This window comes from Diadema setosum, chromosome 22 (genome assembly GCF_964275005.1).
Source record: "Diadema setosum chromosome 22, eeDiaSeto1, whole genome shotgun sequence".
In the NCBI taxonomy this organism is placed as follows: Eukaryota; Metazoa; Echinodermata; class Echinoidea; order Diadematoida; family Diadematidae; genus Diadema; species Diadema setosum.
The window spans coordinates 9,938,412-10,010,500 of record NC_092706.1 but is presented as its reverse complement, the minus strand read 5'-3'; the positions used below and the strand labels follow the sequence as shown (position 1 = coordinate 10,010,500).

Here is a 72,089-nt window from a genome sequence, read left to right as displayed (position 1 = left end):
CCCGGAGTTGGTCAAGTACTTTGACTTCACCCCATTCACGTCTGAAGTAACTTTTTCTGACGCGAAAGCCTCGGCAGGATCTAAGTCGGAGGGTACCCCACCTCGGGCCACAGGGAATGAGTCAAAGTCCGCATCGGCCGAGGAGGCTGAGGGTATAACGAACGGTGGCATGAAATCCGAGGAAAGCTCTAGCTCGGAAAAGATCGTGCCGTATCCGTACGAAAAATACCCCCCTCCGGCTAGCAAGACGGGCGCGAGGGAAAAAACTCAGACCAAACCCACCGGTGATAACTCGGAAGGGAAACGCCTGGGTGGCCCCCCAGCCCAAAATAACCTTAGCAACGGAAGCAATGCACAGGTAAGGCCGGACCAGTCTCCCCAGCGATCCTTACAGGGTAAGAAATTAAGCTCTCCCCCCGTAAATGACCGCCCCCCTTCCCGACATGCCGGGTACGACCAGTGCTATAACACAGGTTCACCACGCAGGACGGAAGGGGGAGGGCGGTATAGGTATTACCAGCGCCAGGTGAGAGAACGATATCCGGACTCCCCCTCGCGTGGGTCGCGGCGGCGCGAACGAAGTTCATCTCGGACCGCGCGTAGCCACGATTATGAGGCATGGGGACCCCAATACGAGGTAAGACGGCAGAGGGAGGACAGACTTTACGAGTCACCGCCTCGGTCGAGGCGAGAGAGACGATATGAAACTCCCCCTCGACGCTACCACGAGAGTGAATGGGAGCCGTCCTCTCCCCCACGACCGAGAGACCCCTACTACGAGTCCCCCCCTCGTCACGAAAATGTGGAATACCGGCGTCGCGGGTCTCCACCTCCGCGGTTAGACAATGGATATCAGAGGCGCGAGGCAAGAGCCCCTTCACCGGGGCGTCACGGGGGTTACAGGTGGGGCTGTGCGTCATATGCACGAGACGGCCGTGAGTTTTCACGATCAGTCGCGTTTGCATCGCCCCCACCAGTAAGGAGAACCTCGCCGCCAATAAGGCATGCCGCGGCCTCCGAGGTGGAAGCCCCCCGGTACTCGGTAGACTATAGGGCCAGGCCTACACAAACAGCACCCCCCTCCTATTCATCAACACGGAGTGGAGGGTCAAACTACAGGCCAGTCACCCTTCCCAGGACGATTACATTCGATGGCACTGGGAGTTGGAAGGCCTTCTTTGCCAAATTCCAGTTATTCGCTGATGAAAGTCAGTGGGACTCAACACAGAGAAAGAACCAGTTATGCTGGACGTTGGAGGGCGAGGCCAGCAACTACATTGCGACAATCTTAGAGCGAGAACCAGACATATATTATCGTGTTCTGGTCAAGAAGCTCGAGAACCGTTTCACACGGCGGGAGCTACCAGAAGTGTCGCAAATGCACTTCACATAATATATGCACGGCAAGCCCCCGAGGAAACTACCACGCAGTGGGCGGATCGCCTCCTGACCTTGGCCTCGCAGGCTTTCCCCGGATTGCCGGAGGGCTACGTGCAGAGGCAGATTGTTATGCGTTTCTGTCAGGGTTCTTCAGACAAAGAGGCGGGGCAACATGCCCTCAACTCCCGCCCACGAAATCTTGATGAAGCAGTTGATATCCTCAAATGGTATCAACACACGCATCGGGCCATCTTTGGGAAGCTCCGGAAAGAGGTGAGGCAGGTCGCCTTCTCTGAGGAGGACACCCGAGAGCCCACTGTTCAGATGGTAAGTGCGCCCCTGCCCAAACAGGGAAAGGAGCAAGGGCCACTTGAAAAAAGGGTGTCAGCCCTCGAGGGCAAGATGAATCTAGTCCTCGATCAACTTGACTCTCTAAGAGCCACAGTTCAAGGGCTGACAGCAACTTGCGCCAAGATGGAGTCCCTACAAACCAACATGCAGGGATTAAAGGGATCCATCCAGGGCCTGAGTGAGATGATGGCAAAGACTCGAGCCTCACCAGCCAGACCAAGGGGCTCTCCGGCAAGACCAAGGCCCTCTCCCGGTAGGAGCAATTTGTGTTACCGGTGTGGGAAGCCTGGCCATTTTGCTAGGGAATGCCTCGAAGTGAATAGTGACAAGTCCGTGTCCTTCATGGGTGAAGAAGAGGGAAACGACTGGGGATCGGGAAGGGAGGAGGGCCCAACCCGATCCGAGTAGACCAGCGCCCTCAAACATCAGCCTCTCCGGGGAGGAAGGAACTCTCCAAGGGAGGCGGCCAGGGCAACGCTGACAGGGACACCTCATCAAGAGGAGCAAGAAAGGATGCCCCCAGGGAGCAAGAGGAAGTGAAAACTTCCTACGCTACTAGTGCCGGGCATCCTCCTATTCCACCGAGTCCCTGGGTAACACCCCCATGGCCCCCACCTTGTAATAGTATTGTGAACACCCTGAAAGACACGGATGAAATAGTGGTGTGCCGAGTCAAATCGTCATCACTTTTCAGAATTGATATCACCGTTGGACAGAGGCCTGTTCGTGCGGTGGTAGATACAGCAGCCGAAGTGACCATCCTTTCGGATAAGACATACCAGATGCTTCAACCCACCCCTCCCCTCATCAGAGAAGTAACTTTGAATGCAGCTGGGAGGGACATGAAAATGAAAGGCATGGTAGTGGGACCGGTGCAAATGACATTGGGGACACATGTTCTGAATGAGCATATATATGTGGCTCCAATCGAAGATGACATGCTTTTGGGAGCAGATCTGCTCCGTAAACATCATGCATGCATTGATATACCAGGTTCCATACTTTGCTTTCAGGGAGAAGCTTTACCTATGACCTTTGGCGAAGGAGGTGCAGTAGCACAAGTGTTCATTTCCGACCCAGTCACAATCCCCCCTCGATCTGTGAAAAGGGTGAAATGCAAGATTAAAACTTGCGTACCCTGGAAACAGTTTGTGGTGGAACCGGAGCGGAGCTTAGTCGGTTTAATCCCTAGGACGCTGCATGAGGAAAGAGATCATATAGAGATCTATTCTCTGAATCCAACAGACAGTCACATACGTTGGCGAAGGGACCAGGTAATTGGGCAAGCGCAGGAAGCCTTAGTTATCCAGCCCCCCAATAGTGATATGTCAGACAATATGCAGGTCCATCAAGTTAACGTTACCGAGGACAAAATCCCCCCTCATTTACAAGGTTTGTGGGAAAGATCCTCGGTACAACTTGAACCTGAAGAACAAAAGGTACTTAGGGACTTACTTATTGAATTTGAATGCGTCTTCGCCAAAGACGAATTTGACCTAGGGAACTTCACTGAGGTTACCCACTCCATTGATACGGGTAGTGCAACTCCCATCAAGCAGAAGATGAGGCGCACACCCATGAATTTCATTCAAGAGGAACGAGCACTTCTAAACAAGATGTTGTCGGCCGGAGTGATCAAGCCCTCAGTGTCCGAATGGGCATCCCCCCCAGTGCTGATAAGGAAGCGAGATGGTGGCGTCCGATGGTGTATCGACTACCGTAGACTAAACAAAGTCACAAAAAAGGACGTATACCCCCTTCCTTGCATTGATGAGTGTTTGGACACTCTGGCTGAAAACTCTTGGTTCTCCAAACTCGACGCCAACTCTGCGTATTGGCAGGTAAATGTCCGAAAACAAGACCGGGAGAAAACAGCCTTTCTCACAAAGCATGGGCTATACGAGTTTGTGCGCATGGGCTTTGGCCTATGCAATGCTCCCGCGACCTTCTCCAGGGCAATGAACCTCGTCCTCAGAGGGCTGAATTGGGACATTGCTTTGGCATTTCTGGACGACGTAGTGGTGCTCGGTAACTCTTTGGAGAACCATGTCAACAATCTCCGATTGGTCCTTGAACGATTCAGGGACTTTAAGCTCAAACTAAAGCCCAAGAAGTGTTCCTTTTTCCAACGTCGTGTGGAGTTTCTTGGCAGGGAGGTGGACGCTAACGGCCTGTACCTAAAAGACGAGCATATCAAGGCCGTCTTGGACTGGCCAACACCTAAATGCAGTAAAGAGGTGGAACAGTTCCTCGGTTTGGTCAACTATCACCGCGTCTTCCTGAAAAACTATGCCGAGGTAGTAGGGCCGCTGTATGGCCTCACCGGCAAACGGGAGTTTCGCTGGGAAGCTGACCACCAGGCCGCCTTTGATCAGGTAAAAGAACTACTGACCACTGCCCCTGTCCTTGCACTGCCCAACTCTGTAGACCCCTTCATCCTGGATACCGATGCATCTGGTACAGCTATAGGTGCTGAACTCATTCAGGTCCAGGAGGGACAAGAGAGAGTGATTGCTTATGGCAGTTGCTCCCTGTCCCCGGAGCAGCGACGGTACTGCGTCACTAGGCGTGAACTGCTCGCGGTCGTGAGGTTTACACGTCAGTACAGACACTACTTGTTGGGTAAACACTTCACAATCCGCACTGACCATGGGAGCTTGACATGGTTGATGAACTTCAAGGAGCCACAAGGTCAATTGGCCCGTTGGCTTGAAGAACTTAGCCAATATGACATGAAGGTTGAACATCGACCCGGTACGAAGCATCAGAATGCAGACGCATTATCGCGCATGCCCCAGGGTGATTTTCTCTGTGAGAATTATCGCCTAGGCATGGAGCCCGATGATCTACCCTGTGGTGGATGTTCATATTGCAGAAAGGCACATAACAACTGGTCCCTTTTTGCCGATGTCATAGATGACGCTGTTCCACTAGCACAAAGAAATAACATCTCGGAGATCACAGTGGATCAGCCCTTACGAAAAAGTCCTGTGGTACTCCTGTGGTAATTACCACAGGACGGTACCACAGGACAGTACCACAGGAAAGTACCACAGGACAGTACCACAGGACAGTACCACAGGAATTGTCCTGTGGTATTTTGGGACATACCACAGGACAGTACCACAGGAATTCCTGTGGTATTTTGGGACGTACCACAGGGCAGTACCACAGGAAAGTACCACAGGACCGGTACCACAGAACAGTACCACAGGACAGTACCACAGGAATTCCTGTGGTATTTTGGGACGTACCACAGGGCAGTACCACAGGAATTCCTGTGGTATTTTGGGACGTACCACAGGGCAGTACCACAGGACTAGTACCACAGAACAGTACCACAGGAACTGTCCTGTGGTATTTTGGGACAGTACCACAGGACAGTACCACAGGTCGATCATTACCACACAGCATTACCACAGGGCAGTACCACACAGCATTTCCATGGTACCACAGGAGAGTACCACACAGGATAGATCGAAAAAAAAAAATCTGGGAGACTTTTAGCCACATTTCAAGGAATATTTCTGATAGGTGAGTGATGGATTTTAGGACAAACATGGCCCTACTTAATAACTTTTCCTACTCCTAACATATAACCTCAAACGAGAGTCTAATGGCCAAGTGCCAATCTAGTCCTATAATAGATCTATATAGTCATATTCTATTCCTAGGTAGCCATCGACCCTCTCAGTACATATATATATGGCCGTCTATCCGTGAAGCATTAAGGCATGGTTACTAACTCGATTATACTTTATTATCAAGATATGAAATTACACTTTCATAACAATATCTATGATATTGGGAATAACATAACATAATTAGACAATCTTTCATAAAGTTCAAAGTAAGTTCCATCATTAATACTTTGACTTTTTAAGTCATATATGTATTTTCTAAAATCTAGAGTGCTTTTTATGAATATTCATGAGCTATGTAAAAATTTGTACCACAGGAGTACCACAGGAGTACCACAGGAGTACCACAGAAGTCCTTATGAAATTTGTCATGCTTTACATCAGCACTTTCACTAAATAGGTAATACTGTAGGAGTATAGGACAGGATAAGTAATGGCAAATCAATTGTTATAATTCACAGCATAACTCATCTATCAATTAATTGAGGAATATTAATATGTGCTTTCTTGTTTGTATTTTTGTTATAAATTTCAGTTGATTCTGCCTTACAATTTTCCTGTGTGGTACTCCTGTGTGGTACTGCTGTTTGATATTCTCCTGATGTGATAGTCCTCTGGTATAAAATGTTAAGAAAAAAAAGAATATCCTGTAGCATTTTTCTGTGGTACTTACGAATTTAATTTGCTGTGTGGTACTTCTGTGTGGAACAGCACCATATTATGATTTTCCTGTGGGATTTTGGACAGTTCCTGTGGTACTCTCCTGTGGTATACATCGAAAATTACCACAGGAATTCCTGTCGTACTGTCCTGTGGTACGTCCCAAAATTCCACAGGACAATTCGTGTGGTACTGTCCTGTGGTACGTCCCAAAATACCACAGGACAAGTCATGTGGTACTGTCCTGTGGTACTACCCAGTGGTACTGCCCTGTGGTACTGTCCTGTGGTACGTCCCAAAATACCACAGGACAAGTCGTGTGGTACTGTCCTGTGGTACGTCCCAAAATACCACAGGACAAGTCGTCTGGTACTATACTGTGGTACTATCCTGTGGTACTGTCCTGTGGTACTGCCCTGTGGTACGTCCCAAAATACCACAGGACAAGTCGTGTGGTACTGTCCTGTGGTACTATCCTGTGGTACTGCCCTGTGGTATTGTCCTGTGGTACTGCCCTGTGGTACTGTCCTGTGGTACGTCCCAAAATACCACAGGACAAGTCGTGAGGTACTGTCCTGTGGTAATATCCTGTGGTACTGTCCTGTGGTACTGTCCTGTGGTACGTCCCAAAATACCACAGGACAATTCCTGTGGTACTGTCCTGTGGTATGTCCCAAAATACCACAGGACAAGTCGTGTGGTACTGTCCTGTTGTACTTTCCTGTGGTACTGGCCTGTGGTACTTTCCTGTGGTAATGCCCTGTGGTACTGTCCTGTGGTACGTCCCAAAATACCACAGGACGAGTCGTGTGGTACTGTCCTGTGGTACTATCCTGTGGTACTTTCCTGTGGTACTGTCCTGTGGTACTGCCCTGTGGTACGTCCCAAAATACCACAGGACAAGTCGTGAGGTACTGTCCTGTGGTACTATCCTGTGGTACTGTCCTGTGGTACGTCCCAAAATACCACAGGACAATTGCTGTGGTACTGTCCTGTGGTACTATCCTGTGGTACTTTCCTGTGGTACTGTCCTGTGGTACTGCCCTGTGGTACTGTCCTGTGGTACGTCCCAAAATACCACAGGACGAGTCGTGTGGTACTGTCCTGTGGTACTATCCTGTGGTACTTTCCTGTGGTACTGCCCTGTGGTACTGTCCTGTGGTACGTCCCAAAATACCACAGGACAAGTCGTGAGGTACTGTCCTGTGGTAATATCCTGTGGTACTGCCCTGTGGTACATCCCAGAGTACCACACGATCCTGTGACACAGTACCACACAGTTCCTGTGTTAACATATATTTGTGTGGTACATTGTGTGGTACCAACCCGTACCACAGGGAGTACCACATGAGCCTGTAAAACAGTACCACATAGTTCCTGTGGTAACATTTATTTATGTGGTACATTGTGTGGTACTGACAAGTACTACAGGGAGTACCCTACAAGCCTGTGGTACAGTACCACACAGTTCCTGTGGTAACATTACAAGTGTGTGGTACATTGTGTGGTACCGACAAGTACCACAGGGAGTACCACAGGACCTTTTTGTTAGGGAGAGTGTAGAAGGGAACCTCTTAATCACCCATTTAGACATAGATTGTCAGGAAGGTTCCCCCTCTCTGTCCATTAATGGAGTGGCAGCTGACGAAACCGCCCCCAGTCGCCCAGTCGACTTAGACTCAACAGACTCCCTACAAAAAGAGCAGGAGGCAGACGCCCAACTGTCCCTTCTACGTAGGTGGTTAGTCAGTAAGGAAGAGCCGGACGAGGGCACAATTCTCTTGTTGGAGCCCGCCAGCAAATTCCTTTGGATCAACCGAGACATGTTTTTCTTAAAGGACGGCATCATTCAAAAACAGGACGATGACGAGTCTGTGCTAGTGGTGCCAAAATCATTGCAGCAGGAGGTGATGAAAGTAAATCACGACCTGCCCTCCGCAGCACATGCAGGCGTGACTCGAACAAAAAGCAAACTAAAGTCCAAATACTTCTGGTATGGCATGTCACGTGACATTCAGGAGTATATCAAGAGGTGTACCACCTGTAACCGGAACAAGAAAACGGTCAGGTATGGGAGGCACCCCTTGATAAACTATCATGCGGGAGCCCCCATGGAGCGAGTACACCTGGACTTTATTGGCCCACTGCCCAAAACCACACAGGGCAATGAGTACATTCTCATGATGGTGGACCAGTTCACCAAATGGGTAGAATGCGTCCCCCTGCCCTCGCAGACAGCTGAAGTCACAGCCCAGGCCGCAGTCAATGAATTTTTCTGTCGGTTTGGGTACCCCTTCCAGATCTTCACTGACCAGGGCAGAAACTTTGAGAGCAAGCTGTTCACCAATATGTGCAAGCTGTTACACATCCACAAGGCAAGGACAACTCCCTACAGGCCATCAGCCAACGGGCAGGTTGAAAGATTCAACCGAACCTTGATGGATGCAGTACGCTGCTATATTGATAAGTCCCAACGCCAGTGGGACCAGTATCTTGCTCAAATAGCAGGGGCCATCCGTTCCACTGTGAATCGCAGCACCGGATTCACACCAAACCAGCTGATGCTAGGTCGGGAAACCAACCAGCCCGCAGAACTAGTCTTCCCCCTTCCCCCATCCGTCCCAGTCGGATCACTGGACGAATATTCATCTACACTGGCGGAGAATATTCGTCGGGCACATGACACTGCCCGAACTACACTCCAGTCGACACAGAGACGGATGAAGAGGGACTATGATGTAAAAACACATCTACGCCAGTTTCGGGAGGGAGACAGGGTCTACTTGTTGGATTCAGGTACCCCCAAGGGAAAGTGCAAGAAGTTACTATCCCCATGGAAGGGTCCTGCCGTAATCCACAAAAGGTACACTCCCTATTTATATCGAGTCATATACAGGAACAAGGTGTTTACTGTGAACCACGATAGACTCAAGGGGTGTACAGATCTCAGTGAGATCCCCAAAAGTAACTTTGGGAAAGACCTGTACTGCTTCTGCAGGAAGCCGGATGATGGTTCCCTTATGATCCAGTGTGACGGCTGCGATGAATGGTTCCATGGTGCCTGCGTCCGTATCACGGAGGCAGACAGCATGAACATAGACAAGTATTTTTGCCCCTTCTGTAAGCAGAAGAAATAGCGCTTTTATACGAATGTGGGCTATGCTTATGTACCATTTCATCTTGCAGGTCATCACCATGGACGATCTACTTGAAGTCATGGAAGACTTACGTGTGTTTGACGCGGAAGAGCCGGGAGGGGAGCCGCAGGACACAGGGGGACTCGTAGAGGCAGGACCTCCTCCACCTCCTCCACCTCCTCCACCTCCTCCACCTCCTCCACCCCCTCCACCCCTTCCTCCTTCACCTCCACCCCTGGCGGTACCTCCCACGGGGGCGAGGAGGCGAACACACAGGAGGAGAGCACGACGCCTCAAGGCGAGGTCCAGTGGGCCCCAAGCCCCGGCCCCCCAGCCCTCCCAAGCTGTGGCTCGGGCATGGGCGGGGATGGCCCGGGGTAGAGGCTCCGCCCAAGGGCTGGAAGCAGTCATCAGGATGACGCCAGCTCCAGCCATGGGTCGGGGCCGGGGCCTGCTGAGGCTTGTCCCCGCTCCTGAGCCCCTGCCGGGTTTCGACTCTCATTTCCATCCGGATAGGTTATGCAACCACATGTGGAGTCAACCGAACCCCGGCAGGGACCCCGTCCACCCGGTGCACTTGGTCGGGGGGGTACTCAATTACTGCGACCCCGAGACTTACCTCGACCCCGACTTCGTGGACCGGGTGGTGGCGGCCCAGGATGGGGGCAATGCCTGGAAGCTCGCCTTGGGGATCCACCCCAAAAAGGCCTCCACATTCACCGACCAACATTGGCGGGCACTCCTGCACCATCTAAGTCACCCCCAGGTAATCGGGCTTAGTGAAGTCGGGCTAGACTTCACCGTGCCCCCCCGGCAGTGGCCAGAGCAGGAGAACCTGCTTAGGGCCCTCCTTGATCTAGGTACGAGGGGCAGGATTCTGATCCTCCACCTCCGGGGTGTAGGTGACCAGACGGGCGTCCATGCCATCAGCCGGCGCCTTATCCAGCGGAGCTGCCCTGGGGATCAACGGATCCACCTCCACTCTTTTAGTGGAGATAGCCTCCAGGTCAGGGCCTGGACGGCCCGATTCCCCCACTGCTATTTTGGGGTGTCGGCGCTTGTCCGGTCCCTGGCAGATCCCCAGCGGACGGCAGTGAGGGAGATCCCCCTAGATCGTCTCCTTCTGGAAACTGATGCGCCCCACCTCGCCCCTCACCCAGGTATGCGTTACAATATGCCACGCTTCCTGGGTGATGTGGGCAGGCTGGTGGCCGACATCCGGGGTCTCCCTCTGGCCCGGCTGATGGCAGTGACAACTGCCAATGCCCAGCGTTTGTATGGGTACTAGTAGTATTAGTTTAATGATCTGTAATGTATTTTAAGGGAAAGTCACCCGTGAAAATTGTAAAATGAAATTATAATGTTATAAGAGAAAGGGAAAGTTACCCTTTTTTATGTTAAGGTTAAGAAAGGGAAGAGTTAGTTTTAGAAACAATGATAATCATCTGCTGTGTTGTTGCAGCGAAGGGATAATAATAAGTAAATTATAGATTTTTGTTGGGAGTGGGATGCATATTTTCACGGGCACCCGTCATGGTCGGTTGGAGGCGTAGGCTGACACCATATATCATTTTCGGAACATACCTCCCAAGGGTCTCTGGGTTGTGGGCTTCGTGTGGGCTTAGCCGGAAGCCCTTTCATGTATTTGAGGGGACTAGGTCTGTTTTCAGGCTGAGAAGTCTGCTCGACGTACTGAGCCGGATTGTCCAGAGAATACATTCCAAAGTGGAAGGTCACTTCACGGTCGGTCCTGCGGACGCCCCCCTAGACGACTAAGGGCAGATATGGAAATTGTCAGCCTTTACGGTGGGGATATTGAATTACAAATTTGGTTACAGTATTAGTGAAAGTCACTGGTGACAGTTTGGGATGTTGCCATAACTGTTGATAAGTTATGGGCTCCGGATGAACGCCGCGGGGAATATATATTATATAACCCCGGCAATTTGAATTTGAGAATTATACTGCATGTAAATGCAGGTTAGGTTGGGGTATAGTTTAAATATACCAATGCGGAAATTGCAATTTGTAACGAGTATTATTGAACTCAGGTGGATATACATGTATGTTTATATGGGTCTCTTTATAAAGAAATCGGACGATACTGCAGTTATATATCGAAAGGTTTTTGAGTAAAGGATATAAAATGCTGTAATGTTGAGATATTGGAGGTTAGAATGGAAGGATCTTTCCGAAAATTCGGGAGATTATATGAAATACATTGGAGGGATCTTTTTTTTTAGAGCTGGAAAAAGTGGATTGTAGCTTTGTTGGCCGGGGGGTGTGAAGTGAGATATAATAATGTAGTAGGGAGATATACAAGTTAATGTACCCCCACGCGCGGGCGCGCGTACGTGCCCGTATACTGAGTATTAGCAGACCATTGGCCACGGATGAATGACCCCGCCGAGGTGTCAAGGGACGCCCGGACGGTATTCCCGAGCAGACCGACGGACAACCGCAAGATAGAGAGACAACCCCCAGCTAACTACTGACCGCCAACTCACCTCCAGGCTGACACCAGACCGGCCCATACCATAGGTGAGTAGGCAATATCGGCCATTTTACAACAATAGATTAAGTGAGAATCGAACCTGGGCCGGTTGCTTACGAGGCAGACTGAGCCCCCTATAGCATGCGCCACCCCATACTTTACAACTGTATTACCGTCTTCAAGTTTACCATGAACTTTCTCTTTAATTTCTTTGTTTGGCTTTACTAAGTCAATCACTTGATAATGACAACTAGACTGCGGATGACGGTTGCTAGTATGCTTACCCCTAAACTACACAAAGCAATTTCAAGTCAGTGTCATGCACTTCACTTCACAATATGTCAACTCGCACGTATTAGGTCTTCCGCAAAGTGTTCTGTTGTGTTGCTTGACAGTGACCGTAGAGGGCGAGATTCCCATTTACTTATTAGCTTCTTCCTACCTTGAGCACTGACAAGTTGGTGGGCCCTACCTATTGCAACAACATCACTGGGCATTTTATCCTAGTAGTAACTGGACCGCCCGAAACCGCCCGTCCGCTTTTTTAATATAATCTTATGCTTAACTATTTTATTGTTTTCATACATAATATATTATTACGTAATTTGAAAGAGGTCAAAGGTCAACAAAAGTATGTTAGAATTATTTCTGTAACACACAAGTCTGTTTATAAAGTCTTAATAGACTTTAAAATAAAGATACCTTATAATAGACAAAAATAAACATGCAGTTACATATTTTGCATAATTTAGAAAGTTGTCGAAATGTGAGTAATGTTGCTTTACCTTCTAGGGGAAAATAGGCCATTAGATATGAAAGGCAGATAATCATTCCATTTATTACTATGAAATAAAATTAGAAAACCCTAGCACAACCCTATATAACCCTAAGTCCTTCACGAAAATGAGTCCAGAGCAATAAATACAGGAGCAAGTGTCGTGTCACCATCAGACTCTGCTGCCTAAAACCAATGTTTTGAAATTACAAGAGAAAAAAACTCGATATTCGGTACAAAAAATTCTTATATCTCTCTTCCTACAAATTGATTGATCCTTTCTTTTTTAATCATGCATATAAGCCCGATCAGCCCCCCCCCCCAAAAAAAAAAAAACAACTTCATGAGTCCATTATTATCCTAAATAATTAATCCTACCAAATAATCAATATGCCTATCTATTCTTAACACGTACATACACACAAACAACAACACACACAAATAACACAAAGCAAAACATGTACTGGTTAATTATTCAATGTACAGTATTCGCTGGGGTGACAAGATCTTGTATCTCAAATTTTGGTGAACATAAATGTTTTAGATTAATGGTCAGATAATCAGTTAACTGTCCAAATCCTAGCTGTCTTAACCCCAAAATGAAGCCATGCCATGTCAAAGCAAGGCCTACCCCATTTGATATACACTGTAGTGCTTTGGCTACCATATTTTTTGTTGTCGCAGTGACGATATGTACATTGTAATTTGTACAGGGCTCGACATAAGCGGTGGATCAATGCCCCGAGACCACTAAAAACTGATGTCGGGCCAGCAGATTTCCAAAAAGGCTATATCCTGGTGGCCCAATCAAGCAGATAAAATTCATAATAAAGTATTACTCCTGGCCAGTACATTTCAGATTCATACATTTTAGCGGCATGAGCAGTCACCAGAGAAAGAATTGAGTTTAATACTGTCAAGCTCATATGTATGTATATAGAGATATAATAATGCATACATAAACACATACATAATACAGTGCACTCCCGTTATAACGAAATGCTCGGGACCGGCAGTTTTCTTTCGTTATAACGAAATTTCGTTATAACCGAACAAATACAATATACAAGGAACCACGTATATTACGTTGGCTGAATACACTGCAAAGCTATGTGAAATGTGATGGGATAACTGTATTACAATAATAAACGCAAATTCCTGTCAGAAACTGTGTGAGACACAAGGAGCGAACACACAGTGGTGTGAAGCGTTCACCCATGCAGAGACGCTATATAAATGCTTGTTCCGCTACGTATTTTCGAAAGCAATTCGCATTTCGTTATAACGGAGCACAAATCTTTTGTTTCTCTTTGTCTGTGGCGCTCCGAAAAGACTTCGTTATAACGGAAATTTCGCTATAACCGTGTTCGTTTTAAGCGAATTTTGTACCATAGGCTTTAATGGTAATAATTTTGGGACCAGAAGATTTACTTCGTTATAACGAAATTTCGTTATAACCGTGTTCGTTGTAACGGGAGTGCACTGTATACAACTAGAGTGTACATTTCATAACAAACAAGTGAGGACCAGACAGATAATTCTGTAAGAATCAAAAAGTTTTTTTTTTTATTGAAGACATATGTTGGTACAAATACAGCACAGTCTGGACGGATTGATACCAATACAGTGTAAAGTGTCCAAAACGAACCTTAGCAAATTTGGCATTGTAAGTAACCCTGGGTAAAGAATTTTATGTGACGCCATATCTTACATTTAATTAACCATGGACACAATAATGATGAATACAAACATGCTGTGTCCAATAGCAAAAATACAACAACCACTGTTAGTACCACCCCATAGTAGACTGAAACACCCAATACACAATATCCAGCACAGAATGTGGATAGGCATGATACTGAATAAAAAAAAATGACACAAAACTTTAAAAATGTGTTAAATGATTTCAGTTTAGAGACAATTTGTCATAAGCAATAAGCTAGTAATTTTCTCAGCATTAATTCAATGCAAGAGACAATGGAAATTGTTGGCAGTGATGTTTAAGAAAAAAAAAAAAAAAAAACGTTATGGGTGATGTCATACATGCACACAAAGTATTAAATAGTCAAGGAAGAGACACAACTCCCCACTACTCAGTTATGCATCCTGTAACGTCAAACTCTGCAATGAGCCATTAAGCCGAAGTTATCAACTGCCATTCATTTTCTTTTCATTTAAGAACAAAAACAAAACAAAAAATCACAATTTTAGAATTGATGGATTGTGATTGTTAAGCACCCCACAGCTCATTCTGTGTGATACCAATGGGACAAGTTTGCACACTATGCTTTTGAAATACTGTATCAAAAAGATTGTTCTCAAAATTTCTCTTTTCGATTCTAAATGTCACAGGTTAACAACGAAATACACCACCTGAAGAATGTGCCCTCTTCAATCTATTTGAAATCACAAAAATACTGTTTCGCAAAAGGTAACAAAGGTTTATCCTAGTCTAGCAGAGCCCTGCCAGTACCATGCATTTATTCTGACATGACTGGTCAGAAGCAGTAATGTCATTCTGCACTTAAGTGTGCACAAATGTTGATTTTCACTGTATACACTGTGCTGGAAAAATACACAGTAGTTTGTCCACACTTTACATCAAATTATTTGCACTTCTAAACATCACACGTTACTGATATGAATTAAAAACAACTCTTTTTTTGGTGATGAAATGTATTTACAAAGCATTATATACAAAAACATATATTACAGTAATTTTTACACAAAGAAGGAAAAAATAGAGTATTAATAAAAGATAACTTTGTGACACAGTGTACAAAAACTTACATTATAAGTTGGCAAGACTTAAATGCTTATCTTCAACACGCTGAACAAGTACAAATACTTTTTTTTTTTTTTACTTTGAAATATCTACGGACAACTTTTGAAAACAAAACACTGGCTCTTTGTTTTTTTGACAATGAAAATGATAATTTTTTACTTTGATTACTCATCAAATGTACAACTTTTTTTTTTCTTGTCCCCTACCTCTTCAAACGTTCCACTAATGGAATCGATCATATCATGTCATCATTTGACATTCTTGTCTGGAGAAATACGCAGATTTCAAAGCTGATTTACAATCCATAAATCACAAACTGTGATGGCAAACCTTACCCTCAATAAAGAATGGGCTGGTTTGAGCGATCCAAAACCGACAGAGGCAGAATAATTATCTCATTAAAGAAAAAAAAAAAAAGCAACACACAGACAAAAAAACTAGCACCTTCACCACTGCAGGATGTCTGTGATAATGATTCGAGAAAGATGCCTATAGAATTAAATCAGCCATTGCAATCATTCAACATGTCATCATTTCAACACAAACTTTCATGCGCTGTTTTGATGCATGTGACCCATGAATTTTGGTGAGGCTTTGATACCTAGCTCCATCGTTCTTTTCTCTGCTCCTGTACAGAAATACGTGCTGAGAGAGAAAGAGAGGTAGAAGAACAAAGAGACACCTACCGACAAGGTATGTTCAGTTTGTTCGTCCAAACCTTTCACAATTGTATTCTGTTTCTTCACACAGTCATGAAAAAACAAAACAAAAACACTGTCGCAAAGCACATCTGTTGAAACACTACCAAAAGACCATTCCAAGCAGTACCATGGACTCATGAATTGACGCAAAGAAACAGATTTGTGATAAAGGAGTTTGGAAGAGCGGAGGGAATCCTCACAATGCCACTCTAACGTTGATCCATGAAAATGGGGGATATATGAAGCGTTACAGAAGTCTTCCTTTTCGTGGAATGGAGACCATCGGCAGCTTTTCCAAACATTTTTGTGACCCTGAGAGATGAGTTGTCAGTGTAGCAGACAAGTCTGATAAATTGTCCCCGAACCAAAGAAATGATACTACAAAACTTCTCACTCTCCTTTTTCTATTCCGTAAGATGCTTTCTCTTCTTTTAATTGGCTACCACAGGAGCCACTGCCACCTCCTGGTCTGCAGCATGGTTGATCGGCGACGATGATGACCATCTTGAGTTGACCTTTGAACCCACTTTGTCAAACCTGTGAAAAATAATAGAGGAGGCATTGAATAAAGTCCAAAGAAAAGTTCTTAAATGTATGGCATATGTTGACATGGTGTCTATTACAAAAGTTTTTCATCACTTAAATGGCTCTTTACAAGGCTCCTTTTAGAAATGTATTAACTGAAACATATGTATCTTAAGCAACATCATCCAATCTCATAATTATGCAAATCATCATTTGTTTTGTTTTCGTGATGGCTTTTTGTTTTTACTACACAACTACCCCATATATATTGTGCTTTGAATTACTCTTCAGAAGTAGTGAAACTGTAAAGTTGGTGAGTCATAGATCTGGACATATAACTAAAGAGAAGGAACATATTCTGCATACAGAGACTATCACAAACTCAGCCAGGAAATACTCACTTGCTCAGTTTGAAGAATCCCTTGTCTCCTTCTTGCTCCGTGCGCATCGCCTTCGCTTGTTCCGACTTCTTTGTTCCGCGAACTTCCAACACGTTCCTTGAGTAGGCTCCGGCACCTTTGTTCTGCTTCCCGCCTTTGCTGATGGCATCGCGATACTCGGTGCTCTGGCGATCTGCCCGCGTCGCCGTCTGGAACTGGACCTCGGCGCTGGATGGCTTCTGTTTGCCAAACTCCTCGTCGCGGTGCTTGTACCAGTCGCTCTGGTAGGTGTTGGCCAGAAGTGCCCCCATCTGAGCGGGGCTGCGATACGACTCTGGGACAGACCTGGCCACAGACGGGCAGAGATAAGAGAAATGTCATAGATATATGCAGCATTAATCATGATCCAAATGGAGCTGATATAGAAAGAACTACCCTGTAGAAGGAAGCAGATTTCATTTGTTTTGTTTTGCTCAACATGATCATTGATAAATTTCCAAAAGTTACATCCCATTTTGACTGAGGAGAAAAAAAAAATAGAAAAAAGCTTTGGCCACAAAGTGACTGGTCTTGAACTTTTCTTGAATGTTAAAATATGCATTTATCTGTACTTAAATATATCCATTCTGTTGCCTTTGAAAAGTTCAGTCAAGTCTATGGGGAAATTAATAAAGGCGAAGATACGGCAAAAGAACAAACTGATAAAATGCTGTAAAATGTGATGTGCTTGTCATCAGAAAAGAGCCATGAAGAATCTTCATTGTAGTTATCATGAAGAGCATATGAGAGAATATTCCCCAAGGACAGGCCAAAAATTATGCTTGTAAACTCACATTTGTTTGTATTTCTGTCGGTTTGGGGTATTGGCGTTTCTGTCCACCTGCTTTTTTCTCCTGAAGTCCTTGCCCTCTGTCTTGTCCCTTGGTGGCTTCCTCAGCTTGGACTCATCATTGGGGAACTTCATGCTTAGTTTGTCCGTCACTGTATCGCCGTGGCGCTCAAAGGCAGTCATCTTGTCATCCAGGGAGAAAGGGGGTCGCTGATAGTAACCTTTGACCTCATCACCATGATCCTCTGGCCTGTACTCCTCGTATACCATGTAGTCAGGCAGATGAGACCGATATTTGTCCCTGAGTGAAGATGATAAACACAAAACACTCTATCATAACAACAAACACATAAATTCACAAAGTGTACTAAGTTGACGCTATAACAATTTATCAAAAAACAAATAAACAAACACCTCCCCCCACTCCCCCCCCCCAAAAAAAAAAAAATGTAAAAAAAAGTGGAAGACAATAACATGTAATAAAAGTTGATTGGAGCTATGGATATACCAGTCTACATTTCAAATCATATTTAATTATTGTTTCACCAGAACTGGCTCATATCAGTTTTCAAATATGGAATATCATATCAAACTGTTTGGTAGAGGGTAGTATCCAATCATATTGAAAGTTATCAATGCAGAAATTTGATTGTATTTTTTTTATTTCGGACATAATGTACAATGGAATGGAGAGCTTCTCAATATCTACATCTATGGCCCGTTGTATAAAAGTTACAATTATGGTAGCTTTGCCATCCAATGGTAACGACCATGGCAACAATACTCAACAGCCAATCAAAATCAAGAATTCCATGGAAGTTGCCATTGGATGGCAAAGTTACCATAATTGTAACTTTTATGCAACGGGCCCCTACAGCATGTCACACGGAGTTGCCAAATTTGTCTTGCTCTCTAAATTCAACAGTTCATAACTTTTGTGTGTGTGTGTGTGTGTCCATTTTTTTCCTCAAATTTTCACTGATCTACTTTTCCGATTTTTCTGCTTTCATACAATGCAACATAAAATCAGATCAGGATGGAATTCCCACTTAATCAGAAGTGATCATGCGACACTGTTTTATTTAACACAGTCAAACTAAACATGCAGAAGGAATTTTGCACGCGTTAGTTCTTTAATTCGTTCATTTGAGTATGTTGCCATAAGAGGCAGAGCCGGGCCTCCTTACTTGCAGAATGCAAATTGTGAATGATCAGTATCCTGATATCAATTTCAATCAAGAGATTGAATTTATAACAACAACAACAACAACAAAGAAGAAGAAGAAGAAGAAGAAGAAAAAAAAAAACAGCGTTCTTGTATGTCAGGGCGTGCTTTTGCCTGTAACTTACGACTGTGATGCTTCATGTGTCTCATAGTAGAACCAATCAGCTCTTGGATAATCTTTGGGTTCTGATGCTCTTTTTGGAGGATCACGCTGCCTCAACAGATCTGCAATGGAAGATTGAAATAACAATAAGATATGGAATTCATATAGCACTTATAATTAACACAGGCATTCTCAGCACATTGATACAGAGAAAAAAGGTTGAATTCAAATACATATATGATTGTACACAATATGATTATGAATATCATGAATACAGCAAAATAAGGAAAAATAAATAAATAAATGGGTATATGAAGCATTATACAATGTCTATAATTTCCTTTTCTTGGTTTTGCAATAATTATACACACCTTAAGCCTGTCAGTGTTACTTGACAAAAGGTATCCCCCAAACATGATGTATCACTTGCACTGTCTAGTAAAAAATAAAACACCTCCTACCATATGTATTGTATAACTTCTACTGGCATTTAATCATTCTCTCTGACCTCATAAACAGACACAGAACATACAACGGCATATGTGACATGCACAAAGTATGCAAAGAGAGACTGTATTGTCATTGTTTGGTTGGAATCTTGTAGCTACATTGCCTCTCCCACATGGAATGGTAACGATCACTGAAATGGTAATTTAATTTAATGGTGTGTACACCAGCTGGCATAAAATGTCCCCCCCCCCCCAAAAAAAAAAAAAAAAAAAAAAAGAAAAAGAAAAAAAAAGTCATATCTAATAATAGGAACATGTCTGCAATTGCAGATTAAATTTATCAGCCAGTGTATAAACATGCACTCGCTATGCAACTCTACAGTGTATGTCATGGCTGTAGACTGAAAGGGAAACATTCATACAAATTTTGACAAAGAAACAAGTTCTTCAATGTTTTCATGCAGGCTAAGTAGATTTCCTATGTACAATCGAACAGACAAGCCAAGGAACCCACCCTTGCGACCGCCTCTCTTGCACAGCTGAATGTACTTTGAGTCTGTGTCCCTGATCCATCCACGCTTCATTCCCGTGGCATCTCGCTCATCTTTCTCCCACTCGTCGTAGGGAATGCCGCCCCCTAATGAAGGGATCTGTGATGCCGCAGGATACTCCACTTGACCGCCACTATCCTTCTTGGATGGAGCATGGTAAAACCAGTCTGTGTCAGAGAGAAAGTGTCAAGTGTCAATTATAGACCTGTTTCTAGTGGTTTTACATTGTAGACTCTTGTTTAATTACTCTTAAGTCTAACATGTTATGGGAACATGACAAATGAGAATATTTCATTAAAAAATTTAGACCCTAACCATAACGTTAGACTGTGGTTAGTGTAGACACTTGTCTACCCTTTAGGCCCCTACCCGTTAACGTTAGACTACTTCAAAGTATTAATACTATTAACAACGTAGGCCTACTTACGAGTAGGCCTAGCTTCAATGGACAATGCAATGGCCAACAAAACAAGACAATCAATAATCAGGTAATTTAGAGTGTCTGGTATTAGGCCGACTGTTAGATGACTAAGATCTGAAAGGAAATCATTTTAATATTCATTGTGATGCCAGTAGATATCTACAGATAAACGTGACATTAACACATTAGGCCTAACGTCGTCGATCACGACAAACGTGGTGATAGACCGTAACGTTATAGGTCTACCCACTCGTAATGGTGATCGTGGTGATTGCCTGATCAAAACTTAAAAGTGATAGGGTAAAACTTATCTAGAAACCTACTGTACTGACTGCCGACTGGAGTGGTAATTTAGCAAAATGATAACTACTTAAATATACTCACCTTGGGTTCCGCCTGCCATGTTTCTCACTACTATCGTACCTCCGAAACATAAAATGTAAGGTGAATAACTCGGTAGTAACCTACAAGATTTCACATGCACGATGAACAGATAGTCGCACTAGAATGGCTCTATCATAGAATTCAACTAACAACACGATTTACGTGGCGTGGGTAATCAATACAACTATGCAGCTGACAACGTAGCCAATCCGCGATAACTGCGAGAGCGCCGGGCCATCGAGGTTGTTTAGGTTTAGGGGAGTTGTCATGGTGGCGTATTGTTCGATCATTCCATGCGAGTTATCGTGTTATCGCGATTGCAGAAACGTGCCATGTGACCGTGAAAAATAACAGGTGACTTCTGTGAGCTTGCATTGCATGCGCATGGCCGTTGTTGGCGTGCTGTATAATCTGGTTATTCTAAAAGAGGAATGCACGAATGAGCCAGACAGTTGCTGATCGACAACTGGTTAACGTTAGAGTTTTTAATTAATTATGCTCCAGAGATAAACAGCCAAATGAAATCATCACCGGTATTTTTTGTAATTCTCCAAGTTTGTCTAGTAGTGCCGAAGTGTACCTCCAGAATTTGCGACACCTCAGTTTGTGGTGACTCTGGTAAGGAATTCGCTAAGCAGCCGTCGCATCAGCAGCAGCATGCAGAGAAGGACACAATAACGGGCGACCAGACGGGAAGCAAGCCGGAGGGTGCGGCGGGGACATCGACTGCGGCAAGAGGTTACTGCAGCTGCAGCATGGATGACGTGTGCACTGCAAGTACAACCGATAAAGACTGCTCAATGAAATGTGAGCAGAGGCCTGCAGCGTCGAATTCATTGGTGCTCTACAACCCCACTTTTCTCCAGCCATTTCGTCTCTCTTCTAGAACGTTTAATTTTGCGAATAGAGACTTTACTATTCGACAAAACTGGGCCGATTTTGGCGTGGCAGCAGTTGTTTGGGACTCAGTAGGTGCCTCTAACTTTCTTAGCAAACTAAAGTGCTAAGTCATTCTAGTATTTTAAAAACCCTTAAATCTACCTTTTCAGCTAATTTTAGCGGGGGGTACATATGGAACTCTAGTGATAATTCTTTTTTATACTGGTGTATTGTCTTGGTCATCAATGTATTAATTACAAACCGGGACCAGCAAAAGGGTGTATCACTGTATGCCTATTCTTTAAAAAAAAAAAAAGAAGAAGAATTTCTCCTTTCTAGACAAGCATTTGTATCAATATGAAATTCTCAAAGAAATCTTAAATTGAGACTTCACTTAATAACAGAATATATTAAAACTATGATGATGTCATGTTCCACACAACTGTAAACCACTAGACTCGTTCTTCAAAGCACTTAAAATGTGCCATACATTTGTAGATCTAGAGTAAAAAAAAAAAATAAATAAATAAATAAAAATATGTGTGTGTGTGTGTGTGCAGTGTCTCGAGACTGTCCCCGAGGAGCTGTCTGGAATTCTTCCCCAAATGGTCTCCAATATTCAATTAACACACTCTTTGGCAACTGCAGCTGTAAGAAATTATTTAGCTGTGTATTTTGTATCAAGGCTTACAGTTTATTTAAAGTTATTCTGATTATGGTTTACAATTTGGTAATCTAGGGCCACTTCTCATCATATGATGGCAACATCAGGCCCAAATGAAAAAAAAAAAAAAAAAAAAAAATGGCTACCGGTATTTTGAAGTGACTGTGTCATGACTTTTAGAATGTAGTTTCTTCTGAGTGGTTCCCTCAAAGACTAGAAAATCTAGATTTCTATTTCATGTGTTATGATTAATATGAAATCAAAGAGGGATCGGAATTTGTTGTACCGATTCCACACTCTGTACAAGAAATAGGGATAAAACTCTGCATAGAAGATACACAAGTTAAGATATAAAAGAAAATATTGACAGAAATTTATTAGAACTCACAAGAGCTGAGTAAAGCCATTTGTATGTAACCACAATTATATGAATGCTTTGAAAAAAATCAAGTTACCTTCATTTTGATACTGATCATATCTTATCGTACCTCTTACATAATCATCTCCTTCCCCATTTTTGCTCACACACTATGTGTGAAGGCACTTGTCCTTTGTGAATACCTGGAAAGCCAGTGCAAGACAGGGGATCTCATTCTACAGGGAAAGCGTGTCATTGAACTTGGGGCTGGAACTGGTTTAGTTGGCATGGTGGCAACTGCATTAAATGGTAATTACAGTGTTTGGATATTCTTTTCTTTCTCTTCCCCTTTCATTGTCATCAAGATAGATTGACACCCACATGCTACACACAAACACACACTTTTACTCTTTGAAATATACAGTGTATTCTAACATCTCTGTGTGTATGTTTGTGTGTTTTTCTGGTAACCCCCCCCCCCAAAAAAAAAAAAAAGAAGAAGAAGAAAAAGACAAACAAACAGACAAACAAACAAAGGAAGAAGTCTCGCATACCTACTTTGTACACACTTCCTCAAGAATGAAGTATAAACCTATTACTTCATGAGTGGCTAATGAATAAGAAAATTGACGTTCTCCAAGCTCACATTGCATGATGAGACACCTACTACAATGTATTTTGTACAGCTCTGAATTTACACAACGTTGTCACAATATACATAGGGATATGGCAACTTCTTTTTCGTTAGTTCCTCTCGCTTTGCGTGACCAATATGTTTCATGATACACGTACATTGCATAAATGGGTCAGACTGCACTTTTCTGCTGGCATTTGTGTTTTCTTTTCAGCAGTTGCTTCATTGAAAAGTCAAGGGGTAATATTTTGCAGTTTCATGTCTCGGCTATTCATGTATAGAAATGAATCTTACAAATGACTAATCATCATGTTATTCTTTTGCTATAATGTTAAATGTGAATACATGTGTACATGTGATATACACATAAATTTTGAATCTTACTCGGATAAAATGACCAAACAAGACTGATTTTCCTTCAGTGAGAAACTACTATTTGTTTCACTCTTTGTCCTTTAATAGCCAATGATCAAGTTTCTTGTTGTACACTGATTGTTAAAAAGCATTATATCAAAGTCAAAAGACTTCCACATTGTGTTTTACTCTTCCATCGATACACACTGTACCTGTTTCTAGGAGAAGTCACCGTAACTGATCGGGATGATGCCTTGGATCCTCTCAAAGAGAATGTCAAGCTCAACTTTCCACCATCACCTGAAAGGACAACCTCCTCATCGTCATCACCATCATCACTGAATGCCTCGTCAGGACCTGCAGTCAGAGCGCTGACATGGGGCAAGAATCTGGAAGAATTTTCCGCGACCTATGACCTCATCCTCGGAGCCGACATCGTATACATGGAGGACACTTTTCCCGATTTGCTCAGAACCTTCCTCCACCTGTCTCGGGAGGAGAGCCTCATTCTGTTCTCCTGCCGTATCCGCTATGAACGCGACAAGCGCTTCCTGCAGATGGTACGGAAGAACTTCCGCTTGGTGGAGGTTCTCCAGGATGAAGCAAGAGGAATTGTCATCTATTCTGCACAGAAATTGTCTGTATGATACATTGATTATTGTTTAGCATATTCTTTAACCCTTTTACTCACAGGAGCAATGCTTGCTTATATTTTTATCTCTCCCTTGACCTTTTTACTATTAATAATTGTGTACAAAAATTTATGTCAAAACTTAAACACAGGAATATTAATTAACCAACATGTGGGCTCTTAATAGTGCGTTTCACACAACAGGCATATTTGCTTTTAAGGAGTATGGTGATTCCATAACAATCCGATTCCCTATCAAAAAGAAAAATGCATTGTTCAAATTTGAATTTAACATTGAAGAATAGTTCAACTTCTGAGTTCAACATGTATGTACTTGTTGTACAAGGTAACTTGATATCTTTTTTTTTTATTAACCGCAGGCAATCATTTATAGTTCTAGCCTCCTTTTAGAGAGTATTAAAGCTATATTGTACCTTCAATATTAAAAAAAATCCTTAGGAGCATATACAATCAGGAGTAAAAAACTCACTCTTCAATCACTTTGGGTGGTCTGATTGAATGGCCACTCCTAGTTCAATACATACTCGGTGGGCCAGGTGTGCTGGGATGTTTGGTTGTTCTGGGTGGAATGGCGTCAGGGATGGGTGCAAAGTGAACTCGCCTTTTGGGGGTAGGCCTACTGAGGTCTCTCAGAGCGATTGATTTCTCCTCAGAGTGTGGCCATTCAGGGTCTGGATAATTTAAGAGTGCGGCTTAGCACAGACACCTTTGACGACTACTGATGTCCGTAGTCCAGACCTGCTGTCCCTCAGACTTGACCTTTGACCTATTTTGAGGTCTGGCAATTCTCAGATAGTACTGTGGTGGTCATGGTTGTCCTTTATTGCTTGCCTTGCCTTTCACTGAGCATCTGTTCGATTTCATCATTACTTGGCACTTGACTGAGTGTCTCTCATTGGGAGGATTTTCCATAAGCTTTCCTCCAGTACAGGACTTCAGCCGGTGATGGGAGTTTGTTGTCGACAGCAAGTCAGTCTCTTTTAGCAAGTGAATAATATGAACAATGCTCGAATCCTCTGCACATGAACCTCCCACTTCTCACTGTACACAACTATGTCATCTATGTATGATTCACAGCCATCAAGGTCTCAAATAAGACTATTTGGAAGTCTTTGGAATGTCACAGGTGCATTCTTCATGCTGAATGGCATGACTGTGTACTGATTAAGTCCTTACAGAAGTGGCATAGCAAATGCTGAGATCTCTTTTGCCCTTGGCATCAAAGGAATTTTCCAGTATCCTTTGAGGAGATCAAATTTATGCACATACCTTGCCTTACCTATCCTATCAATGCAATCAATGATACCGTACATGGGATTGGAATGAGTCAGTCTTTGTACAAGAGTTAACCTTTCTGTAGTCTGTACAGAAGCAATAGGTTTGGTCTGGTTGTGGTACAGCAGTTGGCCTCTCTCTCTCTCTCTCTCTCTCTCTCTCTCCAGGTCTATTCTGGCCCTTTCCAACTATAGCTCTCAAATCCTGACTTCATTATCGGACACAGTAGGCCTACAGTCTCTAGCGTGACAATCGATATCAGGGGACTTAGATCTAGGAGGAGTCATGCAGACTTCCTGTAATAGCTGCATCAGGAGGCAAAATTTCCTCCTCCACCAGAAATTCCATGAAACTATGCAAAATTTTTGACTTGCGCATAAAGCGCGTAATCGCTGGTATTTCACTTATAAATTCTCTGATTGAAAATTCATCACCCTCGATGATCATGCAAGTAAGCACAACCAATTGCAGACACTAATCAGAGCACTAACATTCCTAGTAATACACTACCAGACCATCTGGCTTATCCTCAGCCAATCCCTGCACACATTTAATACAGAAACACAGGTATGAATCAGCACAAATTCCTCCCGCAATCGAGCAGATTTATTGATCACCCAACAAACCGCTTACTCCATGTAGTCACATGTTCATTCACGTACAGTACAATACCAATATGCAGCCTATGCAGCATGCATAATGCTCTAATGATGCATGGTAAAGAAAGCCGTCACACTGTGTACGACCATGACAACGAGGACCAAATGTTTTGACATTTCCTTGCCAAACCCAACCAATTTACCTGGTTCCTTTCATATCTGTTCCCGGACAAGCCCCCAAATGTTACAGGTCCCTCTTCTCGGACACACAAGAGAAGAATGAAAACCAAAGGCAAACATCCCCAGACATGAATTTCATCTTTATTTCTATATTTTTACCTTCTTTTCTTTTTCTTTTTCAGTCATCTCACTTTTCAATGTAATCCCCAAGTCTTATGGGTAGTGTGCTCACTCTGCCATATCTGGTCCTTGGAAAAGACTGAATATCGCTCATGTCTGTCTTTTCTGTTTGAGGACTTTGTTTTCCATGGTGTTTTCTTCTTGCGTGTGACCTCGGTGTTTAGTCACAACAATGCTTGGAGGATAATGCACCTCTTTTCTCTCACTCTCATTCGCATAACCCTGGTTGCACTTTGTGGGAGACTGTTTTCTGTATTTTCTGGTTTTTTCTTGTCCAACATTTGGTGGTAGTTCCGCTGTCTTTTTGAGATCTACTCTGTTTCTCCTGGGGAATAGACCTTCATCCGTTGTAACTTCGTCCAAACTCTCGTTGAGTCTTTCTTGACATCACATGTTTAATAAAGTTATCTAATAAACCACAATTGATAAATGTTTAAATAAGATGGCAAACAATTAACATAATAACACACTGCTTCTCGCGCACTAATGTGGCTAAGGCATTAAAATGTTCTTGTAGGATTTCAAAACTAATCATCCTGAATTTCTTTTACACATGGGGGGTCATGATTTATAATGTCATTGTCAGCACTTGTAACAATTTTATTTCTCTCTCTGTGTGTCTAAAAATAGACAATGCCATATCGGTATGATACGGTTTCAGCACTAAATTTATTAGCTCCCCAACAAAGAGGAAAACATAGTTGAATATGCTAATTGCAAAATGATTATGAAATTAAACCCTCTGTGAAAAGAACATGGACTTTTTGATGATTACAGCATGCAGATTTCGTAATTCTGCAAAGGAATATTTTCCTTTTGTGCCCATGAGGTTGAAGGTCTTGCTGACCTCATGGCTCACAGTCTTCTTTAGAGTGTTGCCGCACACTGTGTACCCGGTCCCACCAACGAGATGATGCGTGTCTAAAACAGAGGTGAAAAGACCACATCCCTAAATAAGGAGAACTGATCAGCTACAATAGCGTACATGTATACATACAGTTTAGATATGAGCACCACAAATTATTGAGTTGTTATCTGCTGGACCATAATTCAGTCCGTACCTCCAGTCGTAGTCTTATGTTGAATTCTGGATTCACAGCACACGTCATATTCAAAATTACTTAGTAGCATAATAAGTTGCATCGAATGAATTTTGGATGAGAGAATTCAACTTCTAAACAAGGAATATTCCCCAACAGCTTTTAGTTATTTTCCGTACCAATTTCTTTCTGGCAGCATGAGAAGTATCTAGGAGGATGTTGAGCTTGTTGAGAGCCTCCTTGCTTTCGCAGGATAATGGCGGCAGAACAGCATTCTCAACATACGTAGCTTCCAAGATGTAACAATTTATTAAACAACACTTCATGAATTTCATAAATTTGATGGCAACTTAACCCTCTTGTATGAGTCGCGGATGGCCGCGAAATCAGCTTGCTCATCAGTGATGCTTGGGGTGGACGCTCCTGCTGACGGCGACCCACGAGCCAGCTGCTGGGGCCAAGGGACAGGTGTGCCAGCCTGTGCCTGGTGTGGTGCTTCCTCCTTGACCTAGTCCGCTGCACTTTCACTCGGAATTTGCTGATTGCCTCGGATTTCAATACTTTTCATGGCCTCCGACAGCTTCTGGATACTTTTGTCCAGTGCACTGGCCAAAGAGTCCACTTTCCCCCTCTAAAGCTGTGAATCGCTCCTCCGTAATTACAACTGATAAAGAAATCCATGCCAGAGGTTCTGCACATGATAACTGCCATACACACTTTTCATAATGGCATCCTTCACTGTCACATGCGAGTTGTGGAGTTCCTGTACATTTACGTTTCTCCTGGTAACAATTTCCATGCAACGAAAGAGCACATTCACTTTGTCATTCACAAGGAATAAACCTCCACGGTTCTGAATTGTCACCCACACCTTTGTGTGTTCGAGAAAAGAGTCTGCCTCAGTCGTGTCGGCATCATTTTTCTTCCATCCATTCAAGAATTTCACCATCATTTCGGATTCTTCCGAGGTCATCTTTCCATAGCGCTTGATTAGTGCATATGGAACGTATCCAGAAACATAACGAACAACTTGCTCGTCATGGGTGGACAATGAGGGCTCTTGTTCAGTAGTCTCGACCTTGTGGCAGAACCGCAAAAGTTTCTCTAACACTGTCCTCAAAATATACTGCTGCGAAAATGAGGCTGCTTTCTCCTCTCCTGCAAAGTGTGTTGGTATCAGCCTTTCAAACAAAATATCTGTCTGACCATCAGTTCTATACCTATGAAAATTCTGCATGATAAATGTGTTGGCGATTGGTCCCACCACCTTGTCTTCCGCAGAAGCAATGATGTCCACAATGTCACGCACAATCACTTTTGCTTGTTCTTCAAATGCTCCCGTAGTTTAGTCGATTTTGCTGGCAAGGGTAATGACGGTCTTTCCGAACTCTGTGTCGTTAGAAATCGGATCGCACTCTAGTTGGGCTATGGTTTCTTTCATGAGGAGGGCTGCTTGAGACTGTATTTCTTCTCGACTTTCTGGCAAAGCACCAAATCCTGAAAGAAAGAAAACAAGTTTATTAATTTCTTTACCATGATTCATTGTGAGTGCTGTGTAAACACAATAGCGCATAACTAGATAAGGATGTGTGCTATATATTGTATATGCACTAGCTTGCCCGATTGCCCAAGGCAAGTTAAGTCGGCCAAGTTTTTGAAGCAAAAATAAAAACAATTATTGGTCTAATCGGGCAAGCAAAAATTTCTTAATTATTAGAACACACTTGTTGCTTCAATAGATTAAAAATGTAGTATAATAATAATTTTTTTTTTTACATGTTTCGTGACTTTCAGTCGGAACGCAGAATTCACAAAACCAATTTGTTTCGGGATCGTGAGCGATGGGTACTGGCTTGTGACCGCCGAAACTGGTGCTCGCGTGCGCTGCTCCGTGACCGGTATCCCCATGCCCATGGCAGATACATTGTACATTCTCGATGATTATAGCCGATTGGGCAGTTCGGTCCATTACAAACCACAAGATTTTCCGTCGAAGGAACCCCAAAATAACAGAAACCATCGCATATCCCAATCTCTGACTCTTGTGGTTCAAACGTCAAATGGTCGCTTTCCGCCATAGAATTCTCAATTTTCTCGAGATTGAGCTGGACATTAACAAGGGAAAATTAAAAGTCGCTATCGTAAACAAAAAGCTAAGCTAGCTCAATCTGCACGATAATGCGCATGCGCAACAGTAGCACCACAAGCAGAATATTACCCATGATGCACCACGCCTGTTATCGGCGAACTGAATTTATGAGCGCACCCCACTGAGACGGAGTAATCCAAGGGATCAGTACGAGGAGGCGGTGTAGAGCATCCTACAAAGGGTTTTATTGAGCTGTTTCTCCTTTGGTTTGTAGCTTCATGGTTGTACTAGGCTTATGCGGAAAGTGAACACAGGAGGGCAACATAGATGGATACGGACCAAAAAAAAAAAAAAAGGACAAGAGCCTTGTCTAAGCTGGTGCCTGCCAACATCACTTGTACTATATTATACTCATGATGGACTTTTGTTTGATAATCAGTCCCATTTGCTGCACTACTGCACTACTGAGAATAGGTGTTATATCATCAAAACCCATGAACTTTTGGGGTTCAGATCAGTTCTGCACCGCAATGATTCATCTTACAACAGGGTAGGGCACTTGTGTTCAATCCCATAGAATTTGCATTTGGTTTAACCCCAACTAGGCCGGGCTATTTAGGTAGATCATAGAGTCGATCCTCCAGATCTCGGCCGTCCACAATTGTCACACACATTGCCTATGATATAAACTAAAGTACCACGAAGTTAGATTTTAAAATGATTCATTTATGCTCAGTTATGCTAATTTATGCATAAGGATGCATGAAATCAGACAATTTGGTATAAATCACCAAATAAAGCTCAAAATGGGCACATTTTTTGTGTAAATATTCTTTTTAGTGTCCTGAGCAAATATAAGAGAAAAAAATTGTTCCATCAGAAAAAATTTCTTTGAAGTATTTTATTGTTTTTTTTTACTTTATGTTTTTTATTGTGTTTTCGATGAAACTTGTCCACGTCCACGACATTGTTCCGAACAAGAAAATATGTTATTAATTGATTTTGGTCAATAAAACCCCAAAATAATCATGTTTGATGAAATTTGCCTGTAAGCACAGTTTGCATTGAAATTGTACACGAATTCACGTTTTTGAGCAATATTTGGTCTGACATGCACGTACATATTTATGCGCAACTTCGGAACCGCGCGCCCGGACATCGCAAATTTGGTGTCAAAAGATGTGGGAGACTCAAAAGAAAAAAGTCATGAAATGTCGCGGTGATAGCTTTTCACGTTAGCGATACGTCACGCGCAACATCGAGGAGGGACCTCGGAGGCCCCCCCCCCCCCCCGGACCTAGTTAGGGTTAAGATGCAACTTTTATCTGCTGGAACTGGCTTCATCCTATTCAGACAAACATGTACTGCCTGTATCTGAATCCAGTACCACTGCGTTCTGTCTGAACAACACCTGTGCTTGGCGGGCCTTCTGACATTTTTCGAAGTGAATTTTGCCTTTTGCAGAAATCTCACTCTCATGATGGAATCCTCTATCCTATCTCTCCCTGATCCAACATATTATTTGGTCCCTGGTGAGGGTCTCAAAGATTGCCCAAATGGCAGTTCTGTGCAAGAGGTTTCAGTGCCATGAAGAATTGCTCAAATGTCAATAGTGTTATCTAGAGATGTGATAGTGTCGCAATGACTACATCCCCTCATTTGCTGATTCTCTTGTCAATCGTAGGTGGCGCACTACCACAATACTATACAATTGTAACGTAATAAATGGGCAATACTATTACATAGTTACCCTTGCTTGTTTACGGAATACTGTAAAACAAGGAATCTTTGCGTGCATTTTAATTTTGCAAATTTTGCGAGAGCCGAGATTCGCAAAATTAAAGTGCATGTGAAAGTCCTTTTTGAACTGTACTTTACGCATTGAATGTTAGAGGCAACTCGCGAAAATTTCATGCCACAAAAATATCATGTTTTACAGTACAGGAAATATCTTCGGTCTGATGCATGCAATTTTATACCATGAGGCTGTAGGCCAAATAGAATTTGGGGCAAGACCTGAGATATTTCCCCTACTTTGTAAGAATGAGTAGGATGCAACAATTTCATCTTTTAGTGTAATCTCATTGGTAATACATGTAGTTTTAATGAGAACAGAGACCAGTAAATCATATTTCATAAACATTGGTGTACCCACCACATGTGCTTTCTTGCCTATTTGTCATATCAGCTAAGTGCAGTGCTGCTAGCACATGTTTAAAATGAGGCACATTGCAATGCTACAAGTGAAGCTTTCAGATTGTCCGTATAAATATAATGTAATGGTTAAAACCACTGAATTTAAGTCTTTTAAGTCAAAGCTTTTAAAACAAATGTATTGCTGCTTGTTTTCAAACTGTTTTGCATTTTTCAAGTTGTGAACTTTGAATCGCCGTGACAAGACAAATGTATTATATACATGTATCAAGCTTGCCTTTTTAAACTGTAAGCACAGTTTTAGCCATTTGAAATTTCTGGAGAGTAAGGTATAGAACTGGAATGACATCATTGCTACGTTATTTACATACCGGTACAATGTGTGTGATTGTAACCGACACCACTTATAATGTGGAAATGTGTGAAACTTTTCAGAACAATTTCATTAAAATGTATGACCTTTTGGTTTTTTTCTTCATGAAACCCACTGTTATATTTGTATTCACTCCACTTTCTACGCAATGTCAACTCGAAAGTGACCTGAAGGTCCTCTTTCATTAAATGTTATAGATCCGCAGTTTACTAATCTACTCAGCAAGTGTCGAGTGTCCTCATTAGGTGTCTGTGATTGACTGCTGGTGTATATTCCTATGCTATTGGTGTACTCTGTACGATATGCACATGTACACGGACAACCACACAGATGCAAACACTATACACACACACAGACACAAACACAGACACACACACACACACACACACACACACACACGTGTATGCATACACATAATGTCCTCTCTAAACTATGCACACATAATTATGGCACACATCAGTACACATGCCCTACTTGATGGACTAGCACACTCACAAAAACATATATCTAAACTTTAATTTCATAATCTCATGGACTAGTGATGATTCAATGTTATCCTGTGCCAGCACAGGGCAAATTTGCATAAAGTCTGCACACATTTTTCACAAGTGCACGCACACACACACACACACACACACACACGCAACATGAAATTCACAGAAACTTCAGTATGACATGCATTATTATTTCTAGCACCAGCTATACTTTTTAATACTAATATAAAAAGTTTCATTTATGTACAATCTTGTATGAAAAATAAATAGCTTCTCATATAAAATGTATAGAATAAACTTGAGATTTGTCACAATACTGTGTACACATAAGGATGCATAATGCAATGCTGGAAGACTTCAAAAATCTGGTGAAGATTTTCACACCCTTCAGAACACAAAAAATGTGTATGTTCCAATTTAAATAGAATACTGTGTCAGATGTACAATTATACTAGTGGTAGTGCCTGTCATTGAACACAGTTCACCCAAACATAATACAGTAGATACAATACATACACATGGTATTTAATTCTTAAAGGGATTGTATAGTTCTGGTTGAAATTGGGATTCGGGTTTAAATTTTTGCAAGATAATTAGAAACCACTTACGTGAGATATTAAAAAGCATACAATTTTAAGAGGAATTCAATGTGTCTTTGATGAAAATACTTATAGGTTTTGAAACGACCGATAAAAACAGAGGTCCTAATAAAAGGAGGAACCTACCTACCTTTCTTTTTCGGATCACTTTGTTTTACTTTGTTTTGGGGGATATCTTGGCCATTTCAGAAATATTTTCATCAACTAAACTTTGTATTCCTCTTAAAATTGTATCTTCTGTAATATTTCGTAAGCGGTTTCTAATCATCTCGTAAAAAGTTAAATCTAAATCCCGCAACTCAACCAAAACTATACCATCCCTTTAATTATAAAAATTGCATTGCATATGTCAGAAAAGTATGTCATCTTTTTAGTAAGTCACAGATCCATCTTGTCATGTACAATGAAAGAGATTATGGTATGAAATACTGTATACACCATATATCTAGGGAGTCTAATTTTTTGCGACTCGGGACTTCCCGACAATTTCGCGAGTGATTAAATTTGCAATTGTGGAGCACAGTACAGAAAAGACAAAATATGTGTGCATGTTATATTCATGTTGGGAGCAGAGTGAACTCAAATATTTTCACGTTTTTAAATTCACAGATAGCACTCGGCTCACGAAATTCGCAAAATAAAATCCTCATGAAATATTTGGTGTATATAGTATAATGCCCTAACATCTTTAGGAAGGAACAGGAAAAAAGGCTTGAACAGCACATGATTGGAGAGAGAAGGGAACAGTGCACATGCTCATGGAAGGAATCTCATTACAAAATAAACGAGTCAGATATAACAAAATCCTCTTACAAAACAAGTGATTTTGCAAGTCTCTACTCTCAACAATTTGTTTTTGTACCCTGTTATAGTGAGAAACCTGATGTACAGTGGACTCCCGTTATAACGAACTTCTCGGGACCGGCAATTTTCTTTCGTTATAACAAAATTTCATTATAAATGAACAAATAAACAATAAAAAACATAGAACGGATAATGCCGCGGCCTGAATTTTTATTTCGTTGTAACTGGAATTTTGTTATAACTGAGCTCGTTATAACGGTAGTGCACTGTAACGAGGTAATTGTCATGGTTTTTAAGTCCTTCTTGCAAGGTCTCCCTGTTATAACACCCTGCTCTGATCTTCAACATTCTACTTTGTGCATTCTTGTGCTTTTGAATACATTGTACTTAACCCTAAAAACTCTGCATTGGAACAAAATAGATCATTTCTTCACTTTTATTTCATTTCCAAAAGAAGAAAAGCTTATGGGAGTGTTCTGATGGTACTTTACCTTGCCAATATGTTTGGATAAAGGGTAGTAATATAACGCAATAGTGGAAACTTTGGCATAAGCAATTTTGCAGCATGGGTCAATTTTATTGTAAAGTGAAAAATTCTATGGACAAGAGATTTCTTGTACATTACCGTATGTAGGTAACAGGTGGATATCTTGAAACAAATATGTACTTCCACTATTTTGTCAAATATTTGAGCAATGCAACATAATCTGCATTTACAGTATATGAAAACATTCCACATACTGTAAAGTAATATATTACACTGCACTAGTTCCCGTTATAGTGAACACAGTTATAACAAAATTCTTGTTACAATGAAATGAAAATTCAGGACTCAAAATCATCATCTATATATCTTTGAGAACTTTACCATTTCTATATAATGAAAGAAAACTGCCGGTCCTGAAGACTTTGCTGTAACAGGAGAGTGCACTCTACCACTTGAAGTACCTGGGAGGCACTTAATGCATTTGAGGGTGATTACATAGTGTTAACCCTAACTAGGCCGGGCTATTTAGGTAGATCATAGAGCAGGGGGGGCCTCCCAGGCCCCCCCTCCAGATCTCGGCCGTCGACCGCGCGATCGCGACAAAAATTGGCACACACATAGCCTATGATGTAATCTAAAGTACTACGAAGTTAGATTTTAAAAAAAAATTATCATTTATGCTAAATTATGCTAATTTATGCATAATGATGCATGAAATCAGACAATTTGGTATAAATCACTAAATAAAGCTCAAAATGGGCACATTTTTTGTGCAAATATTCTTTTTGGTGTCCTAAGCAAATATAAGAGAAAAAAATTGAGCCATCCGAAAATTTTTCTTAAGTATTTTATTGTTTTTTGAATTTCTTATGTATTTCTTTGTTTTTTCGACTTTTTGTTTTTCATTGTTTTTTCGCCGAAACTTGTCCGCGACATTGTTCTGAACAAGAAAATATGTTATTAATTGATTTTAATCAATAAAACCCCCAAATAATCATGCTTTTATGAAATTTGACTGTAAGCACAGTTTCCATTGAAATTGTACACGAATTCACGTTTTTGAGCAATTTTTGGTCTGACACGCACGTACATATTTATGCGAAACTTCAGAACCGCGCGCCCGGGCATCGCAAATTTGGTGTCAAAAGATGCGGGAGACTCAACAGAAAAAAGTCATGAAACGTCGCGGCGATAGTTTTTCGTGTGATCGATACATCGCGCGGAACGTCGAGGGGGGGGCCTCGGAGGCCCCCCCCCCGGCCTAGTTAGGGTTAAACAATTCTCGTTCTCACTGCTAAAACCATGAGAAGCTCCAGCTTGGAAGCTTGAAAGACTATCTAGGGAAGACCATCACTTTTAAAGTTGAGAGCCCTCGTTTTCATAAGTACAGTTTTTGCCTATGTCAGTGCTTTTTTTTTTATTTTTTTTTTTAAATCAATATGACAGAATGATGTACACTTTAACCCCTGTGTTGGATCATATCTTCTTCTTTTTTTCCATTCTGTAACAATTAGCAACTATTCAGAGTACAGTCTCTACTATATTGGTAAGCCTCTAATATTTAAACAGACTTGTGATATTTCTCGAAAGGACCCTAAAAAGTCAAGGTTAATGCAAAGATTTTGTCTTACTTTTTTGGCAGTATTTTGTAGAGTTTTTCACCAAAAATACTGCAGGTTCATGGAAAATACTGTTTTACTGCAGGAAAGATAAAGATATATTGTTTTTCCATTAAAAACATGCCTTTTCAGCCCTAAGAATACTAGAATGCGTTATAAATACAAAATTGGCTTCCTCGTTCAAAGACAAGGAATACCGACTATGCTGTGCTGTCTTTATGAATAAAAAAGACTGCAAAACAGACGTACAGTACATTTCCAATGAAAGAATAGCTAACTACTTCGATAGCTATCACATGTGTTTGTGCCTCAGGTTTTGAACCGATTGAACTACACAATTCAGCTGAGAATACCTAAAATATGTATTACAAATCAGCATACAAAGATTACTGCATGTCCATTATGAATACCGTTGCACTAATCAGCTCCTTATCAAGTGGATTTTATGATCGAATGCAATGACTTTAAAATGGAATATTGCACAGAAAGTAAGCCTCGATGATACTGAAATGCAACTGTATTATACAGATGTAAAAGCATACTTACAAAGAGCATACTTATGCTTTGGTTGCTGGGTTGTTTTTTTTTTTTGTCTACTTTTACACTTCTCAAGGTGATGCTCGCTTCAAAACCTCAATGAAGATATGACAAAGCGTCAAGGTGTAGCACGAAGAACAGTCAACATCACTAGACAGAACAATCAAACAGACATCATCAGTAGCAAGAAATGACTACATCACACGCTTGCACAGATTAGCTCATACAGTATAAAGGAAACAAAAATAATTATATAAAGTACCTCATCGTAATTTTTAAGCCTGTTAACCCATTGGAGATTAGTCCAGAGTATACTCGGGCAAGCGTCTATGGGATATGCTTGTTATAGCAAAATTAGTTTGCCCGAAATGGGTTTACCTGCCATTGCTCATTCTTGATATTAAAAGCAATGCGTACAATGTAAAATTGTATTTATGTGCGGTAAGTACTGCTTTCACATGATGATTCATTGGCCCGGATTCACAAAACCCAAGGTTTAAAGTTAGTCTATGGACTAAAACAGGTGTGAAACTGGCATACCTTTCACACGCGCTAGGCGGCGTGCATACATCATTGAATGTTCGTCAGTATATATTCTCACACACATTTATGCACACTGAAATTAGCAAAATCCATGGACTATTACAACTTAAACTACCAATGTGATTTCCAGCCTATAGAACTCTGCATCCTCAGATAGTTGGCATTTGTATTGACAACACTGAGCTGGAGTCAAGGCCTTGGTGTGCTACCTCGAGGTGGCGTGGACCTGCGAGGCCAGCTTCAGCATGGTGGAGCCGGCGCTCGACGACCGCCTCGACATCGGCTTGCTCCCATAGCTCTCCATCTCCTTGATCTCGTTGGCCCGCTTGTAGAGCACGGCCGCGTCCTGGAAGTTGCCCTGCTCGTAGCGCAGCACGGCAAGGTTGCGCAGCGTGTCCGCCACGCGGGGGTGGTTCGGCCCAAAGTGCTCCTCGTAGATCCGTAGGGCGCCCTCGTACAGCGGAGATGCCTCATCATGCTTACCCTGATTTTTTTTTTTTTACATTACAAATGAAACAAAAGACTCAATCAGAACTTGGTGATTATATTCACTGCTACAGACTATTATACAGTAAGCTTCAATTTTCTTTGTTAATCACATGATTGAAGAAGTGTACTGTATAAGCTTTGATTTTCACCTACAGCTATTTTCGCGAATGAGGAGGTCACAGACATTTTTACAAGATGTTTTTGCATATATATATATATATATATATATATATATATATATATATATATATATATATATATATATAGAAGGGGTAAACACTGCTCCAATCGTGCAGGGGCAGAGTGATGCCTAAAATCACAATATTGTAAAGCAAGATATTTTCCAGCATGAAATTTTTGCGAATTAGAGCCGATGACCTTTTACACAGCATAAAATTTTCGTGAGTTGCCACTGGCATTCAATGCATATAGTGTAGACAGGAAGATTTCATGTTTATTTTCATTTCATGAATCTTGGCTCTCGCAAAATTTGCAAAATTAAAATGCACGCAGACAATCCTGGTTTTACAGTATTTCATCTTTTGCAGGCCAGGCAGCCACACACTAAAGTTGCCTATTGGTATTATTACTGGGTGAGATCACTGTATCAAATGTGTACGGAGTAGTTTTTATCACATCAGTATTGGTTATGCAATGATCCAAGTGTTCTTCTATAGAAAATGGTGATCAAATCTCGTATCTACCTGTTGGCACCTGAGTACAGCCAGATTGACGAGAGCTGTGGCCAGACTGGGGTGGTTCCCTCCAAGCTTTCTCTCCTTGGATTCCACAGCTTGCAGGTACAGGGGCTCAGCCTTGTCAAACTTGCCCTGTCATGGATTACATGTATAAAAGAAAAAGGAACATAATGATAATAATAATAATATAGACATTCATAACGCGCAACATATCCACTCCAAGGTGCTCCAAAAAAAATCAGCAATGCAAAGTTCGTACATTTCAGACAAAGAAGATATTCACAAGGTTACCAACATTTCCATACCAACAGACCAGTTCGCAGTAAGTCATGTTTCAAATTGCCCAAAATTATAAACCATCAGAACAAAATAAAGAAGCTAGATATCACCCACTTTCATAATCCTACTTGCTTTTAACCCACTGAGGACGGTTTAATTTTGCTATAACACACATTTCCCATAGATGCTTGCCCGAGTATACTCGGGACTCGTCCTCAACAGGTTAAGTTTTAACATGCTCCCTTGGATGTTTGGAAATGTGCTTTCACTGCTACATAAAGAAACTGTTAAGGTGCACTGTCTATGACACTGCTTGTTACAATTCTGTGTCTCATGTTGTTGTTTTTTTTTTCTCAGATGGCCCTATCTGCTCACACACAGAATGTAACTCCTAATCAGCTTATATACAAGAGATTCCTAAAGCAAGGAGATACATTTACTTGTGTTGTGCATACATCATAGTAGACAAAAGTCTAGTCAACCTCACTAAAAGTGGTATCTGAAGCCTCAAAAACAACAAACCGAGAAGAGAGAGCTCAACAAATGTTCTTGTTTCCCATGACTAGACTTATGGCAAATTTGATCAGAAATTTCACACAATTTAGTCTTCTCTTGGAAAAATTTGAATCAAATTTGGAGAGGAGTGCTCGATGGCTACACAGGGACACACAGCAATGCTGTCCGCTTCAACACAAAAGAATGACCACTGGCATAGTTGGCACATCACCACTACCAACGGAAATACAGTATTCATCGCATAATCAGGCATCTGATAATCGGGAACCTCGCTTAAATGACATACGCTTCCCAGAAACATTTCCAATGCATGTTATTTTCACTGGATAATCGGGCGGGGACCTCTGATAAACGGGACAATTTTTCTTCAAGCGATCTTTGGGACCAAAATACCACAACAATATTTCAAAGATTCCCTATCAGTTGTCGTTTACATCGAACTTACAAAGCAAGCTTCGGACTGGTGTGTTTTGACCTCCGTCCATCCAGTACACGTACATGCATAGCCACGAAAGCGCCGTGTATAAGTATCCATGCCATTGCAAAACACATGCTTTCGCAAACATTCTTCTCCACTACATATAAGCAAAGCCATGTGCAGGGAGAGCTAGAGGGTCGCGCCGAGGGGTACCGTGGTTGTGTATTCATGTACATGTACAGTACGTCAGTATGCATGTGTGTGTGTGTGTGTGTGTGTGTGTGTGTGTGTGTGCACTACATGTACATGTCGTATGCAGTTAGTGTATGGTGAGTGCTCATCGCGAAATCGGGCACCCCGCTTAAAGGGGCCATGTTTGCTACTCCCAACCTGTCCCGATTATGCGATGAATACTGTAATAGGGTTAAAGCCAAACATTCGAGAGGGGCTAACGAAACATGTAACCCGTTGCTTCCGAGACTACTTGAATTCCCATTGCTTCAAAACAGGGGCAATAGGTTCCCGTAGACAATGGGTCAAACTGTCGGGCACGGACAAGGAGTGCCATGGGAGAGGTGCCCACCTGTTTCCGGTATAGAACAGCCAGACTTCTAGCCGTTGCCAGCACCAATGGGTGGTCCTGCGGCATGGAAGCGCTACGGATGAAAAGCGCCCTCTCGTAGAGCTCCTCTGCCAGGGCGGTCTCGTCCCTGTCGGTGTGCAGGGTGGCCAAACTGTGGAGACTCTGGGCCACGTCCACATGACTTGGGCCCAGCACAGACTCACGCATGGCCAGGGCTCGTCTGAAGTAGCTCTCTGCGGCTCTGTGGTGAACATGGAAATATGAAAGTCACTCTCATTATCATAAGGCCAAGTAAAAAAAGAAACCAGTTTCTCGTCCTCGCGCGCATCGATTTTGGCCGCCGCATCGATTTTTTTACTATTTACTATTTTCAAAATGGCGCTGAAAATACCAAGAAATTCATAATTCTCGTCCCAACCCGCTCCCCGCCCGCATCGATTATCAGTTGCCGCATCGACTTTTTTGATATTTACTATTTTTTCGGCCGCAGAAAAAAAAAAAAAAGGTCGACAATTCACCTACCAATCGTGACGTCTCATTTCTAATTTTTACGCCTTGCGTCATCTACTTAGCTGTAGACTGTAGTACAGCTGTAGCTTCTGTGTGTAGTGTGTATGTAATAACGCATGTATTTCACACTGCGAGCTCGGCCGATCGGCAAGAAGGAATGACCCACAAAGCGTCGAACTGCACTGTAGTTGGATGGGCGTCGCGGCGGGCCGGCCTACCGGGCTGTGATGTACAGCGCACTCGGTACGTCGTGAACGCGATAGCGGCAACATTTTGGCGAACAATCGCTGATATTCCACGCATATTTCGCGCGTTGTTCGTATTTTCCCCCGTTTCTGATATTTTAAGCGGATGAATTGTACTGTACAAATGCTTGTGAGGATTGTACGGTATCGAGTTTGTATACATTTTCATGTCATTGTGACTATGTGCATGTGTGTGCAGTGTCAGAAGGTACGGTGCCAGCAGGGAGGTCCACACCTCCCTGGTGGTGCCAGTGCAGTGGCCGTGCCGCACCGTATATCGGCAAAGTGTGCGTGTTTTGTAGCTGTCCAGGGTCCCCCATCCCCTGGTCTGTCACGGCGATACATTCTATTTTGAAGAGAAAATGAATGCGCTTTTCCAGCAAATGTAGAATTATTAAATGGGTGTATATACAAAATAAATAACTTTTCCACGGATTCTGGTTTGTCTCGTATTTCTGCGGGATACTTTTCTTCACGATGTAAATTCACGGACACAGCCGTGAGTGGTATCATCTGTATAGTGTACTGTTATACAATCATTCATCATCCAAATAATGAGTGATTATCAAATGTCTTTTTAGAACATGAAGAAACATCTTTAAACTTTTAAGGCCAAAAAAAAAAAATTGTTTGTTTGCCCTTAATTGCCAAAACCCAAGAGGGTCGGTAGGTCGGTTTTTTTTTTTTTTTTTTTTTTTTTTTTTTTTTTTTTAATATCAGGGTACCCTTTTTTCCATGTCAATGCACTCAAAACTCCAAGAGATTCATTCAAATTTACGTCTTGCTATAGGGCCCGGTACGCGAGGCAGAAACACTCACTGACAAACACTTATAACGTTCATTTTTGTTAAATTTTGCAAACAGCTCCAAAAAAAAGTACCTTCCAGTGAGATGCTGGCAACTGAACTCCAAACAGTTTTGGTGCCATGACAGCTGGTAACGGATGCTGCAAAAGTAGCCATCTTGTGAAGGGCTGCACACTAACCCATTTTTTCTGCCGGTCCGACCTGTCTCTGTCGGACCGGTAAATGCCCCGTTTTACCATTTTTTACAGGTCCGAACAGAAAATTTACCGGTCAACAACGACAACATTTTAAAAAACATTAAATGACTTGCAAACTTATTTTCTTGTTTTTTATGGATGTACCCCCCCCCCCATGTACATTTTACAGATTAGTATTTTTTTTTTAAACTTGCATTATTTATTGCACAAGAAATTTAAAAATAAAGACAGGAAAAAATTAGAATGTTTGTTTGTGAATTAGTGTAAAATGATAATGAACAAAATCAGATTGTATCAAATGCGTTTGCGACTTTTTCTAAACATCGGCGCACGAACTTGCTGCGTAACCTGCTCTTGGTGGTCAGTTGGATTGCGATGCTTTAATGAATTTTTTAGTTGTGATATTTTCTGATGCACGCGATACAAGGGGTTCTTTATTTTTCTCCCGATAATCTCTTCGCATTTGTGCATGCGTTCTTGAAAGGAACACGACATGCAGGGCCGAATTCACAATCCTTTTTGCGCCCATTTCCACCTCAAATATTAGCGGGATTGTGACGATTTCATAAATTACTTCGGCTGTAATATTTTACGAAGCACGCGCCAAAAGGGGTTGAAAATGCGTCCTTTATTTTTTCCCGATAAACTCTTCGAATTTCGTAAGTGCGTTCTTAAAAGATGTACCACACGGCCGAATTCATGATACTTTTTTGCGCCTATTTCTACCTCAGATGTCAGCGGGATTGTGACGATTTCATACTAGTAAATCACTTCGGATGTAATCTTTTGTGATGCACGCACCAGCTATAGATAGAATGGTTGAAAATGCGTACTTTATTTTTCTCCCCATAATCTCTTCGCATTCCGTAAATGCGTTCTTAAAAGATATACGACACGGCCAAAAATCATGATTCTTTTTGCGCCTATTGTTTCCTCAAACTTCAACGGGATTGCGATGATTTTATGAATTATTATTCGGCTGTAATCTTTATGATGCACGGGCTAAAAGGGGTTGAAAATGTGTCCTGTATTTTTCTCCCTATAATCTCTTCGCATTTCGTACATGCGTATATACGTCACGGCCGAATTTACGATCCTTTTAGCGCCTATTTCTACATCAAATATCAGCGGGATTGCGATATTTCGTTATTTCGGCTGTAATCTTTTGTGATACATGCACCAGAAGGGTTGAAAATGCGTTCTTTATTTTTCTCCCGATAATCTCTTCGCATTTGTGCATGCGTTTTCAAAACTATACACTGCATGCTGGGCCGAATTCGAAATTCTTTTTGCGCCTATTATTGTTTACTCAAATTTCAACGGGATTGCGAAATTTTCATGAATTACTACTCGGCTGTAATCTGTATGATGCAAGCGCCAAAAGGGGATGAAAATGTGTCCTTTATTTTTCTCCCGCTAATCTCTTCCCATTTCGTACATGCGTTCTTAAAAGGTATACGACACGGCCGAATTCACGTTCCTTTTTGCGCTTATTTCTACCTCAAATATCAGCGGGTTTGTGGCGATTTCATTGATTACTTCGGATGTAATCTTTTGTAATGCACGCACCAGAAGGGTTTTAATGTGTTTTTTATTTTTCTCCCGATAATCTCGCCGCATTTGTGCATGCGTTTTGATAACCAACACGGCATGCAGGACTGAATTCAAGATCCTTTTTGCGCCTGTTGTTTCCTCAAATTTCAACGGGATTGCGTTGATTTCATGAATTTTTATTCGGCTGTAATTTTTTATGATGCACGTACCAACTGTGTCCTTTATTTATTTTTTTTCTCCTCTATAATCTCTTCGCATTTCGTACATGAGCTTTTGAAAGGTGTACGACGCGGCCGGCCGAATTCATGATCCTTTTTGGGACGATTTCTACCTCAAATATGTAAGCGGGACTGCGATGATTTCATGATTTTTTTTTTCTCCCTAGTATTATCTCTTCACATTTTGTGCATGCGTTCCTAAAAAGTACACAGAAGGGCCGATTTCGTGATCCTTTTTGCGCCTATCTTCATTGTGAGATCATTCTGAACGAATGAAAATATTCATTTGTGAAATGACTGTGTAAAATGAAACTGAACGCAATCAGATCCATTTACTCTATCGCTGAATATCGAATATGTTTTTACTTTTCTAAAAATCGACACAAGTAGATTAATTCTAACATGTCAACTGCCACGCTGCTGCGAAGCCGGGATCGGATCGTGAGTAAAATGACCCAGAAATGCGTGCGCTTCTAATTCTATCAATGCTTCTTGTCTGGCATGACCGCCGATCGCAAGCAAACGAAAAGCAGTTACACTGTACATGCATGGCATGGCAGTGCGTGAGCAGCGCCAATGCGCAAGCTAGCGCGACTACTGGTCGCCAGTGTGCAGACCTGTACTAAGTGCATGATATACAATTTGTACATGCATTGATTGGATTTCGTGCGCGTGCACGCATGTGAGCCAAAAAGGTTGCTACATTGTAGCATGCAATGCATGCTGTAAAACGTAGCCTGTGGACCCGCGCGGCCCGAACACAATTACGACGGGTCGATGAGATGAAAAAAAAAAAAAAACATTTTTAGACTTTTTTTATTCTTTCTCTAGCTTAAAATGGATAATTTTGGGTTTAAAACCGTTCACAAATTTGTAGAAGGTGAAATTTGTGGAAAAAAATAAACTTGAAAGAGCAAAAAAAAAAAAAAAAAAAAAAAAACGCGACCCGAAATTTCCGTGATTTTCGGTCGGTCGCGAAGGGCAAACAAACCATTTTTTTTTTTTGGCCTAATGCTAGAATGCCATACCAGTATCATTTTGACATCCATCTGCAATTGTACAAGCCAGTTTCCAGTTGAATGTGCTACAATTGTACTGTGAAGAACTGCAGATATACATACCAGCTGTGTGGACACAAAAAGTCACAATCACCAGTAAATAAAGCAGTGTTTTGAATATCATGGAATTTATTTCAGTCGTACATTTGTTGAATGACATGTTTTATACCTGTTTCAATTAATAGCACAATACATCAGAATTGCAAGTACACTGGTATCAGAAAAGCCATTACAACACTAAATACCAGTATTAAGATGGTCATGTTCCCTTGACATCTGTAGTGGAAAGAAAAAGCAAATGTATTTCTGCATGCATGAAGTTTCATTTCAAGTATGGCACATATATCTATTTGTTTGAAAATGCAGAGTGCAGGCAAGACGTACACTTGGGACCTGGTCTCATAACACAGCTACCAGAGTGATATTTCATTTCATAAATTGAATATAGAAAATTGTAAAGCCCTCTCTCGTTACCTTTCTCAGAATTACCGGACGAGAAACACATTATTACTTTCATTTTGACGATCCTTGAAAAAATAGTAAGATATCAAATAGTAAGGACCTCCCTCATCGCCTTGCTCAAAAAACCCGGACGAGAAACTACTTTCTTTTTTTACTTGGCCTAATCCCTTTTAACTGTGAGTTAAGAATCTCTTCAAAATCTATCCACACTGTCAATGGACCTTGACATACTCTTTCAAAGCATTTTAATACCTTTCGATGAGGTTAATGAGTAACCTGAACACAGTGAGAATTTGGTATGCTGTCATGAAAGAGACAGAAATTGCACATCGGGACCACAAAATTCACTTTGTTCAAAGCAGTACCTCATCTTGCTCACAACATTTATGTGACCATGATTGTTGTTATCTTTATGATTATGATTGTGCATCATTATCATTATGAATATGATTGTGCTTCTTCATCATCACCATAATCATCATCATTACTATTACAATTCTGAATGTCATTTCCATTATTGTTAAAATCATCATTATCATCCTCAGTAGATTACTACTAAACTTTCATATATTACAACTTGATACATTCTTTTTCAAAAGGGCAACACATTAGCTCTTGGTATGCATGGACTGCTTACCCACAATCCTTCTGCAAGTAGTACAGCATGCCCAGCTCATTCAGGGTCCGCGCCAGGTCAGCAGACTCGGCCCCCTGCGTCAGCTGCTCCATTTGCAGTGTGCGACGGCGCAGGGCGGACAGTGCCCTCGCTTGGTGGGTGGACAGCTGCGTCTGCGCCTGTTTCCTGATGGCATGCGCCCGCTTTTGGAGGGGATCTGCCAGTGAGTGCCTGGTGTAAAAGATAGAAGAAAATGAGGTTGACTGAATATATTTATAGCATGGCAATTCAAAGCTGCATTCTTCTTAGTTCCTGTATTGCTTCAGGTGAACATTACCTGAACAACACGGCTCATGTATGCAAAGATTATTGATGGGATGTAGCACAAATAATAGTTTCACTGTATTATTTGAAGAGAACTACAATGTACTTCACTAAATACACCATACCAGTTTGCAAAACTGAGCAGATAATAATCAGTTTTCTAATGAGGCACTGAAGTGGCAAAGCTAAAGGGTAAAGGGGGATGGAGCTACATACTTGTTTTGCTTGCGGAAGATGACGACCAGAGAATCCAGGACCTTGGCCACTCCCAGATGTCCCTTGCCCAGGGCATTCTCACTGATCATGAGGGCCTGCTGGTAGTACGCCTCCGCCGAGCCAAACTTGCCACCCTGGCCATGGATAGCTCCCAGCAGATGGAAGCACTGCGCCACACTCACGTGGTCCGGGTCGATGGACTCGCGGATCTCCAGTGCCCTCTGCACTGACCCTACGGCCTGTGCGGTGGCAGTAAAGCAAGATAGAAGTTACAAATTTGTTTCAGCAGTTCAGTTAGGAGTACAGATAGCTATAGCAGGGCTCGACACTAACGGTGGCCAGGTGGCCCGGGGCCACCAAAATTGAAAGTCGGGCCACCAAATTTCCAAAAAAGGGCAAATTTGGTGGCCCGCCTCGGGCCACCAAAATTTTGGGAATAGTACATCAATTAATTCGTAACTTTTTGCGCCGGAAATTAGCAGTCATATTTGTTTAAAGGATGGATGAAAAGGACTGAATGAGTGCCTGAAAGTGAGTGTTGCGAGTTTGTTGAGGTTATTTTATGAGTAGATCTTTGTCCAACTTCCAATTCTTACTATATGACTGGAAAACTTAGATATTTGACTCATTAAAAAAAAACAGGACTTTAATGTTTTTTTATTGTTTTTTTTTTTTTCGGGGCCACCAAATTTTTCTCTCGGGCCACCAAAAATTTGAAATTGAGGATTTTGGTGGCCCCATCGGGCCACCAAACAAAAAAGTTAGTGTCGAGCCCTGGCTATAGGTAGCTGGAGAGTACACTGGACAAACAGAACTTTAGCTTCATTGATACTATTCATTTCATGATACAATGAATTAAAGGAACACCGACACATGTGCCTTAATCATGATAAACAGAAACACTGTTTCTATTAACCCGTTGAGGACAAGTCTCAAGTATACTCAGGCAAGTGTCTATGGGAAGTGCGTGTTGTAGCAAAAGCAGCTCATCCTCAACGGGTTAATATATTGGTACCAGATGTAGCATGGTATATCACATCTTGGCATCAAAAGACATTATCAGACTAGGTACTCAGAAATAAAAAGAAGAAAGTTCATCAAGTATCTCACTGCATCATTCAACTGCATCATTACTTAAAGCCAGTGAAATGCACCGCTAGAGGTTCATTTCAATCAATATTATAAGTGGTGCCGGATCAACTTTGAACATCTCTTTTGAATGTCCCATCACCTGGTTGAGAAGTCCCAGATCCTTCACAAATCTCCCCAACATCTCATACATGTCAGCAATCAGTGGCAGGGTGATGTGGCCTCCTATATCTGTTGAGAGAGAAACAGGGAGGATGAGTCGACTTGAGTATCAATAACAATGACGACGACGATGATGACGACGACGACGATGATCATCACGACAAACAATTATAAAAATAATGATAATAACAATGTTTGTCAGCATCATCATCATATTATGATACTAATACTCCCGGTAAATGGACCAGTAATGATAAAAATATCAGTTATACTAACACCAACAATAATACAGTGATACTAAAACAGCAGAACCTTGAACGAGAGACTCAAGGAACACAAAAGGGCACTGAGACTAAACAATCCATCACACTCGGCGATAGCTGAGCACTCTTACAACACAGGACACAACATTGAATGGGATGAGACACGTATCATTGACTTTGAAAGCAACTGGTTAAAAAGAAAAATAAAGGAAGCATTTTGGATCAGAAGGGTCAATCCAGCTCTCAACAGAGACTCGGGCTATACCCTTTCACCAATATATGGTCCAGTGATTAATAAAGACAGGCAACGGCGCCAGCAAGACAACACTGCATAAGGCTTGAGAAAGTCCTCAGGAGAGGACGAAAGCTTGCCCTCTACAATTTTAAGGTTGGTTGAAGCTCAGTCATTTAATTAATAATACAGTGCACTCCCATTCTAATGCACACGGTTATAACGAAATTCTGGTTACAACGAAGTAAAAATTCAGACCGCAACATAATCCACGCTTTGGTTTTTGTTTTTTGTTTTTTTGTTCAGTTATAACAAAATTTTGATATAATGAAAGAAAAATGCCAGTCCCGAGGACTTCATTATAACGGGAGTCCACTGCATCAAGATGATGAATTGGAGAGGAGAAGAACAATGATGACAACAAAGAATATTGCTTTACACAAAGAGTTCTTGCTCACCTATTGGTAAGATATTTGTACCATCGGTGTGAATATTCAGAATATTCCCACCTATTGATAGCTACTATTTTCCTAACTTTGTACAAACTAGCTTTCTCCCTGATAAATGGCACTCTCATAGAGTATTTGTGGACTACAAATGACTTTGGTAGATCATTCCAGCTTACTTTCTTCCACCTTCTTGATGGTGGCAAAGTAGATGTTGGTCATCGCTTGCCGGTCGATGCCCATCCCCTGCCAGTAGGCCAACAGCTCCGAACAGCGCCCCCTGGAGTACATGATGCGGAAGACGCAGAGGTTACTCAAGGTCTCCTGGAGGCGGCTGCTGTTCCCGGAGACCTGGATAAGGTAGGGCAGCTCCTCAGTTAGACGGACCGTCACGGAGCCAGGTCTGTTTTGGGGAGTGTGAGATGATGACAACACAGATAGATATGCACTTATGCACTTATGCACAAAACACAAAAACCAAAACAAAATCAATAACAAAATCATGCTGAACACTTAATGGAAGCTTAGATACTTGAGTTTGTTGAGTACTGGTAATGATCTCTTGCTCTTTCCAACCACCAGTGAGCTGGCACTCACAATGACTAGTCAGTATGACTTTAATCAATAAAGTAACAGAACACTGAATGTTTCATTGAAATTAGACATACAGCTGTATACACTGTAAAAACTCAAACATGTAGAGACACTGACCAGAAATATACAATATGAATAAAAAATGAGATGGAATCCCATTTTCTTTGCTCATTTTCACTCAAATATGAAAACTTTGATGTCTGAAAGTTTGACAGATGTATCCATGAAATAAAGCTTTCGACCACAATAATTTTCGCAACTTAGATGTAGCGATATTTTAAAGGTCCAGTTTACCTTTGGGAGCAGTGATTTCAAAAATGTTCAAGATATCATATTTGATGCATATGTGTAGGTCTGTTGTATCACAAAACATCCTACCACATAAATTTTTTGCAATAAAGCCTAAAATATGAGGAGATATCAGCATTTTTCTCAATAAACCATAACTGTATACAGTTTAGTCTGAAAGCATTCTTATTATAACTATTGTTCACATTTTGTGTATTTAACAATACTTAACATCGATTATACGGATTCAAATTTTTACAGTGGTTGTTTCTATCCCTAACTCTCATTTTAGAACTATTTTAAAGCACTAATGTTGGGTTTTTGTTTCATCTGCAAATGGTAAATTATACCTTTAACGCCATCACAGTATCTCTCATATAATGCTTCTCCATCTATCCGACTCCCTTCTTTTCTTTAAAGTACAGCTCAAAAGAAGGTGAAGTTTTACCCTTGAATTGCAAGAATTTCCAGAGTTCACTCACTTGAGGAGCTTCTTGAAGTAGTGGATGAGTTTGTTCCCCACAGCTTGCAGCTCTCGCTCATTGTGCTGTTCCGTACAGTGACTCAGCTGCACAGCTTTGCGGGCCTTGGAAAACAAACACAAGTGATATTTGGAGGTGAAATATGCTTGCACAATTCATTTATCATCTTCGTATTCCTAGCTGCATCGCATGTCAACTACACTTAGGCACAACTTGCTTCACAGGGTACTACATATCCAAAAGTATGCTATCTAGACATCAGCATAAGAGTGCTATTAGTGTATCCTTATATTTCCACATATTGCTGGGAGAAAAAAGAACAGATGATATTGCTGCCACTGAGTTACACACACTTCTGTTCCTCATGGTTTTCATGCCACATGATTTTATCAAAGTGTTTGTTGTGACTCACAAATAAATCTGAATGAGGAAATGAATATTGTTGATTTATATAACAGTTACCAAGTTTATATTCATGCAGAGCAAACATATCTGCCAAAGAAGACACTGATGATGCACAATGAATGAAAACATGCAAACATTAACTTACACATTAGCAACAGTAAATCCTTGGTAAATTGATTCACAGAATTGACATACACATGAGACAAGTTGTCATATTTAATTTAATCAAAGGATTCCATTAAGCAACATATGTCTGTCCGGTATTTACATGATTGTGTAAGATTAAATGTTCAGTAATGAGAACCTGAATAAGCCCGAAGCACCATGCAGTCTCCCCTAACCTGTTCATGGGCGAAGGTGATGACCCCTGCCTTGAAGGTCATGACATGTCGGTAAATGAGGTCATGACAGAGAGGTGCCCACTGGTTCCAGGTCAGGTCCGGGATGAGGTCAAACAACTCGGACTCCGCGATGCCGTTCCTTGCCGCATACACAAGCAGGCATACCTGAGGAGATGTCGTCGAGGTGGGAGACCATCACTCTCACTGTTTGAACACTTGTCTTGTGTCCCAGAAAGCAAGTTTGGATCCTTGCTGGAATGTGGTAAGGTCTACATACTTTTCCCAAGGTCAACATACTATAACATTTGTATGGTCAATTGCACAGCCGATCCTGCTTCATGTATAAAATTCATAATTGCAGCAACATTAACAAGAAAAGATAACTTGCATACCCATCAGTATTTAGATGTCTAGGAATGTCTGCACATGGAATATACTGATCAGAGTTATACATAAATACTATCACTGCTTCTGTCCTTCTGTCTCATAACTGGCAATATTCCACTACTAATGTCAAATTTATGCACTATCTACTGCCTTACCAGTAATCCCTACTCCAATCACCACCTCCATCCTCATCATGCTCATATCAACATTCATCATATCAACCATCATCATGAAATCATCATTATCATCATCATCGTCATCATCACCATCATCATCATCATCATCATCATCATCATCATCATCATCATCATCATCATCATCACAATCATTAAGATCATGGTTTGTATCAATAGTATTAAACCACATAGAACATTTACCATCATCAGCATCACTGCCCTCATGATTACTACCAGGACCATTGTTACCTTTACATAATCCCAATCATCATAATTTTCATCAGCATCAATTTCTTTAGTAGTGCACCATTAATATTTCTGTTGTCATCACTATCATTATCATTATCATCAATATCATCATCATCATCATCATCATCATCACCATCATCATCATCATCAACATCATCATCATCATCATAATCAACATCATCATTGTCATCATCGTAATCATCATCATCATCGTCATCATCCCTATTGACGTCATGAGAGAGTTTGATACCTTCTTGACAAGTCCCCTACACCTGGAGTCTTCATGGTCTGTCTCCAGGGACTCCAACACGTACTGGTAGAGTGACACGGTGTCCACGTGATCAAGGCATCCAGCCACTAGCTTCTCGCTGATTGGCATCGATCGGTCGCTGTGGGCGAGCTCATCCACCAAGAGGGTGACATAGAGGGGCAGGCGGGTCTGCAGGGTGCGGCAGTGGGCGACCACCAGCGCCTCTTGCTCCGGAGCCATGGGGAGGCCGCTGGATTGGCAGAGGGCGTGAACGAGGTCCTTGGAGTGGGCTGGTGAGAGGGGCTCCAGATGGATGGTGGGCCATGACCTTGAGGGTGTGGAGGGGGGAAGTAAAACAAACAAGCAAACAAACACAACGTGGATTAGGTGCGTACGCTCCCATCAACTTACTGGAGGAGATGTTGTCTGCTTTTCAATTCTGCATCCTTCTACAATGTATCTTCTACCACAAAGTAAAGGAGGTTGTGCAACCATGAAGACTTGGACAACCTTCAAACATGCAATTTAAATCTCACAAATCTGGTGGCCTTTAGGGAATTAAAGACAAAACAGATGACGCATTGATCTTGGAAATATTTAGTGGATATTCTGTGAAAATTTAACTTTGCATGCAGATTCTAGTGAAACTGACTCTTCATCTAACATTACAGCAATGATCACTTAGAACAAACTCATAGCTGTCACGGAGTGCAATAGATACAATCAGAGCACAGACAGATATGTTCTGAAACATTCACATAACCTAATTATATGAGTAGAACAAGTAAAACCAATACAAAAGAGAAGAGTTAGACTTACTTCCAGGCAGGCAAACAATTCTCAGGATTGGCCGAGGCAATAACTCTGGTATCAACAGGAAGAGGGTCTAGCAACCAGCCTAGGTGAGTTTCTCTGTTCTGTGCATCATAAAAGCACATGAGACAAAGAATGTGAACAAAGACATGAAGCTACGTTGGTTTGCATGTAGCAGTCAATACCATTATGTGAAGGTACAGCTGAATTCCACTGTCGCAACGACGCTTCCTGAGGAATGCCCCAAAATGGTTCACATTGTGCATTACGCACAACACATTTCAAATAACTGCTGAGATTGCATGAAAAGGCAAAATTTCGTAAAATGTACCAGATTGGTGGTAACATGAGTTGAAAAAGTGCACAAAGAGACAAGAAAAATGACAGATATGATCTATACACTTTCAGAGAGAGGCAATGGAAAATTCCCAATATCAAAGTCTAGGAAAGTAAGGTGAACCTCCACACAAAATACATCACTTATGTCACGAAAACAAAACATAGTTTCAGTCTAAAACCAGACAAATTGATACATATTGTGACAATTCATCTCCCACAAAAAACAACAACAACAACACTGCAAGATGGAAAATGAGTAACTGTAGAACAGGAAGGGAGGAAAAAAAAAAAAACTTGTCCCATTGAGGATGAGTCCCTAGTATACTTGGACAGGTGTCTATACGAAATGTGTGTCGTGGCAAAATCAGCCCGTCCTCAACCGGTTAAGAATGAAACAATCCTGCATCGCAAGAAGTGATGCACTCACCTGAAGATTGTCAAGTGAGTCGATGACGATGGTGATTCCCCCGGCCAGCCTGGTGGAGACCTTCTCCAGCCACTTGGGGAACTCTTCCACCAGCCGCGAGGGCTCACAGGTCAGGGCGGGTGGAGTGGACACCTGCTGCATCAACTGCACAGCAAACGAGGAGCGAAGGATTGAGAATAATGGAGCAAATGTGATACAGTTTTCTAGCAGGTATAAAGACCTGAAGTTCTGCAGGTTGTGCACCCAATATTGTCATATCAACCAACCAAGGAATATACAATCTGAAAAGAGGACTAAAGCAATGAGGACACAAGCTGTATACTATAGAACATTTTAATGTGTATTTCAATGGAAACCATGACCTATGTCTCATGCACATGCTTGTAACAAACATGTGCACATACATACACACACACGCACATACACATACACATACACATACACACAAAATGCACATAAGACAACAGAGAACAGGTATAGTTCACATAAAGTGAAAGAAATGATTTTGTAAGCTATGTTGTCATGATGCTATATGCATGCTTATAATGTGTGCTTGTTCACAACAGTGAAAACAAAAAGTCTAGCCCACAGTTTACAGACAGCTCTACTAAGATTAAAACCATCTTTTTTCAAGAGGTAAATTACTTTTGTTCTTTCTATTATATTTTTTTTTTCTTGGTTTGTCCATCTTTAAACCCTGACAACTATTAGCATCATATCAGGTTGTAGCCAGGTGTAAACATTGGTCAAATTCGCCATCAACTCTGTTTGTCTTTACTGTCTCGCAGCAGCACTGAATTGTTCGTTTTCGGCACGTACCTGTGCCGTCATCCTGCGGATCATGGTGACAGCGTTGGCGCTGGAGGAGTTTGGTGCCCCCACGAAGTGGTAGAGGACCAGACCCGAGGGCACGCTCTTCTGACGGAGCTGGACCCACCGTGCCAGGAGCAGGGACTTCCCGCTCCCAGCGTCTCCGCTGACCAGCAGGGGTGGGAGTGGTCCGGCCGCACTCACATGCTCACTCATACACTCGTAGTGCTGTGGTCAGAAAGGTTGAGAAATACCATACCTCAGTTACGTTGACATTTCCTCGAGAAATAAAGAGGTAACATTTGCTACTTATCGATATAAATATTATTGTTCCCCCAAGTATTTAACAAAATTAGTAAATTGGCAAATTTACTTTACTTTTGCTCATGACATCACTCTTTCTTTTACTATGTCTAACTACTCACTGTGCACACAAACACAGACACACAAAAACAAGTATTCACAAACACATGCACACAATTACCTTTGTGAAATGAAATGTGAATTTAAATGGGGTACTTTCTCCTTTGGATTTAACACAAGTATTACAACTGGTGTGATATTTGATTGAATCATTGATTTCACAGGACTCACAAACAACACATATCTGCGTGAGAAAGCAAACACCTGGAAATGACATATTGGTATTTAAAATAAGCAGTTTATTTGGACTGAATTTGAGTGACTAAGTTTCAGCATCATACATAATTTGTTTCTATTCCGTAAACCACCAGATGACAAAATCATTCATTATCCATGTTTGAAAACATAACGTTTCAATAAATAGGATTGTTTTACTGCTGTAATATTTGAGGAACACGTTATATAGTATGGGCATACAGGGACCTCACAACCTTGCTATGACCCCCTTCAGCCCATAAATCTAATAGGCCTATCATGGCAGATATGAAACTTTCCAATACACATTAGCACACAGCTTTCGAGGATGGATTCACATAAAACGTGCATCACTGTGTGCATGGACACAATATTTGTGGCTAGTGATCCGCAGGCTTCACTGCAGGTCTTGATTCACATAGGGGCGTGTATCATACCTTCTCAAAGGCCAAGGCACACGTGCCTCCACCGGCAATGTTGGCCAGAATTTCTTGCTGCTCTCCATCTCCATGGATATCCCACTGGAGTCCTCCGCATCGCTCCTCCGTGCTCTCATCCAGCTCGCTGGGAAACCCCGAATCGTCATCGTTGTCCGAGGATTGTGGGGGGCCCTCGATACCCAGCTCCTGTTGATGACAGAGTGACAGTTGAAGGTAAAAAAATATCATTTAAGATATTTCTTAGATCTTTCCCTTCGTGGTTAAAGGTCATATATCCCTTTTGAAAACATCACAATATTTCACATGAATGAAGAAAAATGTGTTCCAACTACGTGTATAAATCTCACGTGTAGCAAAAAAAGCTGCTGAAAACTGCTTATCCAATAGTGGCAAGCCAATGGAGTCAAAAGGGGCCTGAGCTTTCGATCCTGGTGGGATCTTCGTCAGGGACAAAATGACAAACAGGCAGGGAAAGCAATCATATATAAGGACTTCACACAACAAGAACAGTAGGGGACAGGCTGGTACACAGAACAAAGAAAACAAAGGAGAGGGTGGGAGGTCTCGGGCAAGGAGCCCAACACGTAAATCTTACGGTGACACACCTCAGAGTTGTAAACTAGAAATGTCGCTTTGGCGACTGGTATGCCTCCGCCACAATGCATGATTTTCCCAATAGGTCTAGATAGTACATGTGGACAATGTGTGATTACATTTTCACAAAATTGGCAAAATATTGAAATGACAAGTTTGTCACAAATGTGTTGAATGTTCACCTTCCTTGACATAGGTTTAATTGGATGAATAAAATTTAAGGACTTTAACTCGACTTTGACCCATTCATACATTTAGGCATTGAGTAATTTTCAAGGTACAGGTGTGGAGAAAAAGTGCAATTTCTGAATTGAATAGTAAATTGTTACCATTTTCATCTGGCCCTTGACCCTAAAATTCATAAGATAATCACTTTCAGGTAGAACATGCATAATATGTACTATGTTTCAAGATAACTTGAGCCACTTCCGAGATATGGAGGAAAAAGTTAGTTCAGCACTTTCACTTGATCTTTGACCTTTTGACCTTTGAGGCAAAAAAAGAAGAAAAAAAAAACTTTCCTGAGAATTTCTATTAGGTTACACATGTATGCATACACCAAGTGTTAAAAAAAAATAACCCTGCTGGCATTGCATGATAGGAGGGAAATAGTAAAATTTTGAAGTGTTGCACTTGACCTTTGACCCCTGACCTTTGACCCCATGAACCCTACATTCTCTAGATAATCACTTCCAGTCAGTATGTATATACTATGTTCCATGAAGATACCTTGAACAATTTTCCAAGGTATGGAGAAAAAAAAGAAGTTTTAATATTTTTACTTGACCTTTTGACCTTTGACCTTTGACCTCATGACCCAAACTTTCACCAGAGAATCTTAATTGGGCAATACATGTATACACTAAGTTTCAAGAAAATATCTTCAGGCATTCAATAGATATGGTGGAAATAGTGAAATTTTATGCATTTGACCCTGACCTTTTGACCTTTGACCTTTGACCTCATGACCCAAACTTTCACCAGAGAATCTTAATTGGGTAATACATGTATACACTAAGTTTCAAGAAAATATCTTCAGGCATTCAATAGATATGGTGGAAATAGTGAAATTTTATGTATTTGACCTTGACCTTTTGACCTTTGACCTTGAGCATGTGCACCCGAAAGTTGATAGGCACAACTTCACCCCCTAATACACATACATGCCAAGTTTCATTAGGATACCTCAACAGGTTTTGATAGTTACCTTGTCCACAAAATTCATTACGGACGGACGGAAGGACGGACGGACGGACAATCCGAAAACATAATGCCTCCGGCACCACTTCGTGGCGGAGGCATAAAAACACAAATGACAAACTACTTTGCAACTCCACATCACTTGAGAATGCAATCCACTTTTATACCGAGAATAAGGGGTGGAACTTTTTCAGGGTTGAATAAATTCACAGGAAATCTACAGTATTTACTCCCCAACCATCATAAACAAAGTTCCACTTTTATAATTCTGAGGAAAAGTCTGAATTACCTACCTATACAATATGCCAGCTGAAATGAGCTTATGAAAGGAATCGGGGTTGCAAAAGGTACACATTAACTTTTAAGGGATCTCCTCAAGACAGTAATAGTACAAGATAGTACTTCTATAAACATCCTGATATGTGCAATGGACTGAAGAAAGAAACTATTTTCTCACCAGCTTGATGATTTTCTCTAGCTCTTGGTAAACTTGATCCACCCTGTCCTTCGGACTGTCGCCATCTTCAATTATTTTGGCACTCCCGCTGTTTCTGATCCGCATCTTCAGTTCCTCGGAACCCTCTTCAAAATGTGCCGACCTATAAAGAGAAAGCATGGGAAAATCATTCAGAGGAAATTCCATTCTTTTCTAGCAGTAGCAGGAGCAAAACTAAAAGCACAGTATTTTCATGTTTTCATCAAACCCTTTATATATTCTGATGTGCATGACAAGCATCCTATCTATATTTAGCTGGCTTTTTTCTTTTCTTTTTTTTTTTGGAAAGATGTCTTGGATTTTAAGCAGTACTGGCAGGCACTGTCCTTGTCCATCTTCTTTGCTGGTATTACTATCATTATCACTATAATCCTTATCATCAATATTCTTCTTTATTTTCATCATATTGTTTTTCTTCTTGTTTGTCTATTTCTTCTTTTCTAGTCTTCTTTCAAGTTTTTTTCCCTTATTATAATCATTAAAAAAATCATTATCACAAACGTTTATTATCTTTTTTGTCATTATCATCATCATCTTCATCAGTTAAAACATCATCATCATCATCAACATCATCATCATCATCATCATCATCATCACCATTGTAACCATGATCATGACCATCATTATTACTATAATTAAGGTATGGACCAATTTCTAAGACCAACCTCTGTTTGCTTCTGTTGAAGCAGAATATGGCAGGCTTGGATCCCGGTTCATGTAAATGGCCCAATTCCACCTCCTCAACGGTAAACCTGTCATTTTTTTTTATAATATTTATGGGAGAAAATGAGAACAAGGAATTTGCAACAAGGGATGCTGTGAATATGTCATTGACACGTTGTATCTGATGAAAATCTGTATCATCTTTGAAGAGCTGTTCCGGAAAAAAAAAAAAAAAAATTCTATCATTACATCATAAAACTGCAAAAATGTTGTGTCATTTCTGGAGAAGAACTCCTTCACAATAAAAATCAGCTCCAATTTGCATATTACAGTAATCAGTATTTCTTTCTCACTAAACTGTAATGCCATCAAACATGTGTACTGAATGATCTAATCATTTCAGTTTTCCTGTTCTTCTTTTTTTTATGCCTCCGCCACAAAGTGGTGCCGGAGGCATTATGTTTTCGGGTTGTCTGTCCGTCCGTAATGAATTTTGTGGACAAGGTAACTATCAAAACCTGTTGAGGTATCCTAATGAAACTTGGCATGTATGTGTATTAGGGGGTGAAGTTGTGCCTATCAACTTTTGGGTGCACATGCTCAAGGTCAAAGGTCAAAAGGTCAAGGTCAAATACATAAAATTTCACTTTTTCCACCATATCTATTGAATGCCTGAAGATATTTTCTTGAAACTTAGTGTATACATGTATTACCCAATTAAGATTCTCTGGTGAAAGTTTGGGTCATGAGGTCAAAGGTCAAAGGTCAAAAGGTCAAGTAAAAATATCAAAACTTCTTTTTTTTTCTCCGTGCCTTGGAAAATTGTTCAAGGTATCTTCATGGAACATAGTATATACACGTACTGACTGGAAGTGATTATCTAGAGAATGTAGGGTTCATGGGGTCAAAGGTCAGGGGTCAAAGGTCAAGTGCAACACTTCAAAATTTTACCATTTCCCTCATATTTATGCAATGCCAGCAGGGTTATTATTTTTTTACACTTGGTGTATGCATGTGTAACCTAATAGAATTTCTCTGGAAAGTTTTTTTTTTCTTCTTTTTTTGCCTCAAAGGTCAAAAGGTCAAAGATCAAGTGAAAGTGCTGAACTAACTTTTTCCTCCATATCTCGAAGTGGCTCAAGTTATCTTGAAACTTAGTACATATTATGCATGTTCTACCTGAAAGTGAATTTTAGGGTCAAGGGCCAGATGAAAATGGTAACAATTTACTATTCAATTCAGAAATTGCACTTTTTCTCCACACCTGTACCTTGAAAATTACTCAATGCCTAAATGTATGAATGGGTCAAAGTCAAGTTAAAGTCCTTAAATCCCTAGATACATGCTCTCCTATTCATCCAATTAAACCTAGGTCAAGGAAGGTGAACATTCAACACATTTGTGACAAACTTGTCATTTCAATATTTTGCCAATTTTGTGAAAATGTAATCACACATTGTCCACATGTACTATCTAGACCTATTGGGAAAATCATGCATTATGGCGGAGGCATACCAGTCGCCAAAGCGACATTTCTAGTTTTCTACTAACACATGAAATGTTGGAAATGAAGAATGATCATAAGTACAGGCAAGCTGGCCACTGCATACAGTGCATTTCAAGAAGAAATCATGTGGTTGTCACAATGTTTCTTTTTCATTTGTTTCTTTTTCATGTTTCTTTTTCACTTGTTTGTCTGACGCCATTGTCCTCGTCGAGCATTTGTTTATGATGACGGTCTTCTGTATTTCTGTTACATTCAGAGTTGCTTAATTTGTCTTTGAATGACAGACATACATGATCCTATGCTTGCATAAGTATATGCATAAAATAATGCCTCTTTGTTTTCATTTTGCATTGGATATTTGAATTAACCATTTATCGGTTTTAACTGTCAGGTTCAAATTATACTGTACTCAATTAGTTCCTTCAATTGACTTTGTATTTCATTTATGAATGAAAAAAAAAAACAGAAATCAAATCAAATCAAATCAAATCAAATCAAATCAAATCAATCAATCAATGTAACAATGCTAGCTAGATAAATAGAAAAATGATTTTCAAAGTTTTGGGTGCATACATATGTGAAACTCTCCCAGTGATATCAAACACTGCAACACAATCAACAACTAATCAATCTCATCACACTGCCTGGATGAATTCAAGGTGTCATTGTTAACATATACAACCATTGTGAGCGACCCCTTACTAACCTGTCGATGGTTTGACCCAGGAAGTTAACAAAGACGGTGCAGTTTTCCACTTCCTTCTGGCGCACGGCGTGCATCCTCACAAGGTCCTCATCCAGGAGGGACGTCGCCGCTGACTCGGGGTCAAAGGTCAGGTGAACCAACAGCACAAAGCGACCCTCCTTGTCACCAATGGCCCTCAGCTGACTGGTGTAGTCCTGTACAAATTTATCAATTGCCATGGTATAACAATGATGATAATCGTGACTAAGGCAATAATAATGCTGATGAAAAGAATAACTAAACATGCATGAAAAATACACACAGTGTATGTGAAACAATGCTCCACTTTACACACTACAGCCAGATTTCTGCATATCTTCCAAATTTCTAATGTTTATTACATCACTGAGTTTCATTCAATTTATGCTCATACCATTGTCTTCTCATACCAGTGGGCAACATTTTCAAATTTAATAACCCATGATGAGCTGTATATGTGTCCTTCTAAAGATCAGTTTCCTAAACACTGTGCACACATATATCTCCATAGTGCCCTCTGATACATCATCACCACTTACTTTCAAACAACAACAACGACGACGACGACGACGACGACAACAACAACAACAACAACAACAAAAAGAACAACAACAACAACAATGCTGTCACTACCTTTTGCAGTGTTGAAGCCTCTTCCTGCATGTCTTGGGGAGCGCAGATGTAGACTCTTATCACATTGAACTGAGCAGGCGTAGACAGGCTGCTAAGCATCTGGTTCAGCGCCGATGAAGCAATACCACCCATCTCACCTGAAAAAAAGAGACACAAGCAAAAGTCTTGGTAAGTGATACGTTCAGGGTTAGTTTCCACAGCAGTAGCATCCACTACTTTCTTTCTTATAATGAGCTTTGGCTAGATAATAATATACCCAACTAAAAAAAAAGGATATATGGCATGGAAAAGCATTCTCAGGTCTTGTTACTTTCCTGGTATGATAGCTAAGAACCTTAGTGAAAGATGAAGGGACTATTCCTGAAAGTCAACATCTTTTCCTTGAATTTGTGTCAAAGGCTGAATGTGATAAGACAATCACCTCAGTATTCATTTAAAGGTTCTGAAACACCTCACATTGTTCTTCCCATTTACTAGTGAACCCGACAAATATTTACGTTTATTGGTATAAACTCTCAGTAAAACAAAGCAGCATGAAACATGGAGTAATTGTAGCAGCTACCCTCTACAAACACTTAAACCACAAGGCCATGACAGAGAAAACATGGACTTTACAAGAAATTTATCACAAAAAAAAAAAATGACTGTGACTCTTCAAAATGAGTACACCTTTCAGAAACGGTGTACTTGAATTATCGAAAGTCATGGAGATTTACGACTCATCACACCCACCTCGTCCATCGCTGCTTGAAGTGCCGTCAGCGTCGTAGGCATAGAGAGCTGCGTCACGGTTCCACAGCGGCTGGAGCTGCGACATGCTGCCAAGCGAGGGCTCACTTTCCAGCGCTGTCCACCAGTCACCAGGATTGCCTTCACATACATGTAGGAAAGCGCAACAGCAGTTAAACTACATGTGTAATTTGCAATCATTATCAAGAAATGACAAGTACGTCAGTGGATGCAGTGATGAGTCTGCATGCACACACCCTTTTATTCATACATCTTTTTGCAAACCATTTGCCCAGAGCATCACTGGCAGCCATGTCAACAACTTCAGATTATTGCTATCCACTATAACACTGTAATGAGGCAAGATGTAATCAAGGTCAATCAACTGGTCACTATAAAGTGAGATTGGAACCCACTCACTTACCCAATTAACTAATTCTAACTGACATCATCTTGGTAGTTAACTCATTGTAATAATTAAGTCCCGCAATACCTCTTGTTAGGTCACTTGTGTGTGTATGTGTGTTGTATTATTTTATCGGAATAATTATAGCTCCTTCATCCTCACTTTATTCACAGAAAGCACATCACTAAAGTCAGTTGGATTTGAATCTGTACAAGGTTTACCATGTTCCACCTGTTAACATGTCCTTAAAGAGCTGTTCCTTGCAAAATTTGCTGAAAATTTCTTTTTCAACTGCAATTATATGTCATATTGTAAAACCACATTGTGACACTGTGTTTCACACTTTCAAACTTGTACTGCAAAAAAAAAAACAAAACTAGGAAATAATAATGATAAAAAAAGATAAGAAGCTACGAGAAAATACAAAATGTATCTGTTTGCTATCAATATTCATTCTCTCATCTACTGACTTATATTTACAAGGATTTGTGATTTGTGTCTTCTTTTTTTTTTGGGGGGGGGGGAGGGGGACTAATTCACCTTCTCTTGCTTACTGATGCTCATTTGGAAAGGGTGAGGGCATATAAAATTGATTTTTTTTTTCTTTTAACATGAATATTTTATAAAAGAGTTTTATCTCAAAATGGCCTAGCATTGGCACTTTAAAGGAAGTGCATCATCAGATAGAGCGAAATAAAAATCTTCCAGTGATATCTACTTGTAACATGACAAGAAATATTCTTGAAGTCATGATTCAAAATATTCCACATTTTCTTATTGCTGTCTTTGTTTCTTAGCAGCTTTCTTGGTAAACTTTTCAACTTAACACGAATGGAGTTTTTTTGTGACAAAGGTCTTCACTTGCAGGTGTTCCCACAAAGTCAATCAGTGCATCATCAGATAGAGCGAAATAAAAATCTTCCAGTGATATCTACTTGTAACATGACAAGAAATATTCTTGAAGTCATGATTCAAAATATTCCACATTTTCTTATTGCTGTCTTTGTTTCTTAGCAGCTTTCTTGGTAAACTTTTCAACTTAACACGAATGGAGTTTTTTTGTGACAAAGGTCTTCACTTGCAGGTGTTCCCACAAAGTCAATCAGTCTGCCCCCTCCGACAAGCAGAAGGGGAACATACCTTGGTCCCCAGTGCCGTTGTGCATTCCTGCGTCTTCTGGCGGAATCTCCCCCGGCTTGGCCCAGAGCAGGGGCGCTTCCATGTCCTGGCGGATTCGCAGCAGGTCTCTTATCTCACTCTCCTTGCTCTCACGGAACAGCTGCAAGGGGAGAAAGCAATCATCACACTCTTCACCTAAAGTTGCACCATCTACAGTTAAACTCGCATAAGTCGATCTTCTCGGGAGTGAGCAAAACACATCGACTTAGGCGATTTTCGACTTGTGCGTAAGTAAAAAAAAAATCGACTTACAGTTACACCACACGTACATTATGTATGATGTACATGTATGTTGTCTACTCTGAAGCCGAGAGCTGGAGCGGTGTGCCACAGCACGGGTCGCCCGGCAGGGCCCCGGCTAACTTTGTATGGACAGTGCATTAGTATTGGCACAGGTCCGATTACTTTACACCCTTGTTAAACCTTGGGGAAGTGAATATGAACGACATTTGAGCAGTGATTGATTCCAGGTTACCATACCGTGGCTTGAAATGCGTGTAGAGGTGCAATTCTGATTATCCTGTGCCCGTAACTTCCCCCCTACTTTCCGCTTTGAAAACTCAGCAGCTTCATCCATACCACTCCACTGCACAGTGCTGCAAATGCCAAGCTACACTGCAAGGCTCAATACTATACTGTACATGTAAATGAACGCATGTGTACTGTACGAACGCCTTACTGCGAGTGGAGCAATACACAGCCCAGTCGCTGTACGTCCGTACGTACGTAGCGCGACAGCTGACAGGGCTGTACCAGCGGACCTCCAAACACGAAGAGAGTTCAACGATCGCATGCGGTGTGATCGCTTTGAATTTTGATACTTTAGATCATTTTTTTTGTCGCCTCAAACTCATCTGACAAACAAAATAATAATGAGTAATAAATAATGAATAATAAATGACAGTGATTTATTACACGATAAAATCTTATTCGACTTAGACACAGTGAATTCAATGGTTTTTCCGTGAAAGTGTTCTTGGAATTTCATTGACTTAGGTGAGTATTCGACTTACAAAATTCGACTTGTGAGTGAATTAATACACGTAAGTCAATGGGGAAAAATCGGGACTTTTTAAAATCATCGACTTACGCGATTATTCGACATATGCGACGTCGACTTAGGCGAGTTTAACTGTAGTATGTTTCATACGATACTTTCCTCTAAAGGTTATGAATCACAACCTAAGTAAACTTTGCATCAAATGAAATATTCTTAATTTAAGAAAGAACACTTGTTATATATTGTCTTCAGTGTGTTCCTTGTTTTGAATAAGAAATCATACCAAGGATCTGAAAATCAAAACTTTTACATAACTTGGAAACATAAAGCATCAGGAAGAGATTGTGAGTTCAGCCCCATTTTGACTCGCGATCAGGAATCAAAACTTTTATGATTTATACCACAAGACTGAAGAAACTGTTTGACTAATGATATCATCTTTTCCTCATTCTTAAAATTTTAAAAGTAGCTTGACACGAGTCAATAGGTCTAGTCCTCTGTAGATATGTTGTTCCTACCACAATGGTATGGTCAATGATTTTAATCTCCTGTTGGAATGCCTACAATTTAGTTGGGTAAGAGACTGTATCTTGAGCATCATCACTAAACTGCACTGATATTAGTATGATCTGCAGACTACTATCAGCCATCTCTATAATGAGCAGCCACTGGCCATGGAGATAGCTGCAAGATATATTCATATCACTGAAATAACGTACAGATGTCAATCTACTATTCATAGAGTTCTTGAAGATGCGTTAGTACGAGATGTCCAATTAAGACTACATTTAGGTGGTTAACGGATTAAGCCTACAGTGATTATATCTCAACAGAACAGAACTGAAGACTTGCAGACTGTTCCAAATCCTAACCTTGAACTGTCTCTGCACTTTATTCCTGTCATGCTCGAATGTTGCAGCTCTTTCCAGGGCCTGGTACTCTGCATCAAGGGCCATGTCCCTTTCCAGTCGTAATTTGTTGCAAGTTTTCTGTAGGGCCTGTGTGAGAGTTAACCATAGTATGAAACATGTTTCAGATGTATTATGCCTGTATCATTTCATTGTACATTTCTTCATGACACTTCAAGAACACAAAGAAAATCATGTAAGTTACATCTAAAGTAGACTATAATCACCTGTAAACAAGTGTTGACATAAAGTACATATCATACATGTATAGCAGAAGATCACACCTTTAACATCAAACAACGTTGATTGTTCGCTCTTACAACTGGAAGCCTTAACTTTATTACCACAATCTTATTCACACAAACAGTATTTTGTTGGGACATTTTGTGACATAAAAACTGACAATATGTGTACAAAAATATTATGAATCATAAGAATGGGACAGGTTTACAAACAGACCAAGTGCTTTATTGACATGACATGTTCATGCTTCTTTTATTCCAAGACATGATTCCAATTTTCATGAAATATTGTTCAGAGCAAATTCTTGACCAGAGTCCGAGAAAGAGAACACTGCCTACATAGGTTTAGTCAAGGCGCTAATTCCTGTAAGAGGCTTAATTAAGGAGTTCGTTCAACCCACCCCGCAGAAAAGGTTTGACCAGACAAGGTGGTAGATGGGACCTCTATGAACATCCCCAGGTAGTATGTGGTTCCAAATTGTGGTGTAAGTAGAATTTTACTGGCCACTTTTCATCATGATTTGTTGGAACAAACGTAAAAGAGTCTGCGCACGCCAAGACTATTACACGCACCACTAGCGCTGCTACAGGCGCCAGTGCCAGTGCTGCGTGTAGTAGTCTTAGCGCGCATATACTTTTTCTTCGATAAACAAGGGTTTTGCCTGCAAACTAACTTTTCACGCCAAGCTGGGTTCGGTGTAGCATAGTTTCTAGCCGTTTTTATTTCGTCTTTATTTCAAGAGTTCAAGCAAGCCGAGTGAGAGCGCATACCCGGTGATTGTGACGACCGAATCGCAATCACTGGGTGTGTGCTCTCACTCCACTTAGCGCAATATATACAGCGGGCTTCTGCATAATGCACAAGCTGCAACTCAGAGAAATAAAGACGAAAAAACGGCTGGAAATTAAGACTAGGGTCGGTAAACGCTTGTCGCTATTTGGGGCACTGAAAACGACAAACTCACACAGTTTTTGCATTTATTTCATGAAGAATTCATCAAAACTGCATAAAACTACATATGTACATGTTGCTAGAGATGTCATCCATACAGTGGGATTCATTGTAAGTTATAATATTGTGCATGGTCACCATGGTAACCGGATGCCTAAAGGTGACTGGTAACCCCAAAAATGCCTCCTGCTGCTGCAAACATTGTTTTTTTTTTTATCTTATAGATGCAATAAAAAACACACACACTTTTTTTTATTGATTTTCATTAAAAAAGTTTTCCCTGTTGCCATGGCAACCAGTATTACCCAATCAGAATTTAGTTGTCAATAACTCAAAAACTAAAGCCCATAATTTCAAAAAGCTCAATATGCATGTCCTTCCTTCTGCATAAAGTGCACGACATATATGTGAAGAATATTTTGAAGCATTCTCAAGTTACAGCAAAATTTGTAAGCAAAGGCATAATAAACGGCCATTGAAAGAAAAATATCATTTTCGAATAGTAAAATTCATGAAAAAGTTGCACCCGTCGTCCTTTCAACACAAATTTGACTTCAAAGCATAGGCAAATGTATATAGTTTTTAATAATGTATGGACACAAATTTCCCTTAAAAATAAGATGAATACAGAAAGCAAAGCCAACATTCTATAGTAGCTCTTTCGAGTATTTACAGAGCGATGGTTATTCAAAACAATCCTGGAAAAGAGCAGAGGAAAGCAATTAATTGTTTATGTTCTTAAAGGAAGTTTATTCAAGAATACCCGGCGATAAATTCCTTTCTAAAGAAGGAATATACACGTGCGCTGGATTACCCATCAAAGAATTAAGCGTACTTTTGTGTTCGTTAGCTATTGTTAAATATACATATCGTCGCTGGGGCGACAAGACCTCGTATCTCAAAAATGTCAAATGTTCAGGAGAGCCAAAAAACATGGCGGCCAAAGCACTATACTGAATGGGATAGCCATTCCTTTGACATGCCGTGGTGGCTTCATTTTTGGTGTAAGACAGCTGGGATTTGGACAGGACATCACTTAACCGATTATTTGACCACTAATGCAAAAAAGTCATTTTCACCAAAATTTGAGATACAAGGTCTTGTCACCCCAGCGACGATATATATATATATATATATATATATATATATATATATATATATATAATAAAATGAAATATCATGATATGTAAATTTTATTCAAAACGTGCAGTAATGAATTAATGCTGAGGAGAGAATGAGGGAAAAATCTTGGGCGTCTTTTCCCTTTTTATCCAGACTAATTTTACAGTGTAGAGCTCATCTTCAACGAGTGATGTGCACGAAAGGCAAAAGAAACAAACCTGTCTAAATTCCAGATATTTTTGGGAGTTACCAATCACCTGTAGGCATCCGGTTACCATGGTAACCATGCACAATATTATACCTTACAATGTATCCCATTGTATTGCTGACATCTCTAGCAACATGCCCATATATAGTTTTAAGGCGTTTCGATGAATCCTTCGTGAAATAAATGCAAAAACTGTGATAATTTTGTCATTTTCAGTGCCCCAATAGCGACAAGAGTTACCGACCCTAGTCTTAATTTCTAGCTGTTTTTATTTCCCCTTTATTTCTCTGAGTTACAGCTTGTGTATCGTGCAGAAGCCCGCTGTATTGCGCTAAGCCGAGTGAGGGTGCATGCTCAATGATTGCCACAAAAAAACGGTTCGGGCGTCACAATCGCTGGGTATGCACTCTCACTTGGCTTGCTTCAACTCGGAGAAATAAAGACGAAATAAAAACGTCTGGAAACTACACTACACCGACCCCAGCGGCGTGAAAAGTTAGTTTGCAGGCAAAAACCGATGTTTGTCGCGGAAAAAGTCTTTGTACGCTAAGACTATAACACGCACCACTGGCATTGGCGCCTGTAGCAGCGCTAGTGGTACGTGTAGTAGTCTTAGTTTGCGCAGACGCTTTCTCGAAGAATATGGTCATGTCGCAACTAAAATGGCCTGTAAAATTTCATTGATACCACAATTTCATATCACATACTACCTAGAGGTGTTCCAGAGGGTCCAACCGACCACCCCATGCAGTCAAACCTTTTCTGCGGGGTGGGTTGAACGAAGTCATTTTTTCTGGGTCGCTGCGCCTGGACTAGTTAAACAGGCTGAATATTCTTCTCAAGAGCCAGTTTAGACCTGCAAAATCAAAGATAAACTCTAGAAAACAATGGTGTAATTTCACTAAAATCTACAATGGTGACTTCAAATATTCATTGCTTATGTCAAAATATAGATTCACAGCTCAGGGATACGAAATGTACCTGTAACTCTGCACGCAGCCGTCTATTCTCTGACTCCAGTTTCTTCTCCTTCTTCAGCAGATCGCTCATCTCATTCTGTTTGCCAATCTTGAACATCTCAAAGTCCCGCCGCAACTTCTCCACCTCCGTGCTCTCCAGCTCCACCGATAGGGAAGACCGGAGGCTCATGCCCTTGGGCCGACGCCCAAAGGACCCGACGGAGCGGAGGGCACTGCCGAGGGTCCGCCGCGGTTTCATCTCGATCGGGATGCGCTTGATGACGCCAGGCTGGTCGTCGTCATCGCCATCGTTGGGGAATGAGCTCCCCGTACCCATGATGGCTTGAGGGCTGTCAGCTTCTTACACCATATGCAAGTCAATGATTTGCCCTCGTCTTGGTGTCATGCTTGACACATCCAATTCACTCTGCATTCAACATTTCAGAAAGCTATTTTCTAAGGCTCACCTGCTGCAGTAGTCATGACAGCAATCTTTTCATCTGAAAGAAAATGAGTACATTGTACTATAAAATCAAAGCTTGTATGATTAACAATTGAATTGGAACACTATGGCACTGACGTTGAACATGATTAGCATCAACAATGTGTAATGTCAGACTCAGTGGATATTTGTTTTTGAGATTTTGCTTTATTGAAGAAACAGACCAATGTTATAAGCAGAGCCAGAGCACCAAAACATATTTTGTAGAATTTATTAAAGGGTATATTCTAAAGGTTGTAAATTTTGAGGCTTTCATTAGATTTCAATCTCATGTTTGAACTTGTTTTGGTCTAGACAGTAGACTTGCTAGTTGAGCTTACTTTTATCCAGGAAGGCTACTCATTGTGGCATCGTACCACTCTCTCTGTCTCGACTCCAGCCTCTCCTCTAACGTTAAGCACATCAAGAAGACCTAGAAATAATTAAAGCATTTCTGAGCAATAAATTTACTCTACTTTTACAGTCATAACAGATCTAGTACTAACGTTAGTGCTACTGTACATTTCTTTGTAAATATCGACTCTGGGAACATAATGATGATTGGTATGCTACGTCCACGGTTGTGTCAATAAATAAATGATTTCTAGTAGATCCTACCTTCGACCAACTTTTTAACTGCTAGACTCTAGACCTATAACTTAGTAGAGTAAAATATCCCGTTTGCGGCAGTTTAAGCATTGTTAAGAGTTTTTCCAACTTGTAAACAAATCAGGCAAATTATTTTCAACCATTTCATATATCATAGACAAGATTATTCATTAACGCAATTGTTTTCATGAAAGAAATTTACCATTGACCAATGCAGTTTTCATGATTTACCAGGGCAAAACCCGGCACAATTTTCGCCGATAAGGGCGATATGCGACGTAGTATTTCTGCTTGCGGCACGATGTACAATCCCTATGCAATACGCGCGTGCTCCGCGATCTTTAGCTGAACGCCTTCACATGTCTCGCGAACATTGCATAAGCGCCAATTCCCATTGCGAAAGCACGTGAAAATAGCGTGTGCACATGCATTGGCCGCAAACAAGATCGCACTTCTGGCGGTGTTGTTAATGTCTTTCTTTTGTGTTTTTCTCATTTTTTTCGATGGTAACATCCACTTTCTGAAAAAAAAATGGCGGCCCACATCGGCTCGCGAAAATTCTATTTTACGTGAGGATATGTTTTCAAAATCCATGAACATCGAGAAAACGAAAAAAAATCCAGTTTCTTGGACCATTGTTTCTCAACTGTTATGTTCAGAAGTAGGGTAACATCCCCAGTATTCGGTCACTTAAGCTTTTTTGCAATATTTTTCAAACTAAAATAATACATACATACATCATATCTACAGCAATGTATGCGAAATATATCAAATTTCTTTATCTCAACTTTCATTTCGTTAAATATCTCACAGAATTGCACAAAATCGCGAAATATTTCACCTTGAAAATTCCCCAGTATACGGTCATCGGCTCCAGTATTCGGTCACGCGATGTGCGCGTTCAAAGTCAATGCGTGTTCAAGGCAGCTGAAAAACGCGCGCGCGCGCTACCTTGTTGGCGCAGAATTGCATCGGGGACGTTGCGGCGACCATTGGTGACCGAATACTGGGTCCTCGGCACTTGCATTCAACCCTTGTACATTGGGACACTGTATCGGCACGTACGGACATTTTGTTTCTCTTTTGCGTTTTTGAGGATACCATTACACTCCAAGCTTGCGATAAGCGAAAAATCCCGCGAGAGAACGGCGTATTTCTCGATTTTTAGCGCTTTTTCGGCGACCCGTACTCTTATAACTGGGCCTTATCCGCGCGCGCTTTTGGAAAGTAGCGCCGATTCTGCTCTTTTGACGGTAAAATTTGGGATTTTGGATGGATTTTTGGAGGGGGCTAAGGGAGTTTCCTATTGTGAATGAGTGGGGAAGTATGTGAATTAATGTGATTTGCGTGTGTTGTGACAGTTGAACTTACTGGCTGGTGACTAGTGATAAGTGACCGAATACCGGGGGCTGACCGAATACTGGTGCCCTTACCCTACCGAAAATTTCATTTTGGATGCGATATGTTGTCATTTAGGTGAGAAAATTTCACTTTCGTCAGAGATCGTGCCCACTTTGTCGGTTGGTTTTTGTTGATTGCTAGTGTGTTAGTATATGTGTAGTGTGCATGTAACAGTGCAATGCTGTGTTTAGCTGTAGAAATCTATATTACCGTGTATGTTGTACCTGCCGCGAACGGCCGCACGGCCGCTTACTGACGCAGTTACTCTATAAGATTTACACTATGCACGATGCACTTACATGTACCTCAACGTATGGGACCACATTTCTGCAGAATCAATCGTCGACAAATTTCAGATCAGATATAAACTAATATCACAAGTTCGTCTTAAGATGTTTTACACATCGTCAATTAGGTAATGCTTACCAAAGTAACTAACAAGTAACTCAGCACCAGTAAAAACCTATCTAGATGTTAAATTTACCTTGAATTGAAGAGCACTCAAAGTCTGCCCAACTTCGATGCCACACAAAATATCAACAAGACAACGAACAAACTTGCTTAGTTTCTTAAAAACCACCTGCAGAGGGCAGTATGCAAAGAGTTTATAAGGGACTGATATTGAGCAGGTACTTGAGTGCAAAGTATGCATACCTTTAGATTATCTTCAATGGGCATTATATACAAATAAAACAGTAATTTGCAGTTCATGTAAAATACCATGTTTTTTTAAATGATTAATTGCCTATCAAAATATTCAACAATTTCCTT

General features: G+C 41.2%; 3 protein-coding genes across 3 annotated transcripts; 1 reads left to right on the top strand and 2 right to left on the bottom strand.

Moving 5' to 3' along the window:
• Positions 1 to 13,976: 13,976 nt before the first annotated feature.
• On the bottom strand, positions 13,977 to 20,974 carry LOC140245045 (uncharacterized protein C7orf57 homolog). Its single transcript, XM_072324638.1, has 6 exons — positions 20,792 to 20,974; positions 19,950 to 20,153; positions 19,009 to 19,108; positions 17,663 to 17,959; positions 16,851 to 17,174; positions 13,977 to 16,461 (listed from the first exon to the last, which is right to left on the bottom strand). The coding sequence occupies exons 1-6, from the start codon at positions 20,808 to 20,810 to the stop codon at positions 16,356 to 16,358; spliced, it is 1,050 nt and encodes a 349-aa protein (XP_072180739.1). The 5' UTR covers positions 20,811 to 20,974; the 3' UTR covers positions 13,977 to 16,355.
• A 335-nt stretch (positions 20,975 to 21,309) lies between these two features.
• On the top strand, positions 21,310 to 24,343 carry LOC140245627 (protein N-lysine methyltransferase METTL21A-like). Its single transcript, XM_072325190.1, has 3 exons — positions 21,310 to 21,759; positions 22,875 to 23,001; positions 23,903 to 24,343. The coding sequence occupies exons 1-3, from the start codon at positions 21,310 to 21,312 to the stop codon at positions 24,325 to 24,327; spliced, it is 1,002 nt and encodes a 333-aa protein (XP_072181291.1). The 3' UTR covers positions 24,328 to 24,343.
• Positions 24,344 to 37,510: 13,167 nt separating this feature from the next.
• Positions 37,511 to 71,856, bottom strand: LOC140245319 (nephrocystin-3-like). Its single transcript, XM_072324902.1, has 24 exons — positions 71,803 to 71,856; positions 68,850 to 69,327; positions 65,309 to 65,434; positions 63,398 to 63,536; positions 61,855 to 61,992; positions 61,123 to 61,259; positions 60,472 to 60,665; positions 58,261 to 58,347; positions 57,557 to 57,698; positions 55,303 to 55,491; positions 54,257 to 54,475; positions 53,438 to 53,581; positions 52,678 to 52,775; positions 51,859 to 52,186; positions 50,797 to 50,961; positions 50,051 to 50,154; positions 48,866 to 49,089; positions 47,726 to 47,814; positions 46,495 to 46,733; positions 45,980 to 46,185; positions 42,051 to 42,054; positions 40,289 to 40,529; positions 38,499 to 38,624; positions 37,511 to 37,789 (listed from the first exon to the last, which is right to left on the bottom strand). The coding sequence occupies exons 2-24, from the start codon at positions 69,162 to 69,164 to the stop codon at positions 37,511 to 37,513; spliced, it is 3,933 nt and encodes a 1,310-aa protein (XP_072181003.1). The 5' UTR covers positions 69,165 to 69,327; positions 71,803 to 71,856.
• Positions 71,857 to 72,089: the final 233 nt, after the last annotated feature.

Bases quoted from the DNA above. Each gene is read 5' to 3' on its own strand.
- LOC140245045 (XM_072324638.1), bottom strand. The intron at 17,960-19,008 runs GTAAGTTACAGG...ATCTTCACTCAG, and splicing joins ACACATGAAGCATCACAGTC to GGACAAATATCGGTCTCATC. The intron at 17,175-17,662 runs GTGAGTTTACAA...GTCTGTGGCCAG, and splicing joins CGACAGAAATACAAACAAAT to GTCTGTCCCAGAGTCGTATC.
- LOC140245627 (XM_072325190.1), top strand. From the start codon at position 21,310: ATGAAATCATCACCGGTATTTTTTGTAATTCTCCAAGTTTGTCTAGTA. The intron at 21,760-22,874 runs GTAGGTGCCTCT...CTATGTGTGAAG, and splicing joins CAGCAGTTGTTTGGGACTCA to GCACTTGTCCTTTGTGAATA. The intron at 23,002-23,902 runs GTAATTACAGTG...ACCTGTTTCTAG, and splicing joins GGTGGCAACTGCATTAAATG to GAGAAGTCACCGTAACTGAT.
- LOC140245319 (XM_072324902.1), bottom strand. From the start codon at position 69,164: ATGGGTACGGGGAGCTCATTCCCCAACGATGGCGATGACGACGACCAG. The intron at 60,666-61,122 runs GTAGTGACAGCA...AAATTTGTACAG, and splicing joins AGGCTTCAACACTGCAAAAG to GACTACACCAGTCAGCTGAG. The intron at 50,962-51,858 runs GTATCAAACTCT...ACATCTCCTCAG, and splicing joins GTAGGGGACTTGTCAAGAAG to GTATGCCTGCTTGTGTATGC.